Source organism: Nothoprocta perdicaria, unplaced genomic scaffold, assembly GCF_003342845.1.
Source record: "Nothoprocta perdicaria isolate Ctin4 unplaced genomic scaffold, notPer1 scaffold_7, whole genome shotgun sequence".
NCBI lineage: Eukaryota > Metazoa > Chordata > Aves > Tinamiformes > Tinamidae > Nothoprocta > Nothoprocta perdicaria.
The window spans coordinates 980130-1052065 of NW_020455976.1; the positions used below are offsets into that span (position 1 = coordinate 980130).

General features: G+C 43.8%; 2 protein-coding genes across 3 annotated transcripts in view; both read right to left on the reverse strand.

The window, feature by feature from the left end:
- The window catches only part of LOC112957033 (titin-like), a 5282-nt gene extending 2579 nt beyond the window's left edge, over positions 1 to 2703 (reverse strand). The window contains exons 1-2 of the mRNA XM_026050547.1: positions 2648 to 2703; positions 1 to 1979 (exon numbers count right to left, since the gene is read on the reverse strand). The exon at positions 1 to 1979 is cut by the window's left edge and continues 2579 nt beyond it. Of these exons, the coding sequence (XP_025906332.1) occupies positions 1 to 1912 (1912 nt within the window). The 5' untranslated portion in view covers positions 1913 to 1979; positions 2648 to 2703. The remainder of the gene's footprint in view (positions 1980 to 2647) is intronic.
- A 21876-nt stretch (positions 2704 to 24579) lies between these two features.
- Positions 24580 to 58844, reverse strand: LOC112957034 (ligand-dependent corepressor). 2 transcript variants are annotated; one of them, XM_026050548.1, is made up of 8 exons: positions 58839 to 58844; positions 57478 to 57522; positions 44954 to 45019; positions 44460 to 44539; positions 35913 to 36045; positions 31543 to 31830; positions 28601 to 28694; positions 24580 to 25807 (listed from the first exon to the last, which is right to left on the reverse strand). In XM_026050548.1, the coding sequence occupies exons 6-8, from the start codon at positions 31778 to 31780 to the stop codon at positions 24838 to 24840; spliced, it is 1302 nt and encodes a 433-aa protein (XP_025906333.1). In that variant the 5' UTR covers positions 31781 to 31830; positions 35913 to 36045; positions 44460 to 44539; positions 44954 to 45019; positions 57478 to 57522; positions 58839 to 58844; the 3' UTR covers positions 24580 to 24837. The 2 variants fall into 2 exon arrangements, with proteins under 2 accessions (XP_025906333.1, XP_025906335.1); XM_026050550.1 differs by lacking the exons at positions 35913 to 36045; positions 44460 to 44539; positions 44954 to 45019; positions 57478 to 57522; positions 58839 to 58844 and having other exon boundaries at positions 31543 to 31840.
- Between the last annotated feature and the right edge of the window lie 13092 nt (positions 58845 to 71936).

Genomic DNA, 71936 nt, shown 5'->3' on the forward strand with positions numbered 1-71936 from the left:
CGTCGGGGAGCTCCGGGGGACTCTCCCCATCCGCAGCGGCAGGAGGATCATCAGGAATTTGCAGGTGCGGGGAGCACGGGGAGGGCTCTRCAGCGCGCACCGCCGAGGGCTCCACGTCCCCAGCACCTGGAAGCTCAGCAGGGTCCCTCACACCAGCACTGGCCAGAGGTGGGCTGTCCACAGCCGCAGAGGGCTGCAAGGGAGGCGTTGGCTCCAGGCTGGCTGGAAGGTCTGGAAGAGTTTGTGTTTCTGAACCCGGAGAACCTGGGGATCCTTCCTCCCTGCCGCGTGCTTCCGAGGCAGGAGGGCCCRTGAGGTCCCCACTCTGTGGGCTGCTGCCACCTGTGGCCCTGCTGTCCCCAGGGGAATCCAGCCTGCTGCCAGCCTGCCAGGGAGCGGCATCCCCAGCTCTCGCCTCCCCCGCTTGGGCRGGAGGGCAGCCTGGGGGCTGCGAACTGGCCGAGTCCTCCTCTTTCTGAGGACTAGGTGGAGCAGAGAGAGAGAACAGGGGCACGGCGACAGCACCTTCCCTCGGCCTCAGCACCCAGCYGTCCCGGAGCTCGCGTTCGGCAGAGCCCCCGTCACCTTGCTCCCTGCTTTCTCTGCTGCACGGCGCCCCTTTGGCCAGGAGCCGAAGGGAAACCCTCTTCTCGCCTTCCCTTCCTCCCCCTAAAGACCCTCCCGCCGAGAGCACCAGCGGCGGCTTCGTGCTTACTAGCGCTTCTGTCCGCAGGGCCGGGCCGCTGCCCCTCTCCTCCACGCGGGAGCTCTTAACCAGCGTGCGGACAGTGGGGAGCTCGCAGCACTCCCCGTTGAAATAATACCCCCGCGTGCTCTTGCGGGCCGTCTTGCGGGACGCCACCGCGCGCTGGCTCTCGAAGTGGCACTCGGTGATGGGCTGGCTGATGTAGACCACGTCGCACTGGTTGTCGTAGTCGTTTATCCGCAGCCCCGAGGCCTTCCTGCTCCTGCGGGGCGCGCGGGCCGGGGCGGCCTTGGCGCGGGGGTGCCCGCGGGGGGCGGCCGCCGGGGTGCCCGCGGGCAGCCAGCCCTCTTTGGGATTCTCCAGCGGGCCCTTGTCGCCCGCGTGCAGCGGGCAGCCCGCCTTGCCCTTGCCCGCCGCGTGCAGCACGTGGTTCTCTGCCTTTGGTCTCGCGTCGGGTTCTCTCGCGTCAAAGTCCTGGTGCAAAGACGCCTTCGAGCTGCACTGCAACGCGTTCTCCTTGTCAGCTCTACGAGGAGAGTTCACTGTAAAGCCAGAATCCCAGGACTCTTCGGGTAAAGCTTTGAAAGAGTTCTTCTGGGACCCCAGACAGCTCTCTAAGCTGTCCTCGCTGCCGTTCACATTTGCCACTTTGACAGAGATATAGCCTTCCACGAGAGTCTTACCTGCTACCTGCTCTTTGTTGTCCTCACACCTTCTGACGGGGATTTCTTGCTCGCGTCCAGCAGCCTGTCCTTCCAGGTTCTTTGCGGCATGATGGAAATTCAAAGAGGAAGAGTTCAACGTGCTGAGGTATCCTTGGGTGGAGCTATCCTTTGGACTAGCAGAACTAAGTCTAGTAACAGGGATGTCAGAGAAGTCTCTTTTCAAAGCAGGACTGCAGCTCTCTGCTYTGTCCGTAGACTTCAGCTCCGCAGGCTGCTTCAGGGTTTGTCCTGTAACATGCAGGGTGCCATCAGACCCCGACTGTCCTAGGTCTGAGCAAGCAGGGGGCTTGGATTCAGTACAAGCAGCACCCTTATCCTGATTTTCAGTGCTTCGCTGGCTGCAACCAGAGCCACAAGTAGGGGCCTCCATGCTTTCAGATTCAGCTCCCTGCTGCCCTTCGGAGTCCGGTTGTACTTCAGTGTATATGTCGTTGAGCACACGAATGAATTGCTTCTGGTGGTGCGTACACAGTCTGACCATAAACTTTTCCAGTGGAGACTTCGGCTGATTGTTAGAGTCTATTGCTATTGTCTCTGCTGCATCCTCACTAGAGAGACAAAGAGAGAAGCAATCAGTACCTGTCCCAGGGAACAAAGGCTCACGATGCAAAACTGAAATAACCCTTCTCTTCCCCCTTAGACGCAGCACTTGCCAGATCCCCAGGTGAGATCAAGTGTCCTGCTGTCATGAGGCTGGCAGGTGTCCCTTCATTCCCTAGTGTGCACGCTTATGCAGGCACATCACAGGATATGCACTTTTGTTTGCCTCCCAGTGCTAGAGCACCCATAATCACATTTCTACCTAGGATTTCCTAGACAGAATTAGGTGAGTAGGTGCCACATGACAACTGCAAGGCAAACCTAGGTTTCCTAGAGAAAAGAAGACCTACTGTATGCACAGTGCCCGTTGTGGAAGGCCCAACTCTACTGGGACCCACCAGAATGGCTGCACACACCTGCAGGTTTCAACTGCACAGCCAGGATTGCTGGGAGCAGATGCCAGGCATCAAAAATCTTAAGTCGTAAACATTGCTTATTTCTAGATAACAAAAGAGAATTGGAGGATTGGTCTAGGGCAAAAGTAYAGACTGCAGCTTAGGGAACCTTCGCTGTAATCAGTGGGGAAGTTTTGGAGGGTTCCCAGTGTGCAAGACACACACACACACACACACCCATGCACCCTTCCCTGATGCAGCACCTTGCCATCTGCACTGACCTTTAATTTGCTGCCATTTGGTAAAGTTGTAGGAAAGATCAACTGCCAGCTTGGTGCAGCCACATAGAAAAGCAGCCATCTACAGCCCCACATCCTCTGCATCCCTGCCACCAGCTGCCATCCCTTAACCAGAGACAACTGCCATTTACCTGCTCAGCCGAGGCAATTAATTAGGACTTCCTGGTGGARAAGTTAAGGGCTGGCCTAAATGCAGTGTCTGCAAGAAGCTGTTAACAACTGTTATGAGAACCACATTGGTTACCAACAACACAGAGCAGCTCTCCTCCTGGGCTGTGTGTGTTTGGCACTTGTGCCGCCTGATGTGGGACCTCCAACAGCTACTCTGTGTTGCTCCGGTGTAAGTGGTGCACTTTGAACCTCCCTCGCCTCTAACACTACCCAAGAAATGAAAGTCATTCCCKCCTGCTCTCCCCCTTCCCGAGATGACTCATGGCTCACCAGGAGGAGAAGAGCTYGGGAAGCTGATGAGGCTAATTGACCCCAGCCAGTGAATCACTGCTGCTGGCTACCGTATGGTCACACAGAAACTTTTGGTGACTGCTGCTCGTGCAGCGGGTAAGCAGATGACTTGCAGGCTGAGTATCTGGCCCTGCTCAAAGGGCTAAAAAAGCAGCAGGAGGTTGGCAATGGTCTGAGCTGTTGTACTAGCCCCACTGGGCTCCCTGTGGGGCTCCAGCACAAGCCACAGAAATCAGGGTGAGACTCTCTGTAGGAAGGTGCTGAATACATGAACCATTGCTAGTGTGGGATGCTGACCTCACTTATCGGCTGCGTTGAGGAGCAGCGCTAAGCGCGGCGTTCAGGGCAAGGCTGGAGAGGAGCAGCGTTATCTATCTCGGCTTCAGGGGGGTTTCCCTCAACGGGCTGCCAACGCTGGCGTCCAGTGCCCCCGTGCCACACGGAGGGCAATTCGCGAGCCGGCACTGACTGACAGAGAGGGAGGAGGAGAGAAGGTCAGTGAGACGAGGCAGCGGTGCTGGTGCCACCCCGTGCGGCCGGGAAGCCCCTGCCTGCCCTTACCTACTGCTTGTTTGCTTCGCTCCTGGCCACTGGCAAACCTGGGAGGCACCGCCAGCCACCTGCACCCCCAGCACCTTGGGGTCTGGTGCACAGCTCAGCAAAGGGCAGGAGGGGACGCCTGCCTGGGCTAGGGTCTGACCTCCATTCGCCCACTCTCCATCCTGAACCATTTGGCTGCAGCCCAGAACCAGCCTCGCGCATCTGCCAGGCAGCCCGTGGCTGTGCAGCTCGCCCACGCCGTGACGGGGCTCTGCATCCATCACGGGGGCACGGGCTCCTGCAGCGCCTCTCCGGCTGGGCTTTACCGAAACCGCCCGGCAGGGCCGGGCAAGCTGCACRGGCTGAGCGGACTTTAACACCTCCAGAAGAGCTCCCCGTGCTAGCGACAAACAACGTACCTGCGGAGCGCTGTGCCTCAAGCGGGCGAGCCCGCCCTGCAGCAACSGTCCTAACTGGTTCTACCTGGTGCTGCCGGGACTCCCGGCTTGCAAAGCCTGGGCTTCATTTAAATAAAAATGCTCAGGTAGGCGCTGGCCCCCTTCCAGGGCTCTGCCTGCAGAGGGTTTATGTCAGTGAGGATCTTTTACACAGCGCCGCTCCTCCCCTCGCCCTGCTGAATGACAATGGAGCGGGACACTTTGGTCCCCGTGGAGAGGAAGGAGTGGAGAGCGGGAAGCCTGCAAAGGGCAGCGCTGGGCAGGACGTGTCCTCCAGGGCCGCCTTCCGAGGGCGCCGCGCTCTTACCTGCTGGCGAGCCCAGCTCCTAAGAGCGGCAGCCATTTTCCGCCCGCGCGCCTGCCTTTATAGCGGCGGCGGCGGCGGCACGGCGCGGCGCTGCCGGGCCCACCCCGCGCCCAGCCGCGCTCCGGCGCACCGCCGCCCGGGAATGCCGCGGGAATGGGAAGCGGTGCCGCCGCCTGCCCAGCCGCGCTCGCTCCGGGCGCTGGCTGCAATCGCCCGCCGAGCACCGGCCTGAGCGCTGGATGACGGCTCACCTGGAGAGCCGGGACGGGGAAAGGCCCCTGCAGCCTGAGCGGGGCMTCGCCGGCCAGGGCATGGCGGGTTTCYRAGAGCGGCATCCCCAGCGTGACCCYGATTTGGGGGAAAGCAGGCACCGAGCGGGCACGACTCCTCCGTGCGTGGCCGAGACGCTKTGAGACACAGCGGGTGTGTGAGCCGTGCTCTGCGGGGACGAGGATGCGCCGGCGCGCGGCGCTCGCAAGGGCGCCCTGAGCCTTGCTCGCACCTCGCGCCTTTCCCATCTGCTCCGCGAGGAGCGCGGCCCTGGCGTTCGCCTCTCTGCCCCACCGCGCTCCRCGGACATAACCTGACACACACGCAGCCGGCCGAGCTGCCAAGCTAAAAGCGGACAGAAAAAGAGTTCTCCTCCTTGGTAAAAGAAACAAACCCACTACGATGCAAGCCCCGGTGTCCTCGGGAAACCCTCTCCCTCTCAACAACTTGGCTGCCTCTGCAGTCGCATTATGTACASGGCTGTCCACTCCCACATCACGTAGTCCCAAAGACTGAAAGCAGTTTCCCATCTCCAGCCCTTCTGCTCCTTGCTCAGTCCACTACAGCTCAGCCAGTCTCCCACCCATTGCGATGGCACTGCAGCCTCCCCTCTCCCCCGGCCTCCTATGCAGCGGTGACGCAGCCTGGGTCACCTCTGGGTGCCACTCTGTGCTCCCCGCGACCCACTAATCTGCAGGTCTTGTTCTGTTACTGCTCAGTCCAACAGGCTGGTGCCCATCCTGTGGCCCCGAGGCGCATGGACACAGGATTGCCCGCTTAATGCCACAAGCCTCCGAGGCAGGACAGCCAAACACGAGCAGCACATACAGGCTGGCACCGTTTTATGGACCAGGAAAGAGCTGTCCAACGTGGGCCTTAGCTAAGAGGGTCACAACTAGAGAAACGGCTTTGGAGCAGAGCTCGATGTGTGCTCAGGTGTAACTAGAGCTTATTTCTAGTGCCGCATGGCTCCCTAGGCCAGGCTACCTGGCTCCCTAGGCCAGGCTGCCTGCACACTGTGTGTGCACACTGCACACTGTGCAGGCAGTTTCAGAGAAATCATTTATTTATGTAGCTTAACAGGGAGGCAACAAAGAGGTGGGCTGATTACAGAGCTGGAGTGCCAGCACAGGAGGAACCCACCAGGCACTAACAGGTTCTTCAGTCTGAATGGCAGAGRCGCAGTGAGCACTGAGGACTAATGGCAAACTCTGAGAAGCAGAAATTAGGACCATCGTTTTAACAGGAAGAAGTTCTCTTGGGAACCAACTGTCCCCTCTCACCGGAGCTTGCCTTTCTGGAGGCACAGGGTGCCCAAGGAGGAGTTGCTGGGCTCAGCAGATAAGCCGAGAGGCCCAGGACATCACTCCTCTTCTGCCCATACAATCTATACTCTTTTCTTTCAGTATCTATGCTCACTCCTTCCCATAGCTTTGGGAAGCCATAGCTTTGGAGGCTGGAGAAGCTGCAGGGCTGGCTGGGCTGCAGGAATGTGCTGCCATGGGCAGGACGCACGGGGAGGCCGCTTGCTGGGGCTCCATGCTTACGGGCGCCTTGCACCGGGGTGCAGAGGGATCTGGGGGAGACATCCCCCCGTCTGTGTGCGTTCCCACAGCACCCGGGAGATGCCACGTTGCCCTTTCTGGCTGCCTACACAAAGCTGCCTATACGAAGCTATACCTTCCCGGGCTGCGACACCCTCCCTGCAGGTTGTATGCATCTCCTGCTGCCTCCAGAAGACACCGCGGTGTCCCGAGTCAACCTGTCCAACCCCATCCCCTCGCTGCCTCCCGGCCCCTGCAGCATCCCCGGGCCAGCGCCATTCTTTCCTCCTCTCCCGTTTGTCACAGACGGTGTCAGAGGAATCAAGGGGCAGGAGCTGTGAGCGGCACCACCGCGGCTGTTGCTACGCAACCGTCCCGGTGTAGCAATTAGCGCGGGGGGAACGTGCTGCGCTCCCGAGCTATTTGCATGGCTGCGTGCTGCCACACATGTGTTTGCAYTGGGGCTGCGGCTGCTCCCGCTGCTGCCCTGGGCTCCCGGCATGGGCCGGGCCAGCRCCGGGGCTGGGGACGGCACCGCTCTGGCACCAGCAGCCACCGCACAGGTACGGGCGCTGCGCTGCTGGTGATGCTTTGGGCTGACGGGGTGGGGAAAAGGCCACGTTTGCTGAATTTCGTCCTGTGCAGCYGTGGCATCAGTGCAGGCACCTCGTGGGATCCAAGGGTTTTACTTCTTGGGGTGGTTGCGGGGAGCAGGGAGGAGGAGAAGGAAGAAAGAGAGAGGGAGAAAGAAATCAGCTGTTTCGTACCTGGAACGCTGGTCTCCGAAAACCTGCCAATTGCCAACTGCAATCTTCTGGTTTRCCCACCCCAAGAGTCTCACTATTGAACATGAAGCCTGTGCCCTTTTTGGGTTTCTTTTTTTAGCCCTTGAACATCAGTTTGATTGATTATAAGTTTACAGGTATGTTTTGTACCTCAGAGGCACAAGAAGCAGCAGCAGAACAAAAGTTCAAGGCTAAGTGTTTCTGTTCCTTTCAGACCACTCTAAGCACCAGGATTATGGTTCTGTAAAAGAAACAAAACATAGCTATAAACTTATAAAATCCAATTTGCTGTTTTCACAGGGGTGACCTCTCCCTCCCTCTCCTGCTGCCAGGCAGCCGGCGCGGAGCCGGTACGCGCTGCTCCCGCCACACAACCCTGAGCAATGGCAGGGAGGAAAACCAAGGAGCCCAAGGGAGCCCCCGAAACCAGCCTAAAATGGGAGACCTAAGAAACATGGCTAGGAAAAAAGCCTACGTTGTGAGGGCTCGTTTTTATCAGCCGATCTCAAAGCACTGAGGGTGCCTGCTCCGACAGCCCTCAGTGGCACGTCCCGCCTGGGAGTGCCGGCCCGTTCAGATCCCTCGTTTATTTTGCTTGGCAAATGGAGATTGCATTTTGCTCATTTTGAGGGACGGCCTTTCCCAGGGAGCTCCCTCGCTGCTTGCAAGGGCTGAGCACACCCGGGGCTGTGCAAATCTCGCACATGGAAAGCGCGGCGCCGCACGCACCCRAAGCGATGCGACCGTGGGCACGGGCAGAGGCGCCGGCCAGAAAGGAGCGTCCCAAAGCAGGGGCAGCAAAGGGCAGTGCACTTTGTCTCTTCCCTGCTCCAATTTGCCGTCGGTACCGGGTTCGAAGCCACCTCCACTGAGGCCGAAGCCAAGAGCTCTGGCTCGGGCCGGGGGAAGCCAGGGCACCCGGTGCACCCCGGCACACAGTGGGCTGCACAGCCCCAGGCAGCGCCATCCTAAGCAGCGGGATCTTCTGGATGAACCAGTTCAAACAACTGCATGGCAATGCTCAGGAATACGCCTGCAAGCTCACACTCCCCACACAATGAGTGAGTCTCTTCACACCTCTGTGGGTGCCACAGAAATTCCCTCTCACTGCACCGACAGAACAGAAGAGCAGCACAGAGAGAGCTGCGGCTCAGCGCAGYGGCCGGCGAGCAGCAAGCGCTTCTCTTCCTTAAATTACAAGCCTAACGTGCACAAAGCACAGCCAAAATAAATAGAGAAATGTTGCCGCTGCGTTTTCAAAGCCCCTCAATTTACGCTGCCCTTGGTGATGTGCTTGGGGGTTTCTAAAGCTTGCGTTCTAGCTGAAAAGCAGRACGTAAGAAGTTAGAGATGCTTTTGTTCGGTTGGGTTTTCATCAGCTACATTTATTTGTCAGGGTACCCAGGCTGTACAATAAAGCAGCTGACCAGATAAACAACAAACATCTATTACTGATTCAGGCTTTTAACCCTTCAGAGTAGTGTCTTATTGCTTTTTTTTTTTTTTTTTGAACATTTAAAATAACCTTCTCCCCACCTGTATCCAAATAAAAATCAAGCAAATTGAAGTAGGTTTTACAGAAAAAAAAAGAAAAAACAGCCTCAAATAAGTTTACCTTCTCTGTATTCCTGTAATTGCCTTGTCTGCTCCCAACTTCCCCAAGTAACTTATCCAACCATATTGTACAGTAGTTTATTACCAGTTGTGATACTTCTAATGCAATACTTAATGACTAATTAAAAACCCTGCCATGGAGCTATTTCTTTAAAACCAAGGGAAATTCATCCTCTTGGAAACATTATTCCACATACCATCTTTCAAAGGCTTTCTAGAAATGTCCTTGGTAATTTTTCTAATTACCAAGGACATCTGGGATCATCCCTTTAAGGAAAAAAAAATTACCCTGAGTGCTTCTCTCTGCGACGGTGCTCACAGCATCCTCCCTGAGCGAGGCCCTCCAAAGAACGGCAGCACCAGAAGAGAGATTAAAAAAGAAATCATCACCATGCAGAGCAAGGAAAGTTCTTGAAAGGCTTTCCCACAGCTTTGTATACGTTTGTGAAAGCACCCAGCTAAGGTAAGGAGGAATGCACGGTAGGAACCAGTCCCACAGCGCAGGAAGAGATGCCCTGAACATTTTAATGTGTGCCAGGTACTATCTAAGAACATACGCTGGTCTTGAAGCTGCTGTGGGGCACCAATGGGAAGCAACCCAATGCTTGCAAGCAGGGTATGTGCCACGCATGCCCTTACCCTGCCAGGCTGCAGGGGTGACAGGGGAAACAAGCAAGCATAAAACCCAAATGCAGCTGCTTTCCTCCCTGGAGCCCTCCTGAACGCCGCCGCAGCTGGCACAGCTGACAGCTACACGTCTTCGAGGGCTTTAAACCCTACAGGTACCCAGGATAATTCTTCATTTTGTCTTGCCCCGCCGATATAGACATTAAGGTGGCAACGAAGCTCTTGAGGCAGAGCACTCACTCGAGCCAAAGCCAGCAAGCACAGGCAGTCAGCGGCGTCTCCGAGGGGCCGCTGGAACACGCTTGGAGAACACAGGGCACCTGGGGTGTGATTAACAGATGTTGGGGGATGTGACCCCATTTCAGAGAGCCTGGAGATTCAGATAATTGGGGCTTGGCTGATCAAGGCTGTGCTGTTAATAGAAACCGCTCTGCAACCCATTGCAGCAAACGCTGCATATTCCACGCCCTGAGAATATCCAAGGGAAAAAAACGAATTAGGGGGTTGATACACGTCCGTATCACCCGTCAGCTGCTGTCCTGAGCAGCAACCCGCGTTTCGGCTCCCTCACCGCACACTSCTGCTCGGGAAATAGGTTAAGACAAAGAAAGTGGGTTTCACCCCCGGGATGCCTGCGGGACGCGGCTGTCGCGGAGCTGACGGCTTTGCAAAGTTCTATTTTGAAAGTGGGTTAATTTAACTGCCATTCAACTACCGCTAAGTGATGTAGGTTAATTTTATAGTCAGATTACTATTAAGAATCCCAAACATGAGGCAGGAAATATCTTTTTGCCTGCCAGCGGGGAGAGGTTTCCTCTGTGCTAAAGTACAGCTCTCCCCTTCCCTCAACTCCAGCCTGTCACCCTTCCCTTCAAATGCTGCACATCCCTCACTGCCTCTCTCCTCCATCCTCTGTTATTATTTACTACTGTCCTTACTATTTGTTACTCTCCTTATTCCCCCTCTTCCTCTGCCAAATGCGTTCTCAGAAATTCTCCTTTGTATCCCAGCCCACAACTACTTTTCTCCTTTGTTTCTGTCTTCACACAAGTCTCAGCGCTGAAGCAAGTCTAACAAATCCAAACCACATCCAACCACGGCGACTGTCTGCTGAAAAAGGCCCCATCTCCCCCTAGGATCCAGTAATTGTCCGGCTGCACAATGCAGGGATCAACACCGCGTTTAGCATGTAACACGCTGCCAGCACCACTAAAACAACTCATTTTCTTTAGGCTATTTGTTGTATTTAGAGCATCCTTGATTTTGGCAGTTTCTAATTGCAGTCTGCAGTTAAAATGTGTTTTATTGCTGTGCAATTCTCCTTCTGCCACGTAATGACAGCTATTGCTTGTCTCTTTATGCTGGGGAGAAAAACCCATCAACCACCGGTTTGCCACGAAGAGAAAAATAACGTGAGGAATTTTCCAACAATTTATGCCTGAAAAGCAGCAAATCCTTTGGAAAAACCACACGAATGCCTGATCTCTCACCACGCACAGCAGCACAGAGGGAGAAGCTGGAACCGCAGCAGGCGGGTTCCCCCCGCGACGCCTTCCTGCACCGTCTCCCCGGGAATTCTGCACCGCGCCGGTCTCCCTCTTCCCACCAAGAGGGAAACAATTCCCCAAGCTCCTCGCCGCAAACTGCGGTGACCATGACCCCCATTAGCACGCGGGGCCCATCAAGCCCTCGCAGACGTSCTCTCTCGCAGACATTTTTAACCCATTACCAGTAAGTGCTCCGGCCGACCCCGAGCGCTTAACCACCCGCTGCCGCTGAGGAGCGAGACCGCGCGGCTGACGAGATGCTGGCATTTTCACTGCGCTTCCACTGAGGAGGCCACAAAAAACACAGGCTGCGACCATCCATCATGAGAAAACTCTCTGCAAAATCACCTCTGAAAAGCCCTTCTCGCAACCCCTGCGTCTCGTGCAGCCCAGGCCAGTTCCAGAGTTCACCCACAGACCCCACGCAGATTTTTGACCTGCCAAAGGTTGAGTGAGCCCCGGATTCCCCATTGCCCTGGGGGGGCCTCGCTGCTCCTATCAGCCTCACAGGGAAAGGGTTTTGGTGACAGGGAGCTCCTGTGGTCAAAGGAGCCACCCTGACAAGATGCCACCCACTCCTCACCAGTGCCAGGCTGGAGCCCCTGCTTTTATCACGTCCCACTAGGTTACACAGATTTTAAACTCCAAATTGATTGAGGAATTCACTAAGGAGCTCAAAACAGGATAAAGGATGCTTTCCATTAATCCGGGGTTACGTTATTTTTGCTTTTATCCATTAGCAGCACAGTGTACTCCCACACAAAAGTAAAGGCACCGACTCAAAGACTCAAAGCTGCAGCCAGCAGCAGGGTTGCATCGTCGTCGCCAGGGTCCAAGGCGAACATCATCATTAGCTAACACACTTTGCCTGCAAAAAACAACCTGTTTTAGCTTTCAGATCCCGGGCTGATGTCTGGCGGCCAGAAATCAGAAGAAAACTTACTTATAAACAGAGCATATGCAATATGAAAGCTTCTTACACAGAAGACACAGCATCGTACTGTGTCTTTCCCCAAAAGCCTCCTTTCAAAGCCCAACAATTTGTTTTCAACCACTGTTAATCCCCCCAAAGGTGGTTCCTTGCTTTTAAGGTCTGAAAGCAAATCCTAGGAGGATACCAGGCTTGACCACAGCAGAACATCTGAGAAATGATATAAATAGGCCACTACCCACCTGAAAGGAGAACACAGGGCAATACCACACTGAGCGTTACTCGCATAACACTATTAGCTAGCAAACGCCTTTCAGCCCAAGAAAAGATATTTTTATACACGTATAATAAGAGTCAACAGCACTGAGACGCTGCTGCACTTGCACTGCACTAAGCAGGTCAAAAATAGATTAAAATGCAATCCTTAGCTGTGGTTGTAACTGTCCCAGGCAAACCTTCCACCCCGCTATGCAGTAAAGGCTTGTTAATAGACACAAAAGGCAAGAGTCGCTTTGGACAGATGCAGTATGAGATCCGTGTGATTAAAACACCTGCCCAAGAAACGTTCCTTGGAAGAAGGGCTGCAAATTGACAGCAGATTTCGGCTGTCCTCTGCAGCCAAAGACAAGACCATTGGGTCCCTGATATCCTGTCTGCTTTACTGGGTTCTCCAAGCAAGCAGCTCCAACTTGGATTACAACCATCACTCATAGGTGTGAAAACAGTATTGYGTGTGTGGCAGAGAGAGGCGGGAGRGAAAAAAGTGAAAAAAGAGGCTGGGTGGCTTTTCCCAGTGACAATTTTTCTGCTGTGCAGCCTGGGAGCTACTGCCAATAATTGGTGCCAAAACTATCACCCAAAACCCAGCGGTGAGAAAAGCCCACTCGAAAGTTTTAAGGAAGGAAATCATAAAATCCCTTTGGAAACTGAGACCATCATCCTCAAACAAGCTCAGTGTGCCCTGCCCGTCAGGTGCTGGGCAGGGGGGATTTGGGACATCCGATAATGAGATTTTTGAGTGCGTCAGCAGCCCCAGGCTCTGCTCAGCCCTCGGGGAGGCACTGCTACCATTTAATACCTTTGAATTTGTAGGCATCAGGACTTACGTTTCCTTGCTCTGGAAGAGCCTTAAAAGTTCCCAATTGCATCTCGGCTGGCCATTCAGTCAGGGCAGTGAAAGACAGAGGGAGATACCAGCCAAAACATCTGGATGTATTTAACTGCATTAGATAAAAAGTTAGTGCTAAACATATAATGTATTTTTAAGGATCAGCTGCACTGCTGAACCTACCGCTTTTCATGAACTTATTTAAAAATACACATTAAGAAAAAAGCCATCTTCCTGAACAATTTGTGTACAGACAAGGCCTAGCCATCTCAGAAAGAAAATTCTGCCTTTTTCTAAAGCGAGCAGCACTCCGGCCTCCTGCCAAGCTGCAGGACACCTGCCGAGGCAGAAGCCAGAGAAAATTCTAGAGAATATTTTTAGTGGAACTTTGGAGTGTCATTTTTTCATGTGACCTCTAACATCTAATGCTTTGGAAGTGGTCTATAAAATGAGATGCAATGGGTTTGTGTCACCTCTTCCCAGAATTTAAGAGGAAGCTACTAAAAGGTTATTGGTTTTTATTGGGTGTTTTTTGTTTGTTTGTTTTCTATGGGCTGAGAGGGGAAGATGAAGAGGAGGAACTTATGACTTGATTTGCAGGTGCAAAGTCATTCACATCTTGCCTGTATTTTCTACCAGATGACCGAGAGCTCGCGGGATTCTACGTCACAGCAGCTGCAAAGGGACCAGATGAGGGAAACACAATATTGTCTGAGAGCCTTCCAGCACTGCAACACGTCAAGTGTCTTGAGAACAACTACATGAAAAAGGCYGTCTTTTATTGGAATCCCTTTGCTATCTCCATTATAACCAATCTCCATATTCCTGGATATGCCTCTTCATTGCAAACTCTGCCTTTGAAATTACTTATGAATTACTGCCACGCCATCAGYGATCCTCTCTCCCAGCATCGCCACCACCAAGAAGTTTTAATATGATGCTCCTCTATGYACATGGTCACATTCCTAAACAGCTCCACGGAACAACTAACTCCTTATTAAAAGCACAGTTTAGCGAAGTACTAATTTCTGGGCATGTGCCAGAGCACATGCAGCAGTTTACAGATTAAGAAATCAGTGATTTGCCTAAATCCCGATTCAGAAGGACACTTAAATCCTCTCTCCTCCCCCCCAAACCCATTTTTGGCAAGTCTTAAAAAATTAGCCAGCTTAGACCGATCAGGGAAGGAGGCCCTGGACAATCAGCCTAACACAACCAAAGCCAGCCTGGCTTTGCTGCTCTGCCTTGCAGCAGCTGCAAAGGGACATCCTATTTTGCTCGCATAAGAAGATGTGCTACTCACACCATGAATTTCCTCCATTAAATCAGATTCCTTCACAAAATTGCAGTAGTTTTTCAACACAGGGGAGTTTCAGGTCCTCAGAGCTTAGGGCAGAGTTTTCCCTGGTTTTGGGTCCTTAGCAGCTAGGACTCATCTTGGTGTGTGCTGAGGTGGTGACCACAGGCTGCCTGGTCTTCACAAGGGCACAAATTCTCACAAAGCAACCTCTCATTCCACACAGGCTGCAGCATTTGGGTTGTAGAAACGACACGAGTGTGACAGGGCAGAGCCCACTGCCCCTCTAGGGAGCATCTCCGCTGTTTCAGGATGGGCTCAGACACGCTGCAGCACGAGCAGAGGCAAATGGAACAGCCCAAAACCAAACCCGAGCCCAAACGAGCCAAGACAAATCAGCAGAAGACTAATTAGGCTGCCAAACAGGCTAAATACATTTATTTTCTACTTTTACAACACAACATGGATGCCTCTGCCTGGGTCTGGTCGCAACATCCAGCACGCACCAGACATTATTATACATGATTATATTGGAAAAAAAAMCTCAAAAAAAAAAATCTAAACTTCTTTCCTTGAAGTCTGAACAATCTCAGCTTAAAGTGCAAGACCATCAGCAAGTCCACCAGCAAAACTCAAAAACTTGCTRTTTCTGATAATCACGGGACAAAAGGTGTCGATTAAAAACGTTCTGGGAAAAGCTTGCAACATATAATATATCCTAAAGAATGGCAGATGGGAATATGGTTCATCACTTTCAAAGGCTATTTTCATCGATTTGACAGATGTATTCAGACATTCAGAAAAAGATACGATAAATGCTAGTTTACAGCACAACACTTTCAAGCTATTTACACATAAAGACATAACTATTCCCAAATTAGTAAGATGGAGCCTCTAATCAAAGCTTTTTTATTTGAGAGATGTGCAGAGTAAAGATAAACCAATGACAGTCTCAAGCCACCTTAGCATTTTGCTCTTTGTTTTTAATAYTAGGATTAATACACAAGGAATACAAGAGCTGATCTTTCAACAGCTATTTAAAGATYGCAAAGACGTATAGAAAAATTGCATCAACAAATGCAAGCCCCAAAGTACCTAAATTTTCTGAACAGAAGCCAAGGAAAGATGACTTCTGGGGAGAAAAGAAAGGCTAGATGGTCTGCAGCACCCTGGGCATTTTCCTAAAGCTCGGAGATCCCTGCGACTCGCTCTCACCCGGCGAGGGCTGAATACGGAGGTTACCAGAAATGCCCAAACTCACGTGGGTTCCATCATCCAACGCGCACCGTAACCTACTTTCCAGCATTCAGCCTTTCCCTATCAATAATGCATGGCGTTAAGAGTAGTTCAGCGCGAAGCCGGGCCGAGGGGAGGTGGCGCAGCTGACGTGCGGACCCCGCGCGGGCTCCGCTGCAGTTTTCCATACGTTAATCAGGAGCCGTGGACAGATCCCTATGGAGCTGCGAGGGAAAAGCAGCCCCAACGGCGCAGGGAAGGCGGCTCCTTGGGGTTGCCCAGGCCGAGGCGCTCGGAGCCTCATCCCGGCTTTTACCACCTTGGCTCCTTGCTACGTGCTCRGCAAACAAGCCCCTTTCCCTCCCCTCCGCCCCCTCTCCCTCAGAGGCCGTTCGTTCTTCACCGGATAAATTATTTACCACGAGAGAAATTAAGGTGGCCGGTAGGAAGGGGCAAATTAGAGGAAGGGAGTTGGTGAGAAAGGAGCCGCGGGATAACGTTTCAGCTCCGCATCCACTCCCTGCGCRGCTGCCAGGGCCGCTCCGGCTCCGCTTACGCCAAGAGCGAAGGGAGAACAGAGACTCTGACCCTTGCTCCCTCAACCTGAGCTCGCTTTTACCTTCTGTTTTCACTTCCTCCTCGCGTTTCTCGTTATTTGCGATAATTTGTGTTTTATAACAGGCGCTCGTTAGTGCGGGCATTTAGAAAGCACACTAGAAACAACAGAATTGGAACCCCTTAAAGTTTTTCACAACAAAATTTATTAGAAGAATAGTGGTTTTGAAAAGTCTAGCATCCAGTGAAAACTACCATACACAACGTTACAGCTGGGAATGTGTTTCCAAAATGACATGGTCAAATAATACAATGGAGCCATTAAATCTTACACATGCACAACAAGAGAATTAGCGCTTTGACATACAATGCAAAAAATAAATGGACCACATGAAATAAAAATTTAAAAGTACTTATCACATACATTAAGACACAGCTTATTTAGTCCAGTCAAAAATCAGAACTGCATTAAAAAAAAATTAATGTAGTGCAATCAAACCAAAAACCTTAATTTGTGATCATAAGTGCTCTACTACATAAAACATTGATCATAGCAAGGAACAAAAAATTCAAATCACACAGTACAAAAAAAATCTGTAAATAAATATAAACTACAGTACAAGAGAAATATTAAATTATACAATTCCGTCAAACTGTAAACAGTATATTGAAATGAGGTCCATAAGAGTAAAGGGGGGGGKTYCYKKTTTYYTTYYTTTTTTTTTTTTYYTTTTTTTTTTTTTTTCCCATGACACTTGAACTTCTAAGAGGTCAGCGAGAAATGCCATTTTTTCCATACTCTTCCAAGACTATGGGTTAGATAAATAGAAAGAGAAGACTTTTTGGATGTAAAGTGTCAGCTAACAGAGCAGAGGTGCCGCTGGCCGAGCGGGTGACTGCACGAGCAGCAGGGCAGCTTGGTGCCGTCGCGTCCCACCTCCCCGCAAAGGCAGCGGGGACGCCCAGCACCCCAAGGTGTAAGTGCCAGCACGTGCCCAACTAGCGCCCGGTGTCACCTAGCGAGGCCCCGGTCCTGTCACCGGGACAGGAACAACGCCACGCACCATCGGCGGCCCGTGGTACCTCTGCCGCTTAGCCGACAGGTTTACACGCTCGTCGGGCGAACGCCACCTTTGGCAGAACAATTACTAATAAACTCGAAGCACTCGCGGCCCCTTGGTTTTCCATCACAGTGGCCAGTGCACAGAATTCTCTAAAGACATTGCATAAACTAGAGTGTAGAGGTCAGACAGCCAAGGACCAGTGCTTGAGCTTAGAAGTAGTTACGGTGAGAGAGAGAGAAGCAAGAGCCACGTTAAGAAGCTGCCGCTGCGCTCGGCAGAGGCATTTGGGAATGTATTTCCTTTTTAGCTGCGCTGGCTAGTAGTGGCATTTTAAAATATATAAGTTTAAGATAACATATATACTATATATGTATATAATATAATACATATTATATAATATACATAGGAATTTCTTACAATACATAGCAGGAACCCCCACGCGATCTGCTCAGTAGTAATAACTGAATATACAGAATGCCACTATAAGTGTCTGAGGCACTGTGTGCTGGAGAGTAAATATGCAGCTTTAAAATCCGTTTGGCTGAGTTATACCTGGATACCTGAACTGAGTTTTAAGTTGACATTCATCAAGGATGTGCTATCAGCACGTCAAAAGAAAAGCAAAACAAAATACAAGTCACTGCTAGGTTTAAGAAGAGAGTACAAGTACCTGAATTGAGTGAGGATAGTGTGTAAACTGTCCCTGAGGGTTTTTTTTAAACAGTGTGTGTACAAGTTGGATTCCTAAGAACATTAGTTTAAACTTACATTGCGGACTGATAAAATACCAATGTCTGACAATTTAACAAGTGGAGGTTAGAAAGAGTTATGAGCAAACACTCAAAACATATTTTATACATTTTAAAGCAGCAGTAAGCTGCTGTAAGCATACATCCCATCAGTACAAGCAACACATGGGACTCAGATAAAGGTTTCTATTTGCAAAAAGCCCATCATATATCAATAAGTAAAGAATATTCACCTGCTAAATTAGAATGCACCTAGTTACAGACTAGCAATTCAAGATTAATTTTTTTTAATCAAATACTTTGCTATACTTTGCTATTACATACTAAAATTCCTTAAGCTCACTAATGCTGGTATTCTAATCTATTTTTTTTAAATGTTCCCCCTTCATTTAAGAAATATACCATTCCACAACTTAAACATTAAGATCCATTTTCAGTCCTCAGATGTAAAAAGCACGTCAATGAGTTTATATTAAAAATTTACATGGTAAAAAGGCTTGAATTTCAGCCAGAGATTCTAAATACTACTCATTCCCTGAAGGCATAAGGGAGAAAGAATCCCTACCCATTTTCCTTGCGATATATATATATTCTTTTCAAACTGAACATTAAGCAATGGTCCGAAATGATTTTTCAGTTTGGGAAACATCCCTTTCCCTACCCATCGTCCCAGATTCCAAACGCCAAGCCCTGAAATGGCCTATTGAAATAATTAGTTAAAACATCAGGCATGTATACATCCCCTGCCTGAACTTCTGAATCTATTGTTGTACTATTCTTCAAAAGACAGACTAGTATCCCAAGAGAACTTGTGATCTGACCTGAAAAGCAGTTAACGATCCTAGATTGTACATTTACAACATCTCATAACCTGAAGACCAGATTTAATTAAGACTCTGGTGTCGTAACAGAAAAAGTGCTGCAGTTATTTATCCCTTTTCTGGTACTTTAGAATAGGTCAGACAAGTGCTTTTATAGTGATGGTAAAGTTCATATGCTTCCATGCCAACATAAAAAATACCTGCAAAAATATCTGAGAAATGTAGCACCAAGTTGTGGATAAACTGAATTAGTTGTTACAAAACTGGATTAGCAGCTGTAGTACTGTTTTCATTATTTCTGCGTAGGAGAAAAGTTTATATTAGATTTACTAGTTAGTGTTTACAGAAATTATTTTCACATACTAACTTTTCCTGCTCCAGACAGTGAAGTCGGTGTCCTAAATCTAAATCCTAAACTCTGTGTCCATCAGGTAGACTACTTTTGAGGCTTTCAAAACTCTACTTACCAATTCTGTAGAGACAAGCATGGAGTCTGTTTTTAAGAGAGTGAATGAGGATCTGGGACAGACTAGAAAAAAAAATCCTTTTCCTAGTACTTAACCCAGGAAAACATATTTTGCAAACTGGAATAACTGCTTTCCGTGAGGATTAAATAAAGCCATCTTAACATGAGGTTTTCCTGATTACACCTGAACGCAGGCATAATTTGTCAGGACATGGAGTCCAGAACTGCTGCTGTGGTACCAGTATACAGACTTGGCCCCTGTCAAACCCAAGAACATGGGACAGAGATGGACACTGGAATGCCATAAATACTTACAGATTTTCCTGGTACACGTGGAGTGCATCTATGGATCATTTTGAGTCTACAATATCCCTCTCTTTAGTGATCATCTTGGTATCTCTATATAGTTAAAAGTAACTATAGTGATTATTGTATTTGCTACATTCAATGGAACTGCAAATAACTAATAGCAGAGATTTTCCTTTTTAAGGTTTCTGCAGGTTCTAATTAGTGAAATTTCAATGCGACTCAAGAGCAAGTGGAAACCTTAATAGTACCAAAACTAGGCTGAAAATAGAATTCTACAGGCATAGCTTTTAATACCACTATTAGGAAACAGTATCTACTGGTGCCGGGAAAAAGCAAGATTTACCTAGACTGAGATTACATTTAATTTCTGACACATCTTGTGGAGAAACACAAAGTTTCTGATCCTCATGAAAATGCAGGAAACAACTCTTCCCATTCTACCTTTAATTTCTGGCAAGGAAGATAAAAACGTCGTGAGAAAAGCTTTCAGTAGAAGTTCATACATTTGCCTACATAAGAATTTGGACTTGCAACAAGCGTATGCATCCCTACACCGAAGAGTTAAAACTCTGTCTTCACTAAAGAAAGAGCTCTTTACTTTACAGATGTAGCCACACTGTTTTTGAGAAACAAGGGAACAGCTCAGCGTTCCCTTCGCTCCGTGGACGCCGTGTTCTTCTCCTAATGGCTCAAGGACAGCTCAAGAGAATTAAGCCAAACTAAACTGAAAAGAAGCATACGATAATGCCGGTTTTGCCTGGGTGGCGATTGTTGCAGTCGATATAAAAAGCAATTCAATCAGGAGGAGAAAGTTGTTCCAACCGATACAAAGCTTACGCAACCCTACGGCCCCTGAATCATGTTGCCAGCTCCGGGGAATTTCTGGGGAGAGGCAACGTAGTCGTCAGCGTTCTCACCAAGGAAATATTTAGACTCGGATAGAAATATTTAGCCTGCCATAGACAAAGCACAGACTATTCCTTGTCTGCTCCCAACAGGGCTAAGCACAGACAGTTGCCTCTGGTGTCTAGGAATACCACTGAGCACTGAAAAGCTCGAGGGAAAAGGTGGTACCAGAACTGCTTGAGAACTGAGGCTGAACAGGTTCCCTCCCCGAAGACACCATCCCGGACGGGTGCATTTGTTAAAAAATGCATTAGCTCTCTGGTTTTAATGAAAGCTCAGGGTTAGACTTCTGGTCTAGCAGTAGGGTTGGTAATGCAAGCATCAAAACGAGTTCTGCAACAAGAAGAAAGCAAAGGCATATCTGTATTGCTTGTCCAGCAATTTCCGCGTTACGGGAAGAAATAGGAAGTCGGAAAGAAACTGTGACTTGAGCGTTAAAAAAGAAAAAAAAAAAAAAAGAGGATGACTGAGAATCTTTTGCCAGAAATACAATGAATTCAAACGCGTGTTCCTAAAATACCTATTGGAAACGTTCGACTCTTCATAGCTCAAGCATTACGGCCACGATAATGCCTACAACACTGCGGAATGAGGATCCAACTGGCTGAAAGTGAGGTAATAGTTTGTAATAGGTCAGAGTTCTAAAAAAGCACTTTTACACCTTACAAGTCCAAAGCAAAAGAAAGAAAAGGACACATTTCATACATGTTGGGCTTCCTCACCAGAACGGTACGATAATTAACTCCACACCAGGACCCCTACCACACTAAGCCTTACTCATCGTCAATTATATGCTGCAGCAAAGATTTACCAAGCGACATCTAAACTTCAGTACAATATGAAACTTGATTCTTAAAACTTTATACACACAAAATATAAAATTACTCTTCTAGGATGGGGGCAGGGGAGCAGGGTTCTCCTTCATGATCCTTGGACTGAAAAACGAGTTTTCAGAGACTGCCACAAATATTATTCACAGTTTCTTGCTGTCAGGCTTTTCCAGCTACATCAACGTAGTACACAACAATACTGGTTAAGTCCAAGAACTACATCAGGTGGACGTTTCTCAGGAACGAGAGAAAACTAGTGACGAAAAAGATCCCAAAGGCCTCCTCCTAAAGATGTCTCCATTTGTACAGGGTTGCCGTTTGTCTATGTTACACGTTAATGCGATCGCAAAAGAGCAGCCAGGAGCAAAATTCCAAGCCTTATCTCCTGTCCAAGTGATCCAAGTAACAGAAGCATCCACTTACCAGAGATAACATGAGAAACAAGGCTTTTGTTACAAAGACAGCAGTGAACCACACCTTCCCACACCAAAATATGGTCACCCAGGGATTTTGGCCATGCAAACTGCTGGTCAGCAGAAAATTAAGCATGCTAATGGACAAACATTAATTCCAATCATATATTTTCAAAATGATCTCAAATACTACTAGTTAGCTACACTGAAAGTGCCTGTAAAAAATGTAGTGGAAAAAAAAAAAACCAAAATCTTAGTGATCACTGCAGCACTTAGAGTGATACTAGCCTCACGCGATGAATCACCTCAGAGAAAATACAGTGGATGGGACTTGGAAACAAAAAGTTAACATTAAAAGGTGCACCTGAATATTACCGACTAAATTTACAAAACCTACAATAAGGTAAAATATATATCTTTTGAATATTCAGCAGCTTTTTTTTTTTAAATTTGTTTTTATTTTTTTGAGAGGCTCATGAAATTTTAAAAAGGGACCACTAACTAATCTCAACCATGCTTCACAAAACAATAATGGCTATTTTATATTGCAGTTACCAACGTAATGCAATTAGTGCTTAAAAAATAATCTACACTTTTATCTTTTTTTTTTAWTTTTTTTTCCTTTTTAAACAGAGACCTTTGGAGGAAATACGGTTGTTCAAAAGCTTCTCGAAAAAGAAAGATTACCTGAATATTAAGTTATCACAGATCAAGTGTTGTGTTTAAAAGCTTTGCAGACATGAATATTACAATCTTCAGGTCTCAGGATATTTAAACTGAGAAAGTTACGCGTTTGGTTTGTTGTTTTTTTTTTTTTTTAATCCACTTTCTAACCAAAGCAAATAAAGAGTAGTCAACTTCTCACTATCTATTTACAATTCTTAGCCTACAGTCTGAAATGCCAAGACAACTTCTCTTTTAAACTGCAGCATTAAAGGGTAGGCACACCATTCTTCTGCTGCACGATTGTCACCCACTTAAACATACACATACAAAATATTTAGGTTAGTAAAATGAGCACTCCATGTACACTACAGGGAAAAGTTTCCTAAAACTCATGTTGCTTAAAGAAAGACAACGGCTAAAGGTTAAACCTCTCTGAACAGGAAAACTGTGTTGCATTTTTGTTTCTGAACTTGCAGCAAACTTTCTATGCTCTCCATCATCTATCACCTCCAAGAGCAGGTGAAACCATGGGTTTAACTGCACCTTTATTGCAATCACCATCTCAACTGGAACGTGCTGCAGAGCTTATRCGCTGCTACTGAGCTTTAGCTGCTTTCAATGCTGAGATGACAAGGAGATAGCTAAGAGGAATCAGGATTTTGAGTGCTAAAACATATTAAGGAAATAAAAGGAACAAAGGAGTATAGTTGGGGCCAAAAGCCCGAACCTTTTCAAGAAGGAGCAGTGCATATTTAAAAGGACAGCAATGGTGTGCCTAACCTTCGACCATAGTTAGTTGCTGGGGAAGGGGAGAGGCCAGAGGTGCCTGTTCCAGACCCCAGGCAGCATCTCCCAGGCCACGCAGGCCACCCTCCCGTGACCTTCAGAAACCGCTTTCAGTCACTGACATCACTTAATGCTCTCACACAAAAAAAAAAAAAAAACCACACAAAAAAATTCCAAAAAGAAAAAAATCCAATGCTTTTGGTTGTGCAAGTGGGAAAAGCGATATTTCGATACACTTTTTGCACAGATTAAGACCAAATTATTTCTACCTGAAGAACCAGCAATTGTGATTTGGTCAAACTGTGGTAAGTCCAGCAGAGCAGTATCTAGTTACTGACCGCTCCCGTAGAAAGTATCAAAGCTAAAAAGTTCTGTACAAAACTTCTCCTGGATCTCAATGCTAAGGATATCACCAGAGTGAAAGCGCCCGAGGCTGGGGTTTACGGAGTGCTTTTACGGTGTCTAAATGCTTTTTTCTAGCATGTGCTAAACCACTATCAAAAYAGGTTAAATAAAAACAAACAAACAAAAAATACACGCAGGACTGAGGTTATTTCCTGCTACTGGCAACTGTAGTATTTAAAAAGGAAACACCCACTCCCTGGGTGTTCGACCCTGACTGTATTACAGCTAGATATGATGCAGAGCCCGAATTAAATCGGGCTACCAGTGTTTTACTTCTTCCCTGAACATTAACAAGCTCCTTCACCAATGTGGATATTTGGGCAGACTACTGAGGTTGTAACGTTTGAGATCACCTTTTTTGTGTGTGTTTTCCTTGCTTTTTTTTTTGCGCAAGATCACAGTAGTTTGTTCCACACCCCCCTCCCTCCCCCAGATTAGTCATTTAAGCGAGTTGTTGGAACCACGTAGTTCAGTAAACGCGGACTCAAGTCTGTAAAAAGCGTACAGGTCGCACAGAGCCATCGCTCTGTGAAAATGAGGCATACCCTAATACATCATTTAGTGTACCCTGACTGCTCCTGACCAGGAGAAGCTTGTCTTCCGTGAGATAAGGCTACATCCTCAAGCAGGTGAGTCTAAATATCACCCTTCAATAGTATCAAACAAAATTACAGCGAAGGTAGTGTTACAAGTAATTAACCAAAGTATTCTGAAGGTAGTGTCTGTAAGGTTTCCCTCCCCTCCCCTCCGGGTGAGCACTAAGCAGGCCGTGAACAGCAAGAACATTTCATTTAGAAAAGGAAAGTGGAGAGCCTAAGTAGACCCAATTGATTATCCGTCTAATATACAAATCTCTGAGTTCAAGAGGTACCATTCCTAAATGACTTGATTTAGCTTAAATCTTTCAATCAACTGGATCAAAGGAGTAAAACAAAACAAAACAAAAACCACCTTTCTGAAATATTGTGAAGAATGACAGTCTGATTCTCAACCAAAAAACCTGGGTTTTAAGAGAGAACCAGTTTAACAAAGTGGACTTATTTTTTTCCCCCCTCTAAAGGCAAATATTTCAAAACAAATCCAACAGCAGAAGTTCAGGCAGGCTCTACAGGCAAGGTGTCCACTTCCACAGGTCTGCATTCCTTGTGAGGTAACTCAGCTCTCTATTACAGAGAAACATGCAAAAGGCAAAAGAAAAAAAAAAAGGGAAAAAAAAAAGGAAAAAAAAGGAAAKAAGGGGGCAAAGGGTTAGTGGACGGGTGAAGCGGGGGGTGGAAACTGAGCCATACCAGGCTAGAAAAAATTTACAAGCGTGACATTCAGAGCACACCTTTCACCTGCGTCCACACGAGTCTATGTTAAACTGCAAAGGAAAGAGCGTTGCAGCCAACAGAGGAATCAGGTGTGCTCAGTGGTGGCTGAACGATGCAGTAGTGCTCACCCAGTTTGCAAAGTAATTGGCACTCTACAACATCCCTACTCGTCTTTCAATTCATTTGCACTTTGTGCTGCTTCTCCCTGGGGATCTAATTCAATCTTCACTGAAACATCCTGCCCCTCCGACCTCATTAATTTCATTTTTTTCTTTGGAGGGTTTTTCAAAGTGCCCAGCCTCTCTTTAACTTTGTACTCCAGTGTACTGTGGGGGATCCCATAAATACTCTGAGCTTTGGAAACACTCATTTTCCCGCTCATAACCACAGAGATTGCTTCCTCCAGTATCTCGCTGTTGTACTGTCTGTATCTCCCTCTCTTCTTCCTAGGTTGCTTGGAGCCAGGATCTCCCTCTTGATCTGAGGTGGGATATGGCTGTCCAGAGGTAGACTGCTCAGCATCTGAGCCCCAGGAATCTGGTCCAGCATCCAGCAAACTTCTCCTGTTCTGTTTTGGAAGGATAGCCCTTAACTTTTTGCTAAGCGCGCTCTCCGTTTGTGAACCCATTACCAAAGAGCTATAGCTGTACTGGTCACCAGTGCGGGACTCCCATGAAAGGTCCATGCCTCGAACTTGTGGTATCTTTAAATCCACAGGAGACGAATGGCTCACGTCCTTTTTCCCATCCTGTTTAGTTTGAAGTGACATTTTTTGAAAGGCAGAGTTTTCTGTAAGAAAAGGAAGGTCACTGATGTTGCTGAGTGCACCATTTCCCCTGAATTTCATGCGGCTGAAATTGAATTCGTAGTGTGGTTTTGCCCAAGAAGCCTCCCTGGATAATATTAAGTGCTGTCCATGATTCTGTAGTCCAGATGGCCCATGGCTGGCAGCCGTAGCAAACTGGTTTCTGCTCAGCAGTTCTTCACTAATCTGGAGTGATCGAGCCAGCGGAACTTTAAGAGATGTGGAGTGGCCATAACCTTCCCTGGTTCCATCCTGCAAGCTTCTCGGAGGTCCCCCATCACCACTCTGTAGTCCCTCCGGATGGTGCTGGCTGGGTCTCCCAGGTCGCCTAATTGGATGGAAGGAAACTGATGTGAGCAGGACTTGCACAGGTAGGGAGGGATGGGTGAGGGGGCCACTCCTTTATTAGAAGGCCTTGCTTGGGTAACATCACTTTTTGAGTTATTTATTTTCTCTAATTTTATTTTTTTTTACTTTTTTAATTTTTTTTTTTAAAGTCTCAGCATCAGTCAGTTTTAAAACTTGTTTGCAAAAAAAGAGAAGCTTTTTGGGCAAAGAAAAAAAAATGAAACCTGTTGGCTGGTCTCTGGTTGGGTTCACAAATTCTCGGAGTAGAAAAGACTTCGCGCAAGCGTCTGAAAATAGCACCTTAATTGCAAAGTAATGGTCAATCTCCATGGATCTATACAGAACTGTGTTACTGGCGTGACGTTACCACTAAACAAGAACAGTAATAAAAGAGTAAGCCAAAATGCAACATATTCAACATGCAAATATGACTGCCACCTGCAGTATCTACACATAGGTGGAAAACTTGGATGAGGTTTGCTTATATCATATGGACGATTTTGCTGCTCAGAAATGCTTAGCAGGCCTCAGATATTGCCTGGCTTTCACTAAGCATCGAACACGAAAGCTGGGATGCTGCAGATCACACAGACAGACACTGCGTTACATCAGACTTACCACATTGCTCTCTCAACAACTAGTTACACGTATACATGTCCCTGATGCTCGTTTCATACATGTCATGACTAGAAAAACACGCCCACCCCACCCCCAAATTCCAACTGTAAGCTTTAGTCAATAAACGGGGTTAATAGCAGAAAAAAAAACAGTAGTGTGCATTATCATTATCCTTACACCTTGTGTGGTTTTTTTCCTTTTATATGACACGGTCTACTACTACTATTGTAGATAAACAYACATATTTTAATATTTTGCTTGGTTAGGTCCTTCTGAGTCACACTGGCCAGGAAACTACATAGTTTCAAAAACCACCTCCAAACTTTCCCATATTCAAGATAGCAGTTAATGAAGAGATTAGGAATCAATTATATTTTGATGCCTTAGGACACTGTGCTGGTCTGACGCCATCTAGATCAACCAGCCTTATTTAAAGACAGGATAAGCACTACTGAAAAGCTGCATTATTGACTGTCACATTTAGATTGTGATAAATGTTTAGAGTAAAGAAGTACCCACTGAAAGGACCTGCCATGTTACATGCAAGGCACGCGGGGCTCAGGACACAGGGAGCTAACTCCCCGCCAGGATTTGGTAGGTCTGAGTCGTAGCGGGTAAGGAGCCAAGGTGGATTCAGAACAAAATCCGAGAGACATGAGGAGGAGGCAGCCGTTCCAGTAACCCTCTCCAGCCATGTGCATTCTCTGCCCCTTCTGCAGCAGGTACAAGCGGTACAACGTGCACCAGCCTTTCTGCATTGTATGGGCAGCTAACGAGGAGACGAGGCTCCCTTGACCTCCCTTGAAGCTGCACAGCTTGCAAACGCCCTCCCTGACCACACACCTGCACAGCTACCTACAGGTATCAGGATGCAACAGCTTCCCTTGATCCCCAGAGCAAGCAGGACAGCACTGGACGCYGGCCCTGCGCTCCCCACGCGTCCGAATTCGGCCCTCCCTCGATACACAAAGTGCAAAACTCGGCGGCTTTTACTGACTTCATAAGAAGAGAAAGCTCCAAATAATCCTTTCTGAACCAAAAGGGAAGAGCTGCGAGGGAAGCTTTATGCTGAAGATTTTTTTTAAGGACTAAGACTGAATATTAAGCAAGGACTGARCTATTTTATTGCTACAAATATTAAGAGGGAAATGTAATCCTGAAGAGAAGACTGAGATGCTATTTTTTTTCCAAAGATAAGCTTAAAAAGTCAACTAAGTTGTTAGCAGCACAGGGAGGAGTGGGTGCGTGTGCTCGCCTAGGATGGCATTAGTTTAAATAAATAGAAGCCAGAGGCCATTATAAGGTTAGAACCAGGAATTCAGTATTGATTGAATCCACATACTCTTTCTGTACTTCACTAAGATGATGATCACTTGTTCACAGCAGCTTCAAACTAAAATTCTTTTATCGGTACCCCAAATACCTCCTGTCCCCAACCAGCCTCTCCAAGAGCCAAGGGTTACCAAGCTTATGTAAGCTCTGACCACTAGAAACAGGACACCTAATAAGTAATTTGGGGGGCAGAACGTTCTTTTGCACCCTGAACTAATGAAGACAAGAGTACACCACACATTTTTACAGTCTTTTAAACTCCTTCAGTGCTACAACACAACCATAAATCCAAGAAGCTGTACTGCAAGTTTTCTGAACTATCAGACTTTCTTCCCCCTTTAAGCAGCGATATCTGCTAGAAAATACTAACAAAGACCAGGCAGTGACTTCAGTCTAATTCAGCTTCATTCATCACTCACATCACTGCTACCTCTAAAATGAATTTTGGGTTATTTAGTCTTCCCCTAAGGAAGAGAATTTAAATTACACTGCCCCAAATCTTCATACATTTAACTGCTTGAACCCCCATCTCCACAGACATCACTTAACACTGAATCCAAGAAGCAGATAATTAAAAGATCTTTGACTAAGAACTAAACTAGCCAAAATAACAGATATTAGACTTCTTAATTGCAAGTTAAGCCTGCTTCAGTTTGCAACAGCTCTTATTTGGCAGGTGGGATGAAGGCATTTGCCAAAGGTCTGAATTGAAATAAACATTACTCCAACGGGTTAAAACCAAAACTCAGTTAACAGGAGGCAGACAACACGAGTTTTTAGTACAAAGCAGTTTAAAAGGTTGTAGAAAGTTGCTCTCTCTTACCCATTCCCTGGAGTACTAGAGCACCCTGGAGAGTGACTCAGAGAGGTGCTGCCGGCACAAGGACTCTTCTTAGTGGATAAATCAAGCACTCCGTCTAGAGAGACAAAAGAATGACCTGAGCACATGAAGAAACAGCATCATATGTTCCCCCAGAGTAAAACAAACCTTTGGAGATAAAATAGTATATTCACATGGGTAGTATTGCATATAGGTTTTTCTTTTTAGAAAAAAAAAAGGGGGGGGGTTATGAACAATTTGGTTGAGGGGCTTCAACAAAGTCATCAAAAGTTTAAAAAAAAATTAAGTAAAAGTACATCCCTGTTACAAGAGTCAGGGCATATAAACACCAGTTCAGGATACAACATGGGCTACAGGGCAACTAATCCTCACAGGTCCCAAAATGAGACACTCCCCAAACTCCTGAGGTTGTGGAAGTTTTAAGTCAATATTTGAAAAATTCTTGATCCATATCCACGGAGGAAAGGTCAGGTTAGAATTTCACATTGTAAATTTGCTTTCAAGTGCAAAGTGAAAAGCACCATACCTGTCTTGGTCCTTTCTCCATATCTGTCAGGCACTTCCTGGTAAAGCTGTTTTCCCCTTTCCTTTTTGCTTTTCCCCTTTCCATCCTGTCATTTTGAATCCCTCTCTGCTTCCATATACCAAGTGTTTTTCCTGCTAGTCTGCTGCTTCCCTCTCCCCTGGACACACACTAATGGCATTTCTTATTGACCCAGGCTCCTCTGCAGCCCCTGATGTAAGCTATGGGCTTCCAGACAGCAGAAAAGGGAGAGGAGAACATTTTGTGAGGGAAGTCTTGCTTCCATCTCACTGAAACTACTTGAAATTCTACTTATTTTAATAAGAGTATCATTGCCACAGAAGCAGCACAGCCATCTGAAATTCCTGGAAACTCTGAAATAAGGAATTTACGAGGCAAGAATAAGTGAAATCTGTTGGCAGGGTAAAACTACAGGCTTTTCAGATCTACTTGCTCTATTTTACTCAAGCAAAWGCCACCCAATGCACGAACAATGCAGGATGGCTTTCACATTGCTTTGAGTTCTCACCTGACATAAGGAGAAAACACAAAAWGATAAACTGTGAGCTAGAACTAACCTCCTATGGAAAGCTGTTCCACCCACCACTTTTGGGAAGTTACCATAACCCAAACTTAAGCGAGCAGAGACTTTGTGCTTCCTTTGAATGGGCTGTTATCCAGGCACAAGACACACTGACTCATTCAAGGGGCTCCTCCTTTTCCAGAGGATGCACCAAGTAGCACAGACTGCTAAAAGARGCTTCATTTGGGTGACTACTGGGTCATCAGGACCCAGTAACCTGGGAGGACAAGCTGCATCCAGCCTTGTTTCCCACAGAAATTGATTCCCTTTTGCCTTCTACAATAGAAATACAGCAAAAAACCCCACTGGAAACTCTTTTGGGACAGCCTCTTAAATCACTCATTAAGCCTGGCAAACTCCCTGTCTAGATATGTTCATATAAATTGAAATAAAATACATCAGCTAATGGATTACTGCCCGAGTTAATATGCACATGCTCTAATTCTGTGGTAAGTGTATGAGCATTGTAAATTATCTGGAAGCTTTTTCGTAGGTTGGGAGCGAGATAATAACCTCACTCTAAACATCTACAAGTAGGTATATGCTTTCTTTCTCAGCACTGTATGCTCATTAAGAAAACAGAATCAAAACCGAGTCTCCTCTTCTCTCTCAGGGAAGAGCTTCATAAATGTTAAACTGTTTTGATCATTATAAATACATATGTTAAATACACGAGTTAATTACAGCTACTATAAAATTAGCTACAAAGAAAAGTCTACCAGCTAAACAAACGTACAGGTCGTCTTCTGAAGATGCAGTCCCACTGTAAAACTTTCCTTACAATATTTTAACTAAAGTGTTGAGGCTGTTAGAAAAAAGCAATATGAATGGTAACTTYCCAGATGCCCAAGCTGTATACTGTGGGACACACAAAGTTAACCTTCTTACAAAAGAGTCCATAACCCAAGTGTAAAAGAGCACAAAAAGATACCCACAAACAGTACCCAAGCTAGCCCATGGCTTTATTTATTTTTGTGAATCATCTTTTCTACTTGAGGATGAACAGGCTACCTTGGGTTGAATGGAATTGATTTCAGGCACTTAGTAACACATTTCTAAAGAAGGGGAAAAGGGCTAATTTTRACCCCATCAGTAAGTTACTCTGATGATAACCTCTATTCCATATTTCAGAAAAACATTCACATACCATAATCTGCACAACTTGCTTGCTGAATTTTTTTTTTTTGATAGAGAGCAAAGCTTCCAATTTAAAACAAGCCCTGCAACCCTACTACAAGTTATTCATCTGTGCTCTGMAAAACAAGTCTATTTTTAAGATCGAAAAAAGACATTTCTTGTAAATGCATAAACAGGGAACCTATTGTACAATTCATGGCTATCATTTTTACAGCCTTTACCAGGCTGTCACAGAATTAGTATCTTTAAAAGATACTGCTTTCACACTATGACCAGAAAGAACATAAATCAATCAGTCCTTTAGTCAGATTATGTATTGATCTTCAGGACAACGGCCAACATTATAATTTTCACGACCACGTGTCCTTGCCTGAGCAGCAAGTGAACAGTCTGACACACAGTTTCTTGCAGCTCCCAAGAGCGCACTTGTCCCCAGAGTKTGGAGCACGTCCAGCCCTTTTGCCCTTCTCCAGAAAAGCACTCATGTCTACAAGCCTATATTCAACAGGTCTTTTCTCTACCAGTCGTATGAAACGAGTCATCATTTTCCCATAACGACATCTAYCACTTTTCCATTAAAAATTCCAGGTCAAGGTGCAAACGTTGAGGTGTCTGTCTGGGCGACAAGCAAGCTGCTAATGGACTGCAATAGGACGCAAGACACTTGGGTATCAGTCCTACCTTGTTCACTAGGTTCTGACTGAGACTTTCTGACAGTAAGGTCCAGAGGTGAGTCTTGGTCAGCCATGAGAAGTTTGCTGAGCACAGGGTTCTGAGCAGTTGCAGCCGTGGGAGAGGAGGCGACCAGAGATGCTTTCAGCAGGCTTTGGTTCTTTGTGCTATTGGGCTGGCTGGAGTCCTGAGTAGAGCTATTTTTTGAGGTATATTCAGCAGCAAACTGTCGGATCATTCGCTGCATGATCTCACGGGCCACTAGGGGAATATTGGGGTCAGAGACCCTAGGACTGTCTGCAAACATTAGAGATTTTTTTTAAGGATGCACTTTAAGTAAAACAGCTTTTATATTAAATCAGTTTAAAAAAATCCATTTAAAAAAGCCAGAAATAAAATAGTTTCTGTAGATGTACTTTAGCCTTAGGATACCTGAATGAGAAGCATTACTATTTCTATTGTAACATATGAGAATATATATATCTAACATATAACCCAAATAAGAGTTTCCTATTTGAAATAGGCAATCTCGCATTTTGCTTCAATTATATCCAACCAGACCTTAATAACGAGTGGAAATGTAAAGGTGAGCTGGACTCATGAAGAAAAGCACCAGCAAAGAAATTCGTTACAAAAAGTAGAACAGGTTATTCATGGAAGAACTGAGCAACTTACCTGCAATTACAGAGGGGAGCAGAAAGAAAAGGGGTGGGGGGGAAGCAGTGCCCTACAAAATTACCTGGAAATAAAGCTCAACAGTTCTGATCCACACACGTTACAATATTTTACCTTAGAAGATTAAGAGTTCAAGTGTCTGTCAACCCATTCTATTTCTTGTCAATTCTATCATCATAATCAAAGCAGCATCAAATACTACCCAAAAGACTCAGATACTTCCAATTTGACACCTCTTTTTGTRTGTATTTCTATTTCTAAAAGAGTTACTAAAACTATTAATAAGAAATGCAAATTGGAAGCAAGATACAGGATAAATACAAGGGTATTTGAGGATATGTGCWACAAAAATACATCAATACAAATCACCGTTTCACACACGTATTGATTCATCACATGAGAGCAAATGTGACTGAACACATTTCCTGAACAATCTCCAAACAAATCTTTACAATCTCCAACAAATCCTAAAAAGAGTTTCCAAAAGGAACAACAGCCAAGTTTTTACTTCCCCTTCCAATGGCATAGAAGAAGAATGCCCAGATTGAAAGGTAATCTATCAAAATTGATCTATCAGAAGTATTAGCTGTGATAGTTATCTTTTGCTGCCATTTTTGACCAAAAAATGGATCTACTTTAGAGGTATCAGTAAAGGACGATGGAGYTGAAGGTCTGAGTGGGGAGCTGTGCACAAACCAGGGAGCAGCTCTGGGCACCTGCTACTTGTCTTGATGAGCAGCCGTATTGAGCTTCCAAGACACACGGAGCGAGCCCAGCTTCCTTCCTGTGCAGCACAGCTCGCTACATCTAAAACCTCGCAGAGTCATCACGTGTGATCTTACACTCGCACAGTAGCTGCAAATTCTGAGAGGGTTATGGAAATACTCAGGCATTTCTCTTTCTATTCTACAGGATGCTTCATTACATTACATTTTATTTACATGGCACACCAGAATTTTAAGATACTCCCAAAAGAGGGGCGATATCTAAATTTAATTATGGCTCAGATTCCGAATTTCTTCCCGAACAGTCCACAAGGAAACGAGCCATAACTGGGAGGAAGCTGTTTCTCAGTGAGATTTCCTCTCTTTCCTAAGCTCTCTACTCAAGCCTGTGACAGGCACAAGGAGAGCCCAAAGAAAGAAACTCTGGGGCACAAACCAGAGACCTTCTCCCACTGCGGCCAACACTTTGGCACGTGCCAGGAACACGTATATATGGTGCAGAGAAGGACCAGAGCTCGCTCAAGACAAACTCACTATACAAAACTGATTTTTGAAATAGAGTAGTCACCTTTAGGACTTCTTGCTTAATTCAGGGCATGAATTTTAAGTGCTAAATATTAAAGTTGTTCAAAAGCAAATGCAAAATATTTGTTGGTGACTGCAGCACCACTTTGAAGTCAGCCAGATGTTTATTTTGACCTTGCTTATTTATTTGAAATAATGATTTAACTAAAACAGATATGACATCACAGAAAAAAAGTGCTGCAAATCTTTATCAGCTCTTCATRAAACAGTACATGTGAGCTTTAAAACTTTAACATCCTTTATGTATTTTATCTGTACATAAAGCCTAGAAAGGCAATGGCARCCCAAGGAGGTTTGATTTCACTCAACTATCATAACTATCCTGTCACAAGCTAAAAATGTCAGGGAACTGGATCCCACCCTCTGCTTTTGCTAGAAAGCATGAATAGCAGATAGAAACATTACTGAGTGCCTTGGCCACAAGGCAGAAAAAGCAGACAAGATTAGTTYAGGGTAAACCTGTTCACAAGGTGTGCTGCTATTGCTAATTACCCATGTATGTTAAGGCATGCTTGACCTGCAAGAGGCAGCTGTTCACTGAACATCTGCAGTTTCCTCGGATCTGCCTGAGCTACCAAATGCCATTCTCCAATGTTACGGGCAGGGAGGATGGAAATGAGTAGTAGTTATCACTGGCATGAAGCCGGGAGAGCCAAATCTTACTGGGCAACAAAGCAGCATCCGCACACTGGCCACGTTTTGCATCCTCTGGTAGGGCAGTGTCTGGGGATCTCGTGGCAATTACCTAATCCTTAAAATAATCTAAATACAGGCAAACCCAATAATGATGCACTAAGTAATCAGAAYCAACTTCCTTCCAGGCTCTTCATCCCCCCTTATGTTACTCCTGTGCCACACACAGCCTTACTGGAGGAAGGAAAGGAATGCGCATTAAAAAATAAAGAAAAAACGGAGRGAAACAACACCCAATGAGTCTTAGCTGCTTGAAGTGATTTCATTATCCTCATTCTGTGCATCTGACCATGAACACAGTGTTAAATCCATTATCTGCACATTATAGTATCTGATAATTCTATTTCTCTCAAAATTAGAAAAGGATCCATTTCTCTAGAGTAACACATAAGAATCAAATGTGAAAATTCAAATTTAACATTAAATAAGGTATTAAAAATGAAAGTGGCTAAGGAGTGATTTTTCCATTAGAAAATATGGAAAAAGTGGACAGTATGTATTTTTCTTCTTTCCATTTTTTTTCCCCTTAAATTGCTCCTGTATTTAAAGGGGGTGGGGGGAAAAACAGCAACCTCAACTTTAAAGGAAAAAAAAGGCCCTGGAAAGGGAGACTTGGAATAAAAGAATTATCTGAACTATCTGTGGTAATGTAATAACTATCCTTCATACCTTCCTACAYGCTTTATGCAATACATCACAATGTATAGTTTGTATTTATTCATATAAGTCATAAAAGCTAAAAGGCTAAAATACTGTTATCTACTTAAAACACCTTTAACTATTTTGGTCACTGAGAGGATGCGCTGGGGACTGGCTGCAGCAATTTCTAATTTGTTAAACTGAAGCCTTGCATTGTGCCCCCACAGACAGGTTGGAATTACTGATTTGGCAGATTTTCCTCACACATGGGTGAGGCTGATAAGTACAACACACTGTCATTCAGGATGCATTGGAAAGCAACCTCTGGATTGCTGTTCCTCAGATTGGTAGAATACAGTGAAATGACTTGCGCACCCTCTTAGTTTAACTTGCATAACTCTCCTGCAGATATTTACAAGATTTTTCTATCATTTAGCTCTTTTTACAATTCTCTGAATATTTCAGAGTACAAGTTTTCCAATTCTTTTTTTGGTCACTTCTTATATCCCTCATGTACAGCACTGGTCCAGCAATGTCTTATATTGCGTGTGTGTGCGCGTGTGGGAAGGAGCATCACAACAGACCACAGTCAGAAAGAGTTCTGACCTTTAAGAAAAGCTACATTAYAATAGAAACCATTAAAAACAAACAAAAAACACACATCACACAAATCAACCAAAATAAAACACTCCTCACACCACTCTCTGCCTCTAAACACGCTCACCTAATACCACTTGTTTTGGAGGAACAGTTCTGCTTGGGAAGGACTGAGTAAACCCTCCAAAGTTACAAAGGCACCAGTGTTCTCAGGGAAGGTTTTGTTTTAGGGTTAATGTGATGMCTTCCCTTCCTCCCTCCCAAGCCTACACTGCTCAACTCATACATTATTCGAGAGGGAATTGATATTCTTGATAAATAYGCAAGATAATTGAAAAATATTGAGTATACAACAACACTTTGAACATCCCATCTTTGAGATACCTCCATTGCATGCAAACAAAAAAAAAAAAAAAAAGCAGTAAGAGATAGCATTTCCCTCCACCCCACTCCGTTAAAACCAACCTTTTCTGTAAAAGACTGCATTGAGGAACTCTTCCGCTTGCCTCTCAAACCGAAGGATTTTTGCTTGCTCTTGTCTAAGCAGAGCTTCTTGTCCAGCTTCCGAGGCTGGCTCATCCAGACTGACTAAGTGTTCCTGCAAAGATAAGTAATATTTGTAAGTTCTTTCTGCCTGCAGAATTARAGAGTCATAGGCATCGACTATTTTAATACACTCAAAACTTCRTTAGACATGCAGCACAGTTAGATCTATTTAAATCATAACTTGAATTTTTGGCCTCTGCAGTACACTGGACTTTGCCCTGTTTTGTTGTCATAAACGTAACAGAAGACTAGAAAGATTTGATAGCAGTACGGGAAACAAGAGCCTACCACAAGTGAAACTATTCAGATATTTTACCTCGCATTTTGGTCACAAACCTGATTTCTAATGTTTGCTCTTCAGCTAATTTTAGTTTCCTATGAAATATCTGCCAAGGACAAAATACAAAGARAATTCTACTTACTCTACACAACATACTTGCAAAATGAGCAACAAATGACCAAGCAGTAGCAACAAATGGGTCTTTGTCAAAAGTCGGAGTAGTAGCTACTCTTAAGTTAAAAAAAAAAACCACACAAGTCAGGTTCACTGCCTGCAACACCTATGATGAATTCAAGTTCATTATATGCATTGCAGTTGAACTGAAGCAACTCAGTTACAGCAAAAAAATGTGCCATGATTTCAAAAATAAAAAACAGTGTTTTAGCTAGGTATTGTGCAAAATGCCAAAGCAAGCTATACATTTTAAATATAATTCAAGAACTACAAGTCTATGGTTATAAAAATACAGACCTGAAATGTTGGAGAGCTTTTTCTCTTTTCTGTTTTTTCCCCTCCCCTCCACTTTGATGTCTTGTTCCAGCTCAAGAGAATAATAATAATCCCCTTTCTGGCCCTTTCCCTCCCACTTTCATTTTAAGTAATATTAAAATTACTTATATTTACCTATGGCAGGAGTGTATACAAAACCACTCTTTGAGTTTAGGGAGTGTTTTGCTTTGTTAACCTTTACATAATATCAGTTACCATAATATCCAGGCTATCTTGGGCCTTTTCTGGGCCACTAGCGTACAAGCCAGACTCAGATAAATATTGTTATGAGGCAGAAATGGAAGGAAACTCGATTTGCAAATCATTCAGAATTCACAGAGGAAAAAAAAAACATTCTTAAGTTTATCCCATCCCAAGTTCTGGAGGTTTAATGAAGTGAGGTTACATAAGCAGCATATAGCAAGTTAATGAACTCAGCAGTCACATGAATTATGCAGTGGACTCTGGCCTGTACAACAGGGCCTCTGACCATAAGATTTCTAGTTTAACAGCTTCCAAAAGTTTTCTCCATCAAAAGCAAGAGGGGTTACTATCCCAGATAGGATATGAAGACAAAGTTGTAGTTTATCCTAAAAATAAGAAGTATGCCATCATAGAGGTAATAGGTAAATAAACCAGATATTTTTCCTGGTTTTATGAAAACCAAATCGCCTTTTTATGAAGACGGGATTTTGAGGAAGTTGTAAAAGTCACCAAATTACTTCAGCTTTTTCTTATCAGATAGACTCCARGCTCGCTCTTAAACCCATTGGCTCTCACGGGAGATACCAGCACTTTTGAGATATGCTTTTAAGGAATATGAATTCCGACTGTCTGCTTAACTACACTCAAAGAGCTGACGTGTGTAGTGGCTACTGCTGTGCCAGCAGAGCTCCCAGGCACACAGGCACCCCACAAACACATCACAACATTGTAACTGCTTTTTTGAGTCTTAAATACATAAAGTGTCAATATAGGATCTCACAGTGAGATATACGTGAAAATAAGCCTAAAGTTTTTGTAAGAGTTGTTCTTTAGGTGCGACTTTACAGAACATACTTGCACTCTTTTTGAGACTGCTTTTATACCTGAGAAACCTTGATACAAGATCCATCCTGGCTAACAACTGCCTCCTTGAATCAAAATTATCACCGAGTTATGTTCTCTCATGGAATCATATGAAATGACCAGGATAGCTGCAAACCCATCTTATCAGTTTGTATAAAAAAAAGGAGACATCTGTGCAAATTAACCAATAATATCACTAATCTAGGCAAAACAAACACACAAAGACATTGCAATATCTAAGCAGATAAAGACAAAATGCTTTGCAAGTTTTACTTTAAGAGGAACTTCTGAATTTTATGTGCGGAGATTTGGCTAGATAAGATCTATTAAATTTAATTAGCATCCTCTGGCTAATATCCCACAAGCTATAGCAAAAAGCTTGCTTCTAATTCAAAGGATGAAATCCAGAATGGAAGGAAATACTATCCCTTCAATCAGAGGTAACATTTTGCCCTTTCACAGATTGCAACTATGAAAGAAGCCCAGAAACACAGTAACCCTTGTCCCAAGTAATACATTTAAAGGTTTTCTAGTACTCCTTGTTACTAAGATGTTACATAACATGAATCAGAGCTTAGTGAGGCTGTGCAAACCAAGTTCAGGGGCAGCAGGCCTCACCGCAAGGAAGCTTAGCCCACATTATTCATATAAAGATAATGTATGAAGAGTGCAACCAAGTTACCTAGGCTAATACCAATTTACTAAAGTATGCATTTTATACACAGGAAAAAAAAATGATGAAAATGGGATCTGCAAGACAAAACTAAGCGACTCATGGGTAAATATCTGAATAAAGGACAACTGACCCACTGCTTTCAAGGGAAGCAGGGAGAAGTGGGAAGGACAGTGCTCAGTTCTTACCTTCAAGCTAAGGAACAAACACATCTTTACCTGCGTGGATCTTATCAGTGTCATTGTGAAGACAACACACACATTGTGAAGATACACTTATACAACTGCTAGATTTAATCATGTGCATTAAAAAAAAAAATCTTTATTTTCTTAATATGTCACAATTATGTCAGCAGTCTTTGCAACTCATTAGCCTCTAGAGGGAAAGTTAGCAAATTTTCACAGTGCATATTTGATTGTGATTATTATTCAAAGGATACCTCCAAAAGTTTCTTTTTTCTTTTCACCATTTCTTCACAGCAACTGTTTTCTAATGCACTAACTTTAGTCTTGTCTTCTCATTCTGCAGTACTGAGTAACATCAAAATTTTCAACCTCGACACACAGGTAATAGGAAATAGGAGTTATTATTAATCCTAGGAAGAATTGCCACTGGTTAGAAATAGCCTAGAAGATTCAGTTATTTTTACAGGCTATTTATAATACTCCACTTCTTCTGTTCCCTTCGTACTTCTCTTCGCATGAGAAAAGATTCCCAAAGCATCACTCAAATTTCCTCACGACACTCAGAATCCCTGGATTGAACAGCAATGCTTTAGGAAGAGTTTCCTGGAGCAGCCTTTCCAAATCCAAGCCTGTCCAGAATCCAAAAGGGTCAAAGAACTTTCTGCAGCCCAAGCTAAATCCTAACTGCCTGGAGAGACAGAGGGAGGCAGCAGCACCGGTGGCAACCCAGACCCAGACACCCAGGCCAAGCTTAGGCTGAGGCTTTATTCTTCTCTCTCCATGCTGATGATTTCCTCTGCATATACTAAACAAATACCTCTCTTGAAATACTCCCTAAGGAGTTTTCTATTTTTGTGACCCTAGCACCTTTTAGGCATCTTTAGCTCATGATGTGATAAATCAGTGTTGTCTCTTTTGTGCACTTTCTCTAATACATCAAGATCATTTTCAATTGATCATCAAAATGATCAAATCATTTCAATGAGCATCCTCTTGAACAATCTGCAGCCTTTCCCACCTAAATATACACACTTCTGTATTTAACAATTATTTTCTTATTAACCAAGATAACTGATATGAGATTTATCAAATTCAAACCGATTCTAACTGATGCACAATTACTGACTATGATTATCTATGCTAGAAAAAGTCAATAGAAAAAAAAATGCTTACATTCAAATTTGTGCACAAGCAAAACTGTTACCCAGTGTTACTAGTGAACATAGCTGCAGATTACCACAAACTGCCTCTTCAGGTTTTAACCTCCATAACAAATTATTTTAAAATAACCCAATATAAAATTGACAGTCTAAATGCCTGAGGTTTTTTTAAGTGATGAAATCCATTAAAAAATGTTTTAAAGCATCTCTCGGCGCACTTAGGATCACTGTACACAGTTTAAACACACTTTAAACCCATCAAAATCGTAAGAGTTCTGCAACTTCAACTCATTTGCAGATATTTCCTTCTTCATCTTAAATTATTCTAGGAGTTAACACTTTAAAAGCAGTAGATTCTCATCAGAATTCTTCAGACACTTACCACAGTTCATTTTTGATTGTTTATGCTCCTACACAGTGAAAAGATATCAGTTTCAGAGAGTGCTATTATGACTTATCATAATGAAGTAATGGCATAATATCACTTTTAGGTTGCTTGTTCGTTTAAAGGAATTAGGAGCTTTTAAAATAACCTAAATATTTTAAAAATTGAGGTTACTCTGATATGACTCCTTCAAAGGTTCACATTCTGAACCCTACCATACTTCTTCATAATCTAAAAAGAGAAAAAGAAACGTTAAGAGATCCTGAAACTGGATCCAGGGCACTTTAGAGTACCACAAAGGCCAGACTCAACTTTCTGCCATCAGCAACGTGAGACTCCAGAAAATGCCCCTGGAAGACATTTTCTCTCTTGCTATTGTTGTAGTTCAGACATATCTGTAGTTAAAATAGTTCATATACTTAAGAGTATTCTTGCTTTACTCTAACTAATGGCATTAGTCCCTACTTTTTTTTATATAAACATAAATTGCTTTATGTATCTGTAAACAACAGTCTTTTCTTCTACAGAGGAATATACTCAATTCTGAATCCTTCTTTAAAGGCTCCTTTCCATCTGTGCCTTCATTCCTGGGGCTTTCTTCTCACCTACCTGCATCCTTAGCTAGGCACCGCACTCCAAATTTGAGCAAATTACAGCAGAAGAACAGATACTACCTGATTTTATGCAAGCGTTCTAGACTGAGTCTTAGATTCCCATTGCACCAATAGTTTAGTTAATTTTTCAGGGTTGGCTAAGTAACTAAGACCTAGAACTAAGAAAAAAATAAATCAGGAACACTTAAATTTCTAYTTGTCCAAATTCGTAGTCTTCTCTGTCCTGAAAGATTTTAGAAGGAAAAACATTATATAAAAAAAGACTTTGCAAACTATGGTCTTAAATCATTCCATAAAGGATGAAGACCATGAGAAATTGAGAGTTGCCACATTTTCAGATAATCCAAGCTGGATCATCATGTTTGATAACACAGAAGATGATGTATTTACTTTCATGGCAAGACAGTTAGGGGCAAGAACTCTTTTTGTCTTTCACATGCAATGTACATACATTTCTGTATACTGACACCTGTGCTAATAACCTAGTAACAGTTCCTCATAAAACTAATTATTCTCTGTTTGATCATTAAGACGGCTGTGGTAAGTGAAAAATAAGAGGGAAGAAAAACAGAAATTCTAGAAGTTTTCCATCATTACATATAAATCTATAGAATTGGGCAGAAACATCTGGGAGATTTTTCTGCCTACCTTTTATTTGCCTACTTTAYCATCCCTCTCAAATGACATTTAAATCTGCTCCTCTATCAAAAAAATGCCTTATATTTTGACTGTCAAAAAATAAACAAACAGGCTTTTGCTTAGTGTGCTCCAGCCTCCATGTCGGAACTACTGCTACAAATAAATTAATCTTTCCAGAATACTTCAGCAGATGGTTCCCTGTCCTTTGAAGGACGCATGTAATTGAATCTGATTGCTTGTAAAAGCAAGAATTAACATCACCGAATGGGGTGGGAGAGCAAGTGCATGTTTCTTCCTCAAACATCCCTGCCAATAAACTACTCATGACCTCCAACTTCCATCCTAGAGGCCAAAACTAAATAACAGGTCTTTCATATGGGCAAACATAAGCCAGGAAAAAGCTCAAGATTGTTTASTTTTTATTTTATTTTTAATCCTGCCAAATCAAGTACATCGATGCACTCRAAGGCAAAATGTAGCACACTGTTTAATTACTCCCCTAATCCAAGGGAGAAACTGGTAGAGAGGTAGTCATTGGAAAAAGAAGGTCCACAACCACACACAGCTACCTGGTTTGTGGCYATCTCGCTCCCACCTGCCACAGTTTCTAATACACAGCTTTTAATTCTGTAATTCATCACCACATAGGCACAAACCCAAAGTCATCCCATATTGCCCACTTTTGTTAAGGTAAAAAGAAGCACATGAAMGAAAACAGAAAAACAAACAAGGAAAACCCTGGAGAGAGGATGAGGCAGAGCACAACGGCAGCCACACTGGGTACTGGAACAGACAACGTGGACTAGTTACAGAAGCTCAAACACCTTAAGAAGAATTAAAGGTATCAGTTGTTCCAAGGAAGAATTTTCAAACAAAACCAGTGTGTTCTTAATTAAATTCTATCCATYGGCTGAAGATGTAAATGYCAAATGAAATTATGAAGTTTGAAATAAGGATCAGAAGTTTTTCTTTCATATTATGATGTTGTTATATCCAGGCCATTTGAAGACATCCCCAARAAAGGGAGGGGGGGAAGTGTGTGTGTGAGGGTAAGGTGATGAGTGGGGCTGTATTGAAAGCTAAAGGCCTCAGCAATGGTCTGCAGTTTGGTCTGTCCGTACAGGCAAGGAAGCGCTCGCCCCTCGGCCTTTCTTACTGGACATGARGAGCAGGACTCGAGGACTCACTAGTCCCAAAAGGACATATTCCTCCTCCCACTCAAAAATCCACAACAGAACCAATATAAGCAGGAGAGGCAGGAAAAAGAGGAAAATAAGGAGTCTTACATGATCCARAGAGGCCTCAGATAAACCAGGGTTGACACAGGGAGGAGGAGTCACAAGTCTGATCTGGACAGGTTCTCTACTCCCCTTGCAGAACAGCCAGCAATACCTGGTCACCCAGCAAACAGGCATGTACAGAAAGCTCTCCTTGCTACCTCAGTATAATCCACCAGCAGTCAGAAAATGGCTTAAACGAGCATTTTTGGCTACCAAAATGGAAAGCAACAGAAGCAGCTGTGCAAGTCCACAGCCATCAGCTCTGACTCGCCCTGGTCTGCTTACATACCTTTGATGTAAGGTATACATCACCAGTTTGCAGTGATACTCATAATTATGGGCTATGTTTTACTAAATGAAACTAGAGAAAAAAAAAGACTAGCACAGTACCTTCAAATTAACAGTGATATCTAAGCTTTTGGCTAAAGGTTGTGCAGGAGTTTGAGAAGACCAAGAGGACCTTGGATAGGATATCCGATCTGTACACTGCATACTGGACACCCAAGCCCCAGGTTTTCATCCTCACCCATGCAGCAGATTTTCAGAAGCTTTGTTTTAGATACCGTGGGCCTATGAGGACAACTGAAATGTAAGAGCCTGAGAGCTCCTTATCTGCCAGCCTACAACCAGTTCCTGATCATGCAGCAAAAACCATTTCTGGGATAAATTCAACAGCTTTGCTAGAACTGCAGTAAACATTGAATTCTCTCTTTTTTGAGATGACATAAGCCAAACAAGACTGAACTAACAGCACAATCACKCACAGAACTTACCTGCTGTCAGCCACAATGAGATTTGTGCCGTAAATTGGTTCTAAATATGTTTTTCCTCCTCTCCCCAAAGTCTKAATAAAACCGGTAACGCAAAAAGAAAACCCAAAAATAAACTGGCAACATGGCAAGACACTTCCCTTACAGAAGGGCCATGCTTCCATTGTGGCTAACTGCTGCAGCCGAAAGGGTGTTTGTGTTTCATCTGCAAGTGCACAGAGACCCAGCCTGCATATCACATTACCTCGTGCAGGGAGCAGCGGTCCCTAAGCCTTCCAACAAATGAAGCTTCTCCCAGACGGATGAGCCTCCCTTCCCATGCTGTAGAGCCATCATTGCTGCAACACACGGGATGAGCAGCCCTGACGTGTGGCACATTGGCCACTGCTTCATGAACAACTATAACCTAAAAGCACAGGCTGCAAGTGCACCACAGTGGCAGAGCTGACTTGCCCACATTTAGGCTGTGACCTGGTTATAAACAAGTAAAAACGCTGCCAAATATAAGGGCCTTTTAACAAAAGGACATGGCCCAAAGGGAGAAGAGATTCCAAGATATGGAACAAGACTCAGTTGTTAAAACAGACCACATTTGCACAGCAAGAGAAGGCCGGTCTCCAATTGCAGGAGAGGCACATAATCCAGCAGAGGGTTACATGATCCCTACGAGATCTCTCTTAGAAAGAACTCAAAATAAATAAAAATAATCCATGAAGAGCCAGTGCACAGAAAAATCCACCTCACCCAGGAAAGCTGCAGAGAAGAAGGAAGTCTCTGTCCATTAACTGAATTATTTTACTCAGAACACCTTTTCCCACGGGTAGGAGTTGCAGATTCTCTGTGCCGGGTTAACCAGGAGCAGCCAACTCCCCCCGCCTCGTCCCTCCCCTACAACTGCCAGCTCCACACATCTGCATTGTTACCTTCACTTTCTCTCTTCTCAGGCAGCAGAAAAGACAATTTTCATCAAAAGACCAATCAGAAACACCTTCAGGCTCACAGTCTGTAAATCAGAGGAATAGCAGATTACTTCATATTCATAAACCGCGACATCACTGGAGCCCAAAAGAGAAATGCCAAATTAAATACCTGCTTCACAACAGCCTCGCCTGCCTTCTGAAGCTGCCAGCTTCATTTCGGCCATATTTCTAAATCCCCCAGATTACCAAACTGTATGCATTTGATCTGTGCACAACAAATCTGTTTTTCCCGAGCCCTGCCAAATCCACTCCCAGCTCCATAAAGATGAACGCGCACTCATTAGTAATTTTAGCCAATATGAAACTAACTGGGAGCACTGCCTGGGGGAGGGGGGAAGCACAAATCACCACGGTAACACACATTTTCTAGAGGCAGAGCTGGGGCTGCTTCTGTCATTAGAAATGCAGAACGAGATACAAACAGAGAGATTGAATACCTTTAAACAAACTGAGCTCTTTTAATAATCCGGGTCCAAACAGGCCTTCTAGAATACTTTCAAACCCTAAAAGCAAATAAAAGAATTGTTAGCTTTCTAGATGAAGCACGTCACTACAAGAATATTCACAACAGCAGTTCTATATTTATCTGTTCCAAGAACACAGCTCAACGTTTTTACTCTTAGTATTACAAGATGCGCGGGTCAATCACGATGACTGAACTCCTCACAACCCACGGCAGAACCTAGAGTCCACTAACTCATGCACTTCTGTAAAGAGCTAGGCAAAAAAACAGAATTACAACACTGAAATAAACCAATTGGAAAGGAAAAGGGCAAGTTAGAGCTTCTACAATCTGCTTCTCAATGCCAGGTAATTTCTGCATGAGAAGATTTTCTTGCTTAAGCCTCCAAACTGAGCTAACGTATGCCTTCCCAATTAAATCACCATGGTAATTATTTAAAATTTCTCTTCCATCTCTGAGTGGCACTCAGTTAATTTTCTGAATTTCAGGGAGTTTTAGGAACATTTTTTCTTCCTGAGAAGTTGTACATTTTCAAACAGAACTATTAAGGAAAAACTCAGCAATGCCATTCCCTTATGGAAGCAAATACCCATCACGATACTGCTCATGCCATAGAGCTGCACCTAACATACACCGTTTGATTTACTTCAATGCCATGATTTATGTCTCACTTAAAATAAAGCTAACCCATTTCAGTTTATTCCAAAAGAGGAAAAACCTTTCTCAAAATTACTGCCATTATTTGGAAATGTTAAATCAATATTACACTAAACCCCTGCTGGGAAGAAAATCTACAGACCCATTAACTACCCAATACTGCAAGAAGACAAGTTAACAGAGTGAATATGAAAAGTGCAAAGACTATTTTAAAGGGGACAAATTCCACCTGCTCATAAAAACATATTCCCTAATATGGCTATAAAACCCAAGGTTCTCTCCCTCCCTCTGTGTATGTATTTCGCCCTCCACCCTGCCCAATATTTTTGCTTTGTACATTTTATAACAGTTTGGATCTAGCTGCTAAGCCAACTTCTCCTACTTGCCTGGATCTTTGAGAGGCAGAGGAAGAAATAACAGATTTTTTTTTTTTCTTTTTAAAGACAKGAAAGCTTTAACCTCGGAGAAACTTGCAGGGGTGAATCAGGGACATATAAACTACCTGAAAAAGCCATTTTAACAAAGCAGGCTAAAACTAATGACATGCTGTGAGGGAAATCAATTATTACATTGACAAAGCAGCAATAATCCTGAACTAACCCTGACAAATCTAATATCAAAGTTATCATTCAGAGAGCAGTCCCATCTTCAGAAGGAAAGGACAAGCAGCAGCATCCCCCCCCGGGTGTCAGCAAGAGTTCCAGTGCACTAACATCATTCGATGACAGATGCTGGACCCTCCTGAATTTTTAACCCGTAAACACTACTTAAAATGGCCAAAAGCATTGCCAGGGCATAACACAACCCTTGGTAAAACATCTAGCAAAGACTGATGCTAAAAAAAATGATTGTAAAAAGCACTGAGTGGGGAACACACTAAAAACATGCAAGAGTTATGAGGAAATAACGATTAAGGGCAAAAAGAAATAGGGGAGAGATCAGAGAACAATTTGTGGAGAGAGAAACCAGAAAAATATTAAAAAAATAAAAAAATCCTACTGAACAAGCACCTTGTTAGGCAGAGAAGTAGCACTGCCTCCCAAAAAAGCCAATTCAGGCTTCAGGAAGTGGCAGGAACAGCGGGAAAGAGCCGATCAACCTAACCTAGAAGAAAAATAGGAGAATGAGGGTATTGACCCAGAGGTTTATAGTGTTGACACTTCTATGGGTCGTCACCCCTCAAAATTCACAACTGAAAGGCAGCTTGAAGCACAATAACCAACCTCTTTTTGTCATAAGCCAAAAGAGCTCAGAAATTATACTCAAATTCCCCCCGCTTAAAATAGTAACTGTCAGTGAGTCATGGCCCACGGTTTGCCATGCATGCAATCGCACAATGAAATCCCTGCCAAGTTTTGCAGCTTGGATATTGTACAATCATAGTTTGCTAGCCCACTGTTCTCAGCGATGCTAATGCCACTCAGTTTTTATTAATATTAAATATTGGATTTAGCAGTTGCATAGCAACAGCAGAACATCTTATGTGCAACGCTTGACATTAAAAAAGGCAAATAAGGGAAGCATGAATGTATTCAAAAATTGCACTAAAGACTGGCAAAACCGTCCTGAAGCCCTGTTCCTCCCCACAACATGCAAAGTGCAATGCAGTCAGGTCAGCATAAGCCCTACCATGTAACACCCAGTCATTGAGGACTCCAAAAGAGCAACTGTGTAGAGTTAATCATGCACAATACAGTGAAAACAGAGTCTTGTAAAAGGAACTGCCTACTTTTTATATTTTTCTTCTTTCCATTGTCACTGCTTTTAGAAGCCTGCACAGAACACTGCTTTTCCTACCGATTCTYTTCCATTTGCAGATGATGCTTTCTGTATTTTAAGTGGAACACAAATTAACATGGCTGCCTCTGCCAAATTCCTTGTTTTTATKGTTTCATCATCCATATTTCAACATGTGACACCGCAGCAGCTGAAGAGCGGGACCAATGGACAAGTTGTAGGAATAGCACAATAAGAGAAGATCCAAGCATTTTGGTGGCTTCTCTTCTACTGATGTTCTTTGCAATTAGTGGCCCTACAGCTGAAAACCCTTCCAGTGCTGCTACTGTTCTATAAATGAAAACAGTTTTTTTTTTTTTTGTTTTTTTCTTTGGGTCAATAACACTCAAAGATGTCTGAAACACCATGAATGCCTTATTTTACAGAATTAAAAACCACCTTCTATATCTTGAAAGGCTCTCTAGCAAAGGAGGAATTAGTTAAAATAAAGTTAAAAAAAGAACAAAGAAAGCACTTAGCACTAAAGCAAAGCTGAAACGTTTTCATAACTGTTTATATTATTACATAATTATTAGCTCTAAAAATAAAGTGGTACTTAGAAAATAAGCTCTAAAATGACAAAAGTCAGAGTATAGATGTGCCATTTTTATGCTAACAGTAACAAGCACAGAAACCCAAACAAAATGAGTTAACTGTTCTGTTTTCAAGACGGTCAAACTTCACCAGAGTTTTTCCTCTGCACCTAAATAGTCTTTCTTCTGCTCTCCTTTCTGGTGTTTTCATCCTCCCTTCTGCAACCAAATATTTTAAATCGTCACCAACAAAATTTAATTGAAGTTTAAACTGAATAGCGCTCAAGAAAACAACAGTTCAACATGAAACTTTGCAAGACTCCAGCAGATCCTGGTGCCTTCACTTGCCTTAAAAGGTCTCTCAGGTCACCCTATGAACACGGCATCTTCCATCCCACCCTGTACCTTCACCTCCTGTGATGCCCAGTATGGAAGGACGAGCTACCATGGGTCACTCCAAGTTAAACCGGTGCAGACCAGGGTTGGGGATGTGCACACCCGTGGCACATGCGTGTTTGCACCGACTGCTCAGCCAGCAAAAGTCAACGTGGGCAAATTAAGCTCAGCCTGCAGCTTTCCCCTCAGTGGAAGCCCTATGCTTGGGTCGCTATTCGATACTTACCCCTTACAGCTTATAAAACTCAAGGAAAAGCTTTGAGCTATTTAACTGTTATTCCTTTGTCAAGCTCAGGTGAAACTGGCCAGCAAATGCCTAAGTCAGGAGTTGGGAGAGGGCAGAGAAGCAAAAAGGATCAATGCTGACTTGCCTCCTTGCAGAGGAATGGGTGGAAAAAGAAAAAAAAAAATCAAACTGGGATTCCTATCAGCTACCCAATTTTTCTTCTGTTTCAGACAGAAAGCCATCTTCAAATCAGTTTGTATCTAGCCAGGATTGTCACCACTGCAAGTGGAGACAAAGATCTATGAGAGTTCCCAAGTTTCCAGCCATATCCCCGCAACATGAGAAGCCACRAAAGGTCAGCTGAGCTCTAGGAGACTTTCATGGATTTGCGCTCAGTTCCACACCAAGAAGGCAGCTCCAGGTAAATCCTCACTTCTCACAGGTCCTCTTTTGAGGGGAGACTTTGTCCAAGAAAAATACGAGAACCAAGTCCTGATCAGAGATGAATGCTGTTCTGTGGGAGGCTCCGGAGGCAGAGCCTCCTTCATTCAGGCACAGGTTTAGGAACCAAAACGTGCTGCGGAAAGTTGCACACAGGACTCCTACAAAGAGCCCTGGTGGTGCACCCKTTACTAAAGGCACATAAGAAGGGACGCTTTGGCACGTTACTACGTGCATGAAAGCTGCATCAAAGATAGAGGTCAAGTTCTTCATGTTTCCTCATCCTTTGTCACCAAACACAGGAAAAAGCTGATGCTTTGCAGCCTTTGCCTTGCAACGCTGCAAGGGGATGTTCCCAGGAGCCCAAACACCACATCACCCAAATACACTGCGGCTTTGGAAGTCTGTTCTGTTGTACTATCTCCACCTGTGGAGCTTGTTAATAATTTATTTTTCTCTGACAAGTTAGCACAACAAAAGCAGGGAGACTTGCAGCTGTTTTGTCTCAAGGGGAGAGCTAGAAGGAAACAGTCTGACGGTTATACTGCTGTTTTGAGGGCTACCTGCATTCGGACAGCCGAGAAAGGGCTGCACCGGCTAATCTCTAGGAATATGGAGACACCAAAATCATTCTCTTCGTTAAGTCTTCTTCAGAAGGAAGTGGGGAGACATTTCTGAAGTGCCTCTGCCGTGGCTGCATTTCAAACACTCAGCCCCTCTGCTGCAGCCCCAGCAGCACAGCTCTAACACACTCTTTAACACCCACTACATTTTTCATTTCCAACCACATATGCAGGCAAAGTAGTAAAGCATGCACCACTTATCAGAAGTTAAATGATATTGAGTGTCATAAAAAAACAGGATAACTCATCTTTACTATTAATTGTTAAATCACTCAAAAAAGTCAGTACCGCAAGGACCAAGAAGAGGGAAATAAAAACAAACATAAAATGCACCTGCTGTTCAGCCCTGCAACTGTCGTTTTGACATCTAGTATGAATTGATATTCACAGATCAAGATAAATGAGTGCTAGCCAGGGTGCTAGTTAAGCATACTGGATATTATAGACAATGTCCCAAGAGAAAATAAGACGACCAACTCCACCATTGATATTTATAGTAAACATCAACCTGAGATGTTTACATTTTGCACTTTAAAAGGTCTAAAAATAATTGAGTCAAGTGGGATAATAATTGTCTGCATCTCTATAGAAATTTATTAACTATTTAAGAACTTTTTACTATGTATCCTTATGTTGCTTTTAGGGCAACAAATTCCTGACCTATTAATAGAAACAAGGTAACTAATGTCCAACAGGAGAGAAAATGAGAAGCTGTGGAACAAGAACTAAACAAGCAGGTGTTATTTAACATTTATAAACTGACAGTCTTAAAACGCTAGTTTTCTGGGAGCTGATCAAGAAATACTTGAAGCAGGGTTCAATTACAGAAAGCACTGAAATAATGAGCAAGTTCAAAGGGACTGGTAGAAGAAAATATGCCCTTGAAACGTCAAAACATTAAACAGAAAATGACGGGGGTCTCAATTTGATATCAATTTTCAGAAACAAAGGCGCAGCCCACAGAGAACTTGGCTGCTGAAGAATTAAGAGCAAACCCAGTATTGGTCACTATAGGCTTACAAAAACAAAACCCAGAAAATCTCACACTTTTATGAGACTACAAGTTCAATGAACTACGGTAGTGGGTTCCATAAAATATTTTTATATTTATATAGCATTTTTAGTCTGGTACCACACATTTTGACAAGAATTAGCAAAATAAATCCCAAAATATCATAGCTGTTGAAGTGTTAGTATCAACAGGGAATGACTAACAAGAACATTGCTAGGGGGGTCCACCGAGTGTTGGTTCATGGCCCTTTACTATTCAACATTTTACTCCGACTTGGAAGAAAACAGTCACTAAGTTTGCGAAGGATAAAGATCAGAAGAGCAAAAAAATAACAGAAAGGCTGGGTGATTGAGGTGGCTTACACCAATGCATATGCAAACTACTGCTGCAAAGGTGGAAGGGAAGGGGACACGGGAAAATCCCAAAAAGTGGAATATTTAGAAACAGGAATATTTAGAAACAAGAAATAGAGTTTCTCAAATACATGACAAGATCCAGGGGCTAAAATTGGAAGCTAGTCCAATTCAGTTTGACATAASATATCCTTCATTGTACAGACATGCAGCAAAAAGCACAAGAAATGCACTGCTGGATGAGAGCAACGCTCACCTACACCAGGATTACGGAGAGGCTGCCCAGGGTGAGTATGTGGGTTGGCTGCTTTAAGATCTCTTCCACCTGTACCCTCTCCAGCATTTACATTCATAATATTCAGAGTCTCATTAACTAGCAGGAAGCAACCATCATCACACCAAGCTTTTAATGGATTTCTCATACCTAGATTCTTTGGTCAAAATTGGATATATTTATCTACTGCTATGGGATTTGAAGTAGAAATTAATGCAGAAAAATCCTGCTGTCTACATGCAACCGGGAATTCTGTCCTTTTCAGGACAAAAATCTATTAAACTTAAATGCTTCCAACTCAGGCAACTTAATAGAAAGGCAAGGCCAAGGAACAAGGGAGAATTTAAAAAAAAAAAATAATAAAAAAAGGAGTAACAGGACAGTTATTAATATACATCAAGTCTCRGCACATGTATATAATTACATTGAACATATTCTTTATTCATGCAACATAATAAAAGATTGCATCCACCGATTATAGATCTTTTTACAAGTATCTCAAGTAGAAATGAAAACAACTGTCTCAACTCTTAAGGAGAACAAAGAAGGAAAAAGCAGCCCATCTTCAGTCATTTTTCGGAGTTCAAGCCCCCGTATTTCTCTTTATGCTATGAACTGCACTGCTCAGGGACTAACTGTAGACATCTCTGCTCCAAAGGCAGCAGAAATTTGAGTAAGCACAAGGGTCTTCCTTGAAGGGGCRCCTTGAAGATGGACAGTAGGTTTTGTAAGACCAGTATAGGCACATGCATATAGAAGAAAAGATCTACCTACAGAAAGGAGGCAAGGTAAGAACAGCTTAAAGCAATGCTCCAACAACAAGAACAGGTGTAATTAAGTCCTATATGGTAACATCTAGCTCTTCTGCRCTGCTTGTTGCTAGAATTCTTTGGGAGCACAAGACAAAGAAAGGGAAATAATTTGCCACGGTCCCTCAACAGGCCCTCAGAGCTGAGGAGAAAAGCAATCCTCGAGCCGCAGACTCCTGCTTTCTTCAAAGGAGCAGCATCTCCAGCACACAGAGTTCACGTGAGGCAGTCCAGAGGCCAGCAAGGCACGCTGGCAGCCAAAGAGCCATTTCCCYGGTTCTGTAACACACCACGGTAGTAAGAGAAGGCAAAAAAAGGCATGAGAAAATCCATCAGAGCAGCAGACTGAGCGCGAGTGCTTGAGCCATCCGTACCGTGAGGCCTCCTCCACAGCCCTAGCTGATCCACTGAATTCCACCCCGGGCCTGTAACTTTATTAAGCACGAAACCGTAGCAGCCCATCCGCACTTCCCTCTTCAGGCATCCTTTCAGGCAAACGCAATTCTTCGCCCTTTGAGAATTAAGTCTAAGAGCATTTTCGCTGATGGAATATCACACTCGCAGCAAGGCACTTAAAAGTTAATGAGCTAAGGATGGCAGGAAGACAGCTACGGCTCCTGACAGCAACGGGGCTGCGCTGCACCCGCCTGCACAGAGCGCCCTGCCAACCCCCTGCAAACCGGTTTCTAAAGGGGTAGATACATCCACGCTCCAGAATTTAGGGACATCAGGAGCTAGCTTGGCTTTTGTTATCAAAGGCCCTCAACACCTCATGCGTTTTTTCCTCCCACCATCCGCTGCAACAGGGAATTCTCATCTCTTTTATAGAGAAGGAAGGCATACAAAGCAAGTGAGGAAGAAATAATGCTGTTCAAAAAATGATTTAAAAAATGGGAACAGGTCTTCCCATCCTACGCCAGCACTAACTGGCAGAAGGATCTTTGCACTCTACAGCCAAAAGGAGGGGAGAAAAAAAATTATATATATAAATTCATGTTGTCATATGCAAAAGTGGTCCATAACATGGACCCTTTTCTGCCTCCCCATGGGAAGTTTTTTGTGATCTGCTATCTAGAACATAATTAAACAAAGCCATACAACCTCCTTATCTTCAGGGAAAAGTTTCAGCAGGAAAGTTCAAGAAAATCCAAGGTCTCTTCTCAATTGCTTTCTCCGTGTCAAGATGCAGTGACTGCGCTGGCCGACTGAGCTTTAATCTTCATGGGGATTTGCAGGGGTGGGAAGGACAGGAGACCTCCTGGCTTGTAGATACTGCATCCCTTTAATCTGACTAGCTGTTCAAATCAGAAGTGTGGGGTTTTGCTTTATTTTTTAATTCAAGTCCAAGGAGTTTATGATGTGATTAACTGGTTTTCTCTACAACCAGTCACCACCACTCCAGGACCTGATCCTGGAGTTCTCACAACTTATTGCTTTCTTAAGTTTCCTGCAACTCGTTACTTCAGAAAATGAGCCACAAAACTCAGACATCACAGAATGCCAAAGGACAACAAAAGAACAATTTCAATAACAGTCCTTTTGCTCTCTCTCTCTAAGAAAAAAAAAAAAAAAATTTCCTCGATTGTAGAATTATATCTAGATAAGAAAAATATATTTTAACAGCAAAAAATATTCAAAACTATATTTGTCTTTTTTAGGTTCTCATTGCAAATATGGCATGTTTAATTGTTCTATCTCCAAGTCCAAAGTCCTAGCAGGCTATCGTGGAAAATTTTTCACTGAGAAAAAGCAATACAAGYCAGAGACAGACAGGTTCTCAAGAGATTAAGAGAGCCAATCAGCCCAAGAATGAGTGCTCTAAAGCACAAAACATTAGAGAACCCACAAAAAAAAAAAATTATATCTGGAGATCCAAATACTTCTTGGATCCTTTTCCATATATAGTAGTGTTGCATTGCTTATTACTGGAAAAAAAAAATCTTAAAAGTTTTCCTCTTTGGAGACAGCCTGTTAATGCTACACTGCCAAGCAAAGTTGAGATGACATTCATTAACTACCAGTATTTATCCCTGGATCTTATGTTACCCCAGCACAAGCATTAGAATAGCCTTGCAGTAGATGGAATTGATCTGTCTGGAAAATACCTCCCACAGAAGAGATTGTATTTCCAGCCGGGTCAGTTCACTGCTCCAGTTGACTTCGTGGCCACAGCAGTGCCTGTACCTGGGTGGGCAGAGGCAGGTGTGCTGGGGTACAGCAGAGGCTCAAATCATTTTAAAAGCCCTCTTTCCCCCAACAAGTTGTACGTATGAAACTTAAGACGTCAATGACTTCCACCCTGGCCTCAAAAGGTATGTATTGATATTGTACAAGAGGGCGTTATGGGTGTAGTTTAAACCGCCCGAGCTCTTGGCTAAATTTTGAATTCTGCAGCAACCCTCTTTGAACTGGTTCAGGCTCTTCTCCCTACCCCCACAAGCTCCATGCTTCTCCACAGCACTCTCTACAACCCAGTGAACCAGACCTAAAACAATCCATCTGAAGAACAGCCCCAAAAGGGCAGGCACAAACTGCTGAGTCCACTGAACCACAGACTGGCAGCAGAAAAAGCATCTGCTAAGCCATAGCTGTGATGCAGCAAACACCTCAGAGATCATCTTGGTTTTACCTCCTTTTCTGCCAGAAAACTCAGTTATAGATCGTCATTCATCACTGGCTTAAGTCAATGCCTTTTTACTCTGTTATCTGTGATTGCCAGATCAGATATTACACAAGACCCAGCTGGTGGTGAGGGAGAAAGGCTGCAAACCTTACAATAGATTAAGCAAAACAGAGCATGTGTGTACAGCAGCCATGAGAGGACAGAGCACGAGTCACTGACATAAAGGAAAGAAAAAAGGTATATATGGCCAGTTGCTTYTTTGGTGCTTTAAGGTGGCTTCCCATAAACTCTGGAAAGGCATCYGTACCAAAGGGACTGCTCACGTATAATCTTTACCACAAAGAAGAAAGGATGATCTAGGCCAAATCTATTGGACATTGCAAATGACTACACAGAAACGAAAGGGTATCTCACGGGGTAGTGAAAGGGGGAAAAGGAAGACCAGCACAAAGGGAAGTATCTTACAGTTTTAAGACATTAGCACAGAACTCAYATTAGCTACAAAGCAGAACATAATGTCTAAGTGTAATCAGTTGTGGCATTCAGAGATACACTCTCAGTGACACACTTGTGAATCCACAGGGCAAAGTGAAAACACACTGCAAGAGGTGCACAGGAAAGCTAGGCAACCCCACGAGCTTTAATTTGCCCAAGAGCTGCAAAAGCACAGTGGTACAGCACAAGCACATGATAACTATTTGGATAGCACCAAAGATAAAGCTGGATCACCACTGTAATGTTAGCAGAAATCTCCTTACCTTCATGTGCTTYATTTGCACATTTATCACACACATCACCTTAGAAGTTGCAAGCCCTGATGTTCCTTTGGAGGCAGAGTTGCTAGCACAGGTGCTGGGAACTTTTTAACTAAAGATTAGAGCTGTAAAGCAATTTGGTCCCATATCAGCAGTTCATGGGAAGTGCAATTGCCCGATACAACGGAGCAGTACTCAATTCAGACTGGCAGCGGACTCTTTCGGGAAGCACTCTTCCCAAAGAGCAAATGTTTGACAGATCTGTCCCATTTCTACTGCCGCGGAACATCTGCCATCACTTCATGCAATAATTCTTTGAACTTTACTAACCTTTTAGCTTCAGATAGACATCATCAGTTCCATAAAACATGCCTATAGACACAACTTACATGGGAGCCACCCACTTTCTCTAGGCTATGTTGTATATGACTAAAATTGGAATTAGAGTGAGCTTATCTTTTTCTTCCTCGACAGCAACAGCAACAACGACTGGAGGAAAGACTGCTTAAAACTAGTCACTTCTATTCACATTCTTCCGTTTGATTTGCAGCACAAATAGCTGTACATTCACTGAACCAAAGAGAATACTCACACATATATATATTTACAGTACAGCTCACTCTTGGCCTTTTACAAAGTCCAACCTTTAATCAACGTATTAAAGCAAGGCCATGCTTCTCAGAACTTCAGTCTAGTTGGAGTTTCTTCCTTGGAAACACAGTACGCGAGTAGAACTTGAGAAGACAATAACTTGAACTTGAGAAGAAATGTTCCACATTTTCTTTAAGTTTCTGAATGCTACTGCATTGTGGYAGACCCTCAGAATCGTCCCTTTCAGTCAAGCAAATTATGGGTTTCTGCAGAACAGCCAGTCTTGTTCCAATTTTACAGCAGGTCTCTCAACAAAAAGGTCTGAGCACTACTTAGACCATCTTTGGTGTTAAGTAACTGGTCCAAGAAAACAAAGAAACACTAGGAGAATACTCAAGCTTCCAAGGCTCTGCCTACCACCGATCCTTTGTTTGGAGTCTGAATTTAATTTCCAGGTAACCTACACACAAAGCTTTTCCAATTTAGCATTCCCCACAGACTGTGGGACTGAACTTAAGGAAACAGAAATATCCTGTCACAACCTCTCGATGAAGAAACAGAAGCACTTCACATTTTTGAGCGCTGCCTTGCTAGAAAAGCGTCAGCTTTTAAGGTCATGGTCACTGCCCACTGATATCCAATGCAGCCCTTTTTCTAACTTCTGGCCTGTCCTTTAAGGAAAGCATTCCATAAATGGATTTCCTAGTCTACAGCTAGGAATTTCTGGCAGTACCACAATATAAATAATGATGGAATGCTAAACAAATTGCACTTCTGCAGGCTACACGCTAATCATCTGATCCCAAGGAAGAAAAACTCTGAAGTGGCAATAACTGCAGATATCTTAAACTATCTGAATTTTGTTATTTTCCCCCCGCCGTAATTTTTTCATACATAAAGTTCTCTAGGAGGAAAAAAAGAGAATATTGTGAACATGTAATGGATAAAATATGGCATGAGGAGTGAATAATGACAGCAGAAGATGGTATAAGCAAGAAGCCCAAATAAAAGATTTTTAGCCAAATACCTTACTCTCCACTTGTGTCAATTTTATAACCTTTGAAGGTAAAAAGACACTTCAGAAAGTGGTTTTGGTTTTGTTTGTTTGTTTTAACATGTTCCCGCATAGCATAAACACATTCACAACCACAGCCTCAGGAAGGATTAAACTCCCAGGACATATTCTGCTTAAATAGATTTTGTAAAATTCATATAATAAGACTCCATGAGTTAAAAATAAAAAGAATAATAAAAAAAGTAAAAAAAAAAAGTAAACACACACACAGAAGGGGTGACAAGAGAAATCAAGCCACTACTAAAACAAAATGTCACAGCATAACAGTGTTGGAAAACATGACACTYGCCTAGCACAGGTTCTTCTAGGAATATTTGTCATTGTAGTTACATCAAAGAAGAACTGCAATCTTACCTAAAATTAATACCCATATAGAGCTGGACAGCAGAAGCGAAAAACCTAAACAGAGAAACTGTAATTACTTTAATGTGTTAACTAGTAAGACTGATAACAGCTTTAACAACAAAATGAATTCAAACCATGTGATGAGAAAGCCCCTTTCATCTAAAAGGGGACAAAAGTGGCAGCACACTAGAACACCAGTGAAGATCTTGTAAAACCAATGGTTATGCTCAGTATATGTTCTTCTCRGTGGTGGCCAGCAACAGAACAAGAGGTAATGGGCAAAAATTGAAACACAAGAAGTTCCATCTCCATGCGAGGAGGAACTTCTTCCCTGTGAGGGTGACCGAGCCCTGGCACAGGCTGCCCAGGGGGGCTGKGGAGTCTCCTGCTCTGGAGGTCTTCCAGATGCCACCCTGTGCCATGGGCTCTGGGTGTCCCTGCTGGAGCAGGGGGGTTGTTGGACTAGGTGATCTCTAGAGGTTCCTTCCAACCCCAACCGTTCTGGGAACATGGGAGCTCACAGCACCAAATTCACTTCTGTAATTGAAGCAGCTGCTTACAGTCGTGTTTCAATAAATAATTCAATTAAATATAGTAGTATTTGAATACATGAGATGCTCCAAGAGGTGATCTAATCAAGAAGACATACTTCAAAAATAGTACATTATCTTAACACTGACTTCTTCGGCTTTGAACTGCTAATTACTGCGAGGCAATTGCTTACATAACAGAAACCATGCAATATCTTGTTTTGCAATAGCTACACAATCACAAAACACATTTAAAAAGCGGCTGTATTATCACATTTTCAAAAGAAGTCTAGCATAAGGTCTTCTTCCAGACAAGTACCAGAATTATCTAATCTGCAATGCAGAGTAAAGGAAAAAAGCAACTGTTAAAATATAGTGCACTGAGGTTATTTGATGCAGCTATTTCAATAGAATAATAGAATATTTCACTATTTCAAGTATTTAAAATCTCTCCTGGGCTTACACTCATGCATTACGAAGTCTGAAGTGTCATTTCATAAATATCTATATCTTGAACACAATCTAAAGATTTTATATGTTCCTGAATTAATCTTGCAGTTAATCTTAGCAGACAGGAGCCAAGATTTTCAAGAATGAGCACTAAAACAATGCTGCTAAATAAGCCTGGCTCATTTAAAAACCAACCGTGAAATCCTTCCTACTCCTGTATCCATTTTTAAAGTCATTAACAAGCACCAGTAGAGAAACTGTTTCTACCAGCAGGTTTCTGAAAATGCATAATCCCAATAAAAGCTCATTACATTTCAAAAAAATATATTATCTATTTGCAATTAAGGCACTGGCAACATTTTAATGAAAAAAATGTTTAAATATACTAACATCCTAGTCTTGGGATATCCAGTCAAGCTACGCAAAGAGATGTGTTTGTCCCTTGCATACTCCCAAATGTGGAAGTAGGATCAGAAACTGGATCTGGAAGAAAGGGTAAACAGCATGTTAGTTAAATGCACAAAAGATACTACATTTGAAGATGTTACAAACATTAATGAACACAAATACATAAATGACCTAAAGAGAAAATAAAGTTAGTTTGGAAACAAAATATGCCATGAAAAATTACTTCCAYCACTCAAAGTGGAGAAAACCTGGGGATAAGGGAAGAACGAGCAAGCTGAAAGCAACCTAGAAGCAGCAACAGAGGACAGTCAGCTGAATATTTGCATTGAAAAACAGTTTGGAGTTGCAGAGGCATCAAATAACAGGAAAATCAAAAGTTTTTGGCCGTCCTCGAGCCCGTAACAATAGCCATCTCCTCCTCACACAATTGCCAGGGACTGAAAAATTCCCTTTCACTCCGGCAAACGAAAAGCTCTTCTCAACAGTAAATCAAGTTCTGCAGGAGGTAGGGTTTAATTTTTTTAAAGCAATGTTAACATATGGTTAGCATAAGCCCACGCAGCAGGTTCTTCCAGTACTTCTGCTGCTCGTGGCTTTGTGCAGGAACAGGAGGAAGCTAACAAGACGAATGCATTTCTACAGGTGCAACTCAACCCTGCATTGTTCTGATGTATTCATGTGGTCACCAGGAAAAGGAACCAAAACAGCTACTCACAAAGGAGAATAAACCCTCCTCGCCCTGGTCCTGCCTTAAAGTTACTTGCACAATAACGACGACATCYCCTCATCTGTCACACTGGACACCTGCACCATTCTGCTGCAAGAGCAGGCAAGAGGAGGACAGAACTGGCTCCACCTCTGGAARGTCTGCATGAGATTTACTCCTCAGCCACATATGCTGAAATGCACGGGTTTAAATAACTAGTATGTGTCTTCAGGGGCTGTCAGGTCTTTGCTTTTCAGAAAGACTTTTATGCTCGAAGGAAAAACACCCCCTCAGAAGCCACATCTCTGCCTATCAAGTTGCTGCATCTAGAGARCAAGCTGCAGTTTGGAGGCTCGTGCTTCAGTTTCTGTGCACCAACATGAGGAAAGAAGAGTGTGAAGATCTTCCTTAACCTTGACGACTGCTAAGCAAAGTCACCTCTGAGCCAAGCTATCCTTTGGACATCTATAGCCAAGACATTCACCGTTTCTGCTTTGTGTTGATGGGAAGGAACACGGACCCTGCCCGTGTCCCAAAGATGAGCTTGATGCTTGGCAAAGACTGGTTGGTCCTGCACATTCCAGCAAAAAAGAACAGCCACACAAGGGTTGTCTTGCATGAGAAATATCTGCTGAGTGGAGACATATCACAACTTGAGGCCCACTAACAAGGCAGYAGCTAAATAAAGTTTAAAGAGGGAGAGGGAGGAAGCAACCCCAGCAAAATATGTGCTTGCATGGGTGTAAAAAGTATGCGTAAATTAGCTATGAAAAACAGGATAAAGCAACTCAAAAGTCCACAACTCTTTTATCCAAAGTTACCATGAGACAGATCACTGTGCCGATGACTAGACTGGAACCTTCAAGTCAGACCATAAAGCSTTCCAGGCTTTGACGCTATGATTTACCTGGCACTTTAATTCACTGTAAATCCAGGCTTACACTGCAAGGGTTGGTCCTGCTCTTCTCCCCTTGTATTTGCACAGCGAGACAAGACGGTTCAGGGATCAGGTCCCTGTCCAGCTCATCGTGCACCTACACGAGGGCAGGAGCACAGAGACAGTGGCAAGAGGGTCCCCTCCCTGCAATCAACTTTACACTGGATTAAAAACAACCATGTACAACCACGAGCTGTATTTTTACACAAAAAGTCACTTCCAGTTATGCATCCCTTGGATGTATTCCGTTTTCCTGGGGTAGAATTGCAGCATTGCTTATTTTAGGGTAAGGGAGGCACGGTCCTGCTTTGTCAGGCAACAGCATCGAGCTGCTGCTCGCCCCTTTATCTACTGGCTGGACCAGCAGCTTGTTCAAAGTCGCACGGAGACGTGTTATTAGAGCAGCTCTAGCATGACAAGATTATCCGGACAGGTCTCCCTCCCCTATTTAGAGGAAAAGCCTACTGAACGTTTCTTGCTGCCTCTTCTACATACATTAGATGTCACGTTTAGGAAGATAATACTGCAACCAATAAGTTTCAATATTTTCCAGTCAAAAAGTGATTTTCTACAGAGAATAATTCCATGCCTTTGCAGAAATCYGCCGCTCTACAGATTTCTTACATTACTTTGATGCAATATACTCAAAAAAAAGGAGCATAATGTTTAGCCTTGCCTTGAAACCATTGCTCCAAAGCTAGTGAATTCTATTAAATATTCCTGTATACCATTTTCTGCTGCAGCCTTCGTTAAAAGAAAGGTACTCTTGAAGCATCTATCCAGGCAAGTCTCTAATCTGCCCTAACCCTTACCTCATGAACTGAAAACAGTAAGCTATAAGAGCTTTCCCTCCCCCCCCCCAGATAATTTCTATTTGGCTTCCTAAGCTTTACAAATAGAAGGCAGAACCTACCCACCTTCTCCCTCCAGTCTCTCCTCAAACACCATCCTAAGTCTCATGCTAGAATATGAAGCACACTATACTTCAAAAGAATATTCTGCCCAATCTCTCATAAGAGGAAAGGTCAAATCTATTTGTCTAAGGAGGGAGAAGTATTTTGCCTCTTTCCAAAACTGCTTAAAAGGCATCTGGAAGACTATCAGTTTAATCCAGTTCCGGCACCTACAAATGAAGTCACCCTTTCCCCTCAGACACGTCTTTTTATGTTGGGTTGGGCCTTCCGCCCAAAAAAGAAAACTAGGAACATCTAAGGATAGGTTTATTTGCCTATTTTCCTCTTTCGCTCCGACCTTCTCTTTTGCCCATCTCTTGATTTGTCAGAAAGATTCCTCAGCTCAATTAGCTACATCATTTCATATAGTACTCACAGCCCATTTAATTTAGGGGTWAAACAACACAGATTTTAATTCTTTGTTTCAGCTACACGGCTATTTCGTCAGCGGTTTCAAACAAGGCAAGTAACGATACAGCTCTTAAAGTTATCACCTCCTTTTCTAAAAGCATCCTTTGTCAAGTCTGACCTAACTTTGTGTAGTTTGCCAAATCTGGATTTCCGAGAGAAACCTAATTTTAGAGGGATGTGTTTTTCCTTCCCTTGTTCTTAAGAGAAAGACTTGTGGGATGTTTTAAGGCTACGGTGTCCCTTTAGCTCACATTCAGCTGTTTTTTAACCTCCTTTTACACTGAATTAAYAGGGGAAAATCACCTGAGTAAAACAATTCATTACTAAGGAGACTGAAAGCCTGGAGACAGCTGTTTTGTATGCCAAAAAAAACAGCTGTGAATATATGATCTTCTGCATGGCCATTTGAAGGGAAAGATCACATTCCCAAGAAGAGCATCCAAATTATTCTGCCTTTGCCTCCGGTTTTAGGCTGGGAGGGGGAAAGGATGCGAAGAGAAGGAAGCCAGTCAGTTACGGCACCAACAGCCCATGTCTATTTAGGTGCTTCACTAATCGAAAGCCAAGGCTGCTCAATTGTTGATTTTGGGGTCCATTTTCCAAACAGATCCATATGCAGCTGCATGGGAAAAAAACAGTTTTTTGTTAAAAAAAAAAAAAAAAAAAAAGCTTTGTTAGTAATGAGCAAATCTCAAAACTACACTATGATTTCAATGCTCTCAACCTTGCAAACGTGCCAGTGCAAACCGGCTCCAAGATGAGCTGTGTGTGCTGCTTTCAAGTGGAACTGTGAAGATCTTTGCTCTCAGCATGCTGCGGTGCTGCCCAGAAAGCCGTGCCCACCTCACGGGTGAGATGACAAGAATCTCTCATCTCTTCCCCCAAGCTGAGCATGAAAGAACTACACCTGTTCGCTCAGGGATGGGGAAAGCCCTTCAAGCTCCCAGAGCGAGGCCAAGGTGACAGAGAGCCTCAAGCAGCTCCCAGAGTTAGCATGGCAACAGGGAAAGCCTTTTCTTGAAAACTAGCATTGTCATTTTTTTTTTTTTTTTTTGGGGTAGATCTAGTAGTTTTAGTCCTGAAAAATGCAGAATGAAGTGCTGCCAAATATAACYGCTTACTTCCCTGGAGTGCTGAGGTGTCATCACAAGTGCAGGAGCTGCTCGAGTTCAGCGCACCAACCAGCACGGACCAGGCTGGGATTGTTCCTCCCCGCACGCCTTCCCCTCCGCGCTCCTCCGCACTTTCCATCTGCCTTGGGGCCTTCCATTGCACTTAACCTCCTTTTTTTTTTTTTTTTTGGATATGGACAGATCAACTGACAATATCAAACAGAAAATCTCCAGATTAATAAATCCTACCGAGCTTTAGTAATATGCTCAAGCATTGCACATTCCTGAGGACCTGGACTTAGCAGAAACAGACAGTGAGAAATGATATATATGAAGCAGGAAGAATGATGGCACCTTGCTCTTAATATTCTTGGGGAGTGGGTCACAGAACAACAATATCATAGTAATACATCTTTTTCCTCATTTTTTAATACTCTTTCTTTATAAGTTAACAATAGAGAATCAGATTCTATTAAATGCATGTTCCAATTAAATAAAGCCCCCATTAGCACTCCTTAAAATGGAAACGCTACAGCACTGCTCTTACACGGTTCAGTTCCGAGGCTACGAGCTTGGGGGTTAAAAAATAGGTACATAAAGTATCTTCTATCCTAAGCACAGGATGAGTCCTCGAGCTCAATTTCCTCAAGCTCCCGAAGGCTGAGGAAATTTAAAGGCCTGTGTGCTATTCTGATTTGGAGCACAAAATTCAGTGCAAAGTACAAAGCAGGAAGATACGAATTCCAGATTAGTCAGAGGCAAACAGATGACTTAGGAACAAGAACCAATCTGTTTACTCCAGGCAAGGAGCAGAGCCGTCATGGCAAAGGGGACCACAATTCTGCAACATCTTTAACTTAGGAAGTCAATTTTTAATCTAACTGGAAACTGAGTAACTTGCTGAATACAGTAACCCCTGATCTCCATACTCAGCTCGGTGCTGCTGTTGGAGTTGGTCTGCGACATCCACTAAACTCCTAGGAAAATTGAGCGAGCAAGAGCGGGCAGGACGAAGGCTCTTTGGGCTCCGGCCCCGGAACAGCAACGTGCCCAGGGATTATCAAGAGCCTTGTGTTCCCCCCGACTTCAAACACCTTTCAGTCCCAGAAAAGCCAAACGTGCTCCCGGGACCACGCGGGCAGTTCTACCTGTTGCTTCAGGAGCGGTGCCAAGGCGCAGCGCTGGCGCCGCAGCAGCCCCCGCTCCCGCTCGGGTGTTCTGGGCTCCCTTCACAACCACATCAGAGGAAAACACTGAGAAAATCTGGAGATCCAGCATTAGTTGTATGGCAGGAGCTGGGACTTCACGGCAAGTTTCTTGGAAGGAAAAATACGGAGGCCTGAACAGAGGGAACGCAGCACTTAGAATAGACCCACTTACGCCACTCGAAAGCTAACTTTTGGAAACAGGTTAAAGATGAAGATTTCTGGGTTAGTCTCTTCATCAATACCCATTTCTGGATAAAATATAATTTTATATAATTTTGTAGCAGAAGAGAAAGAAAAGGTCAAGTTCAAGTCTAACCTAAGAGATAACTAAATATCAGCTCTTGCTCCCAAACAGCTATAGAAACTTTGGCAAGGAGAAATCTTCATCTACAAATAATTTAGAGCCGTAATATTCAAACTGTGGGCTCCTAAKAAGTGTGAAGGCCCCACATATTTTAAACCCATTGGTAATAGGTTTGATTTAGCAAAATTTCTTCTCACCAGCTCCAGGTTGAAAACTGCTGATTTAAGAGAGCCCTGGCAAAACACAGGCCTGCTTCCAACAGGGAGAGCTTTCTTCAAGAGATAAACATTGAGTTCCTGCAGAACTCAAAGTGCAGACCCAAAAAACAGATCTCAGCACACCCTGTCTCAAGCGAGTCCTGGGTATTTCTCAAGGAAAACTTCAGAAACAAGACCAAAGGCTGAGATTCCTGAAGAGTTTACAGAAATATTCCTACAAGGCACGTGGGCCAGATTCTCATAGCACCTTCTCATGTAGTTTCAGGTGATTATATGTTTACTACTGTGTAAGAACACACAGTATAAGGAGAAGAGCATTTTAAAACACATGCAAAAAACATATCCACACATGAAACACATGCAAAAAGTAGTTAAGCTTTTGATCAAAAATATCAGAGTTAGGACTATACACACTGTACTTGTCTCCCATGARTGTTTAGATTGTTTAATTTATACTTGGGGATACTTCAAGAAGCAAAACCAAAAACCTCTAAGAGATTTTGACCCTTACTGACTGCAAAGACACAGTTTACCTGTGCCAAGCGACACGTTTTAAAGTGCAGATTTTGCCTCAAGACGCCCCTGGCCAAGGGCTCGCCCTCGGCTGTTCCCCGAGCTCCCAGGCTTCCTTCACGCCGTGTCCCAGCCGTGGGGATGGCACCAAGCGCAGATCAACGACCTCCACAGAGACAGGCAGGACGTCCCGCTCACAGTTGTGCGAGAGTTCAACAGCTCCAAGGGAAGTTTAAAACTGCTAAGAGGCCCTTACTTAGCTCTGAGGTTAATTAGATTGGGAAGTTGTCATCAAAGGACAACTGCTGAATTTTTTTTCTACAGAAAGTCTTCCTCATTGCCTGTTTTGTAAGAGTATCAGATGCCCTTTTCCCCCCCCCTTTTTCCTCTCTTTTTTTTTAAACCACTCAGCAAGACCTTTGCTAGAAATACCCAAAGAGAGTTTACACTACCTCATAAAGTACGTTCCCCTCCTCACTTCAAAACATAGAAGGGAAAGCTAGGGATAAAATAGTTACTCTGTCTCCTTTTAGAAAGGATGCAAGTGGGATCGCTGCTTTAAGATGACAACTTTTACATTCCTTTAGGTCAAAAAAAGGAAACGACCCCCATGGATTTCCATTTTGTTCTGCAAAAGCAAGAAACTAGAAGTTAAGCATCCACCTCTACAAAAAGATTCTTTATGTTAAGCACACAACGACATGTTTTCAGAAATGCAGCATGAGATCATGAATAAGCAACAACTAGAAAGCAGATTTCAGCACTTTTGTCACAATGACAAAACACAGGATCCCAAACTGGAAACAAAGTCTACTAGAACACTGGCCTGCTCACCTTCAACCTGCTCACGCAAGGGACARAACTGCCAAATAAACAGAGGTGCCAAGCACAAGCCAAAAGCCAAGCAAGCCACTTTGTTGTGAGCAAATAATGCTAATTAGCTCTAATCACCATCAATTTTTATACATTTCAACACATTTCTTAAGGAGTCCATCACGGGAGGACAGAAGACAGAGGCTAACAAGACTCTCCCCAACGGCAAGAGCCCTGTGCTAAAAGGCACAAGCACCTTGCTCTAATCACCCCTGGAGCTACGCAGAGATCAAGTCTCAAAGTGATCCATACATTAAGAGGGGGCTGCGCATGCGAGAGCCTCTTCCATGTGAACTGCCAGGGGGAGCTGAACAGCTGCACGAGTGGCCTGTCCTTGAAGGCAGAGGCTCGCTGCAATGTATAGGAAACATAGGTAACACAGGAAGCTGCTGCTTCTGACACACACACAGCAGCCGGGGAAGTCAAACAGCAGTGGTCTGCAGGGGGATGATTTGAAACCATGGTGAGCTTAGGGGAACAGCACGTGCAGCACCAGTGTCATGGACTGAGCAGCGGGGTGAGGAATTGCAGGTGGYGGGGGAAGCCGCCGCATCCTTTTGTTCAGGGAACAACAATAAAAAGTCAAGAAATGAAGAATTTTGTTATCTTGATTAGCTGTTCCTACCTGCCAGCTAGCACGCTTCCATAGCAAGACCACCATCACTACAACCCAAAAACAGCAGCAGAGAGGGAAAAAAAACCACTTTATATGGATTGCCCTATGTAATCCTTGAGCTAAATAGTAAATGTCTGTATTGTAAGTGCATATATATACACACGCGCACACACACACACATATATATATATATATAAAGTTTAAAGAGAACCAAGAAATTTTTCATTAGTAAACTCTACTCAAGAGTTAAGATTGCCTGGTGGCCTCTGATGTCTTTCCCCACTGATGGATTCGGTTCCTGAAAGCTTCCTTTGTTAAGGAATACTGGGCTCTTGTCCAGTCCTCTCCTCTCCCTCCCATAAAATATCATGGTCCCCAGGGCATAAGGAASATCTTTTGTGTCCCTGCAAGTTGTCCCTGTGTGGCCATTTGCTCCAGCCTCTAGAAAACACAAGAGGAGTGTCATCTTTTCTCCTTAGCAGGGGTGGCAAGTTAAACAGCAACGTCATCTAATCACAATTAGAAGAGGAAGAGACATCCCACAGAAATGTTGAAGTGCCGTAACCTTCACTTCATCTTCGAGGTGTGGGCACGGTTGGTCTGTAACTTAAGCCTCCTACTCAGTTTAAGAGTAGAGGTTTGGTGAGGTTGCCGTAAGAGAACACATGATACTACAAAATAGACTGAAACCTAAGCTGAAGGGAGATGTTTTGAGGATTCCCAGAGGAAAAATAGCATGCACGCTTCTCCAAGAAMGAAGAAGGAAGCTGAAGCTCTCATTTCCCACAAGAAGCTGAGGCCACACAGATTTGATGGAAGGAAGTCTGAGGAACCACAGAAGCCTATAAAGACATTGGGAAGACCTGGAAAAGCTAACATATTAATGGAGGCCCCGGACAAGAGCACCCAGCAAGAGGGTTGGGAAAGCAGAGCCCGCAGCTCATTCTCAGGGAGCGAGCAGGGTGTAATGCGCAACGCTTTGGAAGAAGAGAACGAAGCAGCCTGCTCTACAGCAAGGCAATGAACTCGCATGGAGTAGTCTGTGCTTAGTCCAAAAAATCCTCTTTAGCCTCACAATAAGAGCTAAATAACCCAATTCTTCCTCCTCTGCCTTTCCCTGTGCATGGGGTAGGTCTTTCATCTATGAGAGAACTAGAAACATCCATCCACGGAAGTTTGAGGAACCGCAGCTTCATTCTCTCAATGAGGATGAAGACGTGTTCATGGGAGGGTAAGGAAGAAGATGAGGAACATTCCACACAAAGCACTGCAGCAGTTTCACATTTATATTTATGTATTTCTTTGTGGCATTTATCACCCCCCCTCCTTGTCGGTATGAGACCTCTGCCTTTTAACGTTRTAGAAGAGCCATTTTTCAGAAATCTTGCCCGATTTACTGATTTACAGGKCAGACTCCCATTGTTGCTTCTACACTACTCCTGCAAGAACACAACTTTCTAGATATAAAACACAAATGCCTCCACCAATGTTGTATGCACAGAGCACTCAGGATTTAGCCAGCTGAGCAAAAGAATAAGGATTTCATATCACCATCTGTAATGAAAATATATACTGTATTTCTGAACATGACAGCATTTGGACTAACATCAGTATGGGGCACAAACTGCCAAAAAATAGCTCAAGAATTTGAACAGCGTCACGAACGCTCTTAAAATGGTGCCACTGCTGCAAACTTGTATGTCTGTAATACACGTATCCATACAAATTCTGCAGAGATTTATCTATGTGTTTTGGACCAATTTCTGCATGCACAGGATGCATTGCTATAATTTTTGTAAATTTTATTAAGAGTGGATGAATTCAATGCCACTGATTTTCAGTTAAATTACAAAAACAAACAAAAAAAGACAAAAAAATCCCAACTGTACTTCCTGAAGGAGGACTGTACTTCCCAAGAAGGAAGTYTCTCTCCTCATAGTCCTAGATATTATTTTGAACAAATTAAAGCTTACATTAAAAGGCTGTGTTAAAACAAAATAAATAACATGGTCTAATCAAAAAATCTTATGCCATCGCCATCAGAAGAAGAATTCAGGCTGCTACGATACAAGACAAAAAGATTTTTCATGATTTTTTCCACAAGTATGCTTTTGTTTAGTTGAGTATGAAACTAACCTGAATTCCAATCTTCAGATGACTTGAAAAGAAAAACAGATATATTCATATAATGTCTCATATCCTGCATTAACTGATATTGGCCAGAAGTTATTCTCCATTTTCAAGTAGTGAAACAAGGAAAAATACACAATAATTTATACAAAATTGGAAAAGATGTCAGAAGGAGATCTAGATTCCTCCTCTTCRATTTAACTTTTACTATTGTACTTCAGATTCCCACCATCCTCTCCTACACATTTAAACTAAAGCTAAATATCAAGCTGCAAAAATTTCATTCCTTATAACTCAAGCTTTTTATTTTTAAGTGACAGCTGCCTTGAATATTTTTTTCTTGGCATAACTTTGTCACAAAAGGGCAGATCTCCCTCCCTCCATCCACAGTGCCAACAGGCAGAAATACGTGTGCGTAGATCACATCTTAGTGCAGAAGCCTTTAGCTACCACCATCCCGGAAAGTTTGCGTACCAGGGATTCCTATTAATGCAAATTGCCTTAATACAACTTGTCACAAGCTGCATCTACATCACAGGCTCAAAGAAGGCAGAGTACCATTTGCTGGGGAAAATAGGGGCAGATACCACCATTTAGAAACAACCTATACTCRCCTTTTTTACATTAGCCCAATTGCAGCTACCTTGTTTTGTTGTTATTTTCCATCACCACGAGAGCAATAACTAATAAGYTTCCTTATTGTGGCACACAGAAATACAATCTACCCTTTGAACCAGAACTATGTTAAACACTCGGGGATTCAAAGCCTGCTTCCAAAACAATGAGATAACACAGCCAACTGCTCCATATTTTGGAAGCAACAGCTAATTCACATCAGCTGTAGTATCACATACCAGCTGGAACTATACCCAAGTAACATGCAAGATAAGAAAAATCTAATAAAGATTGCAGAATTATTCAACTGTTACTCTGGATTGGTATTAGCTGATCATTATTCTTGCTGAATATGGTTTTTTTTTCCTCCTGCAAAGCCCACATTTTAGCTAGATGCCTGAACTGGAGGAAGGCCCCCACTTTTGGGCCAGGCAGCACCAAGGAACTGCTCAGGTACTTGGGCTGCAATACTCGGGGGTACTCGGGTTGCTGCAATACTACTGGGTTGCAATACTTGACCAACAGCATTTATTTCAAAACAAACAAGCACAACCCACAAAAATTAGTTCGGCTTATTTCAACAGTTTAAGAGGTTTTAAAAAGAAAAAAAAAAATGCTGAAGCTGCTCTCCATGAAACACAGAGCTCACCATGGCTGGAAAGCTAATGTGGAAGCTGGTTTTGCCTTTTAAATCACCATTTTGCTCCCAAAAKTAGCATCGCTGCTGAATACAGCTAGCGCATACCTGTGCCTCCACCCCCGACACAGGTTGCAGTGCGAGGAGTCTCTAAGAGCAGAGCTAATATTTAACAAAGGCCAAGCACCAGCAGCCAGGAGAAATGCATGCAATCATCTGAAACTATCACTCCAGTAACTGCACAGAATTGCAGGGCTATTACTGCCCATAAAAGAAGTGTCAGGAAGGTTTCAGGGATCTGTARGGTCTCTCCCCCCTCAAAGCCCTCATTCCTTCGCGGAGCTGGTCTCGCTTGCAGGTGCCTGGGCAAAAAGCGATCGGAAGCTGGGAAGAGGACTAGGGGAAGACATAAAACAAAACCTGCCCCACATGCTCGGGGATGGATCCTCACCAGGTGTAATGAGTTGTAGGACCTCAGTGGTGCCCGCACAGCCTTAGCTCGCTGCTCACTSCTCCTGCTCTGCTTCTCACGCTGCTGTTTAACACTAGCACCAAGAGCTTGAACTCTCTAACTCCAGCTCTTCTCCACATTTTGTCCCCACGTCCTGGTCACAGCCTGCGGTCCCCTCGTGCACCCTCCTCCAGCCGCCAAAGCCAGCTTGAACTACATCTGAGAAAGCTGAGCCGGCACAACTGCAGGTGCAGCTCCAGAGGCTTGGGATGCCCTGCACCTCCGCTGCTGCATTCCCACCCTCCTGCCTTCCTCCAGCCACGCATTCGCACCTCTTCCTCGCGCCAGCGCTCGGATCTGTGTCCCCTCCCACCGGGAGCCGGTTCAGGGAGCTGAGCAGGCTGCAGGAGCAGGAACCTCAGGAAGAAGACAGGGACTTAAGCCATTTTTGTCACCCTCCCTACTTGCTCAAGCCASAGCCTTTGTGTGTTTTTGACTACCACCTCATGCACCATCAGAATGGCTTTTCAGGGAATTCTGCTAACACCGGGATCCCACACACCCCACATTTGCTTCCAGGGCTAAATAGGAGCAGCTATTTCTGGAGCAGCGTGAAGAATTTTATCGTACTTCACTTCCTCGTGCTCATACGCTCCCTTTTGTTCCAGGCACAGTTTCTTACGACTTTTCACGAAAGGCCAAGATAAAATAGAGCACTGCATCGTTTAGTAGGTCAAATTTCAAGCCTCATATAACCTTGTCAAAATCCACTCAAAAAGACAACTACGATATGTTTGGAGCTAGGAATGGAGACCACAGTACAGTTCCCACTGAATATTCCGAGCAGCGTATTTTTTTTTCCCCCCCATAGAATTATTATAAAGGGTTTTTAAAAAAAAAAAAAAGAAAAAAGTCAAAAAAGAAACAGGCTACAATTAACACATTTTTATGACTTTACAATTTATGCAAGATTGATACTAGGAACAGGGCAGGTCCCGAGATCTCATAAAACTGATCAATTTGAGGTTCAAACTATTTATGACACGGTACCATCAAGATAAAGTCCCACAGTACTGTTACACTTTGGACTTTTTTTAAAAAAAAAAAATGTTTTTGTACTTTACCTCCAAAAAAAAAATCCCAGCCAGCTCTCTGCTTAACAGCGCTCACAACATCTTTTGTTAAACACACACAGAGGGACTTTCACAGAGGGAAATTTTTCAGGACAAAAAGCCTATCAATTTAAGCGCTCGGCAGAGATATGGAAGGCACGGAGGAGAGCGCAAGTTCTCCAGGGGCTGGCGATTTAAATGGGTACAGGGAAGTGGAACAGGGTGTGCGTGCCTGGGGTGGGGGGAAGAGTTGTTTGTTTTAAGTTTTAGCACTCGGGGTTGCT

Bases quoted from the DNA above. Each gene is read 5' to 3' on its own strand.
- LOC112957034 (XM_026050550.1), bottom strand. From the start codon at position 31,840: ATGTTTGCAGACAGTCCTAGGGTCTCTGACCCCAATATTCCCCTAGTG. The intron at 28,695-31,542 runs GTAGGACTGATA...TTGTCTCTCTAG, and splicing joins GTCAGAACCTAGTGAACAAG to ACGGAGTGCTTGATTTATCC. The intron at 25,808-28,600 runs GTAAGAGAGAGC...CCATCCAATTAG, and splicing joins TCTAGTACTCCAGGGAATGG to GCGACCTGGGAGACCCAGCC.